This window comes from Fukomys damarensis, unplaced genomic scaffold (genome assembly GCF_012274545.1).
Source record: "Fukomys damarensis isolate Sample0158 unplaced genomic scaffold, DMR_v1.0_HiC HiC_scaffold_28, whole genome shotgun sequence".
Taxonomy (NCBI): domain Eukaryota; kingdom Metazoa; phylum Chordata; class Mammalia; order Rodentia; family Bathyergidae; genus Fukomys; species Fukomys damarensis.
The window spans coordinates 3,718,085-3,773,654 of record NW_022900940.1 but is presented as its reverse complement, the minus strand read 5'-3'; the positions used below and the strand labels follow the sequence as shown (position 1 = coordinate 3,773,654).

Here is a 55,570-nt window from a genome sequence, read left to right as displayed (position 1 = left end):
CTCCATGTAGTAGAGAATAAAAGCAAAAATTCAGTACTGTTTGTAACTGTTTTAAGAACATTTTATTTTGAACATCTTTCTGTTTTGGTACTAAGAAAAAAACAAAAACCTTTAAAATAAAAAGAAATCATGTGCTTTTAACCTCTAGATCCATACTATCCACTGAGACAGCCCCTTGCCCCTCAGCAGTTGCAAGGTGGCTCGTCTGAATTGAGATGTGCTGTCGTTACTTCACTGGGGTGGGCCACCCACACATATATATCCCACACCTTGGGACCCAGGTAAGACAGGCAGATCCAAAATCACAAACTGGGTTATCATGACATGCTGTTGTATTTGGATTTGGAGATTTGGTACCAAAAAAAAAAGGATGTGTAATACTCAGGAATGATTTTTATATTGATTGCATGATGAGATGATTATGTTTTACACATTGAGTTATATAGCATAGTATTAAAATTATGACAATTAACTGCAGCCTGTTTCATGTTGCTTTGTTTACTGTGGCCACTACAACATGTAAAATGACATCTGTGTCTCCCACCCTTGCTCTGTCGGGCAGCCTGCTGCTTTCTTTGTGGATGTACATCTCATGCACACTCCCGGCACCGTCAGTCCTTGCTCTTTCTTTCATCCTCTTCAGCAGTGAGACTGAGAAGAATGACCATATTTCCTGATTTTGGATCTGCCTGTATTACCTGGACCCTGAGGGCTGGACGCATGCGTGGCTGGCCAGAAAACTCTGCCTCGAAAGCTTCCACCGGGCCTAGCAAGAACCATGGGCGAGTCAAGCCCTCTAGCTCTGTGTGTCTTCAGTCCAGGGACAGAAGGCTGTGTGGAGTGTGCAGAGGCCTGGAGCTCATTCCCCGCCCCCAGGGCACTATCAGGATTTATACTTCCTGTGATTCACATCATTTCCTGTCCACACCCAACCAACTTCCTACAGTGCCCAGGGCAGCTGCCTAGCAGTGAACCACCTTCCTGAGATGTGTCCTCATTTCCCAGGAGCCAGAGGCAAAGCCCGGAGTTTGCTGTGAAGCGGTCCCCCAGCGTTCTAGGTCCTGATTAACATCCCTGCAACCACCAGGCACTTCACATGTGGAGAGCCTCAAAGCTCACACCAAGGGTTCCCAGGCTAAGCATTTCTGTAGCTTCCCCAGGAACTGGGGGGAAAAAAAACAAACACAACATGCTGCATTTTCAAAATTTAAACACCTGAAAATATTGTGCTGTATTTCTTTTTTTGTTGTTATTTGTTTGGTTTTTTTGAGACTGGGTCTCACTATGTAGTTAAGACTGACCTGGAATTCACTATGTAGCCCAGACTGGTCTCGAGCTCACAGCAATCCTCCTGCCTCAGCCTCCCGATGCTGGGATTACAGGTGTGCACCACCACGCCTGGCTTGCCCTGTATTTCTTTTCTTTATTTTTCTTGAAAGATATGTTTATTACTAATGAAAATAGTACAATTATATACTTAAGAAAGATCCTTTCACATACATGATTTAAAATCTTTATTTCTAGTAATAAGACTAGAAAATTTCAGTAAAATATTACAGTAACATGAATTTAATTTGATCCAACTTTGAATAAATGTCATTATAAACAGAATGAAAAAGAAAAACCCATACTGAACATATACGATGATAATGTACACTACTGCTTAAGAATGATCACATAGCCCTGATATACAATTATATGTGTATTGTTATGCCTTTTTCCTATAAATTCCTTTAATATCTAAAGAAATAATTAAATATGAGGAAAAATCAGGATGCCAAATTATTTAACATAGGCTATAGTTATACCACATGGTTGAGAGGAGTGTTTCAACCTGTGTCTCATTATTCTGAAAGGAATGGCTTATCTATCTCTTGTTGGTTCAGGAGAGTAGTGTACAGTTTTACAAAATGCAAGAGTAAAGGATCCAAGTGAGTTCTATACATCATCCATTACATTGTGTTACCCTTCCACCTTCCCACACCCAGCCAGGATCCTTTGTGGAACACAGTGTAGAAGACTTGAGAGTTGTGACGTGAACAACATTTTTCTGCCCTGTATTTATTAAAAACAAACAAAACAACAACAACAACAAAAAAAAACTAAGATGTCCTTACTTCACGAAAACACGATCTTAATAAACAGCCCATGTATATGTTTAATGTCCTTCTTTGAAAGACTCGTGTTGAGGTAAGAAAAAAAAATAAAGATAAATAGAAAGCAGAGATGGAAATTATAATTTTACAATTATACTTTTAACGAAACTGCAGCTTCACGACACAATCAAAATTACTCAAGATTACAATACTTTTCAAACTCCTAAGTCTGTTTTTCCTTCCAGCTTTCTCCCTCTGAAAGTCCTAAGGGTCTGAAAGATAAAATAAGTTGATAAATTAGGCCTGTACTTTTCTTCCCAAAGTATTAATTCACAGATTCCCCAGACTTCCACCCTCAGGGAAGCTGCCTTATCAATTGGGAACCATATCTCTAAACTTCAAACACATGCAAATGGTTTGCATCAGACTCCAGCTCACTCATGGGTAACCCGACAGATGCCAAGAATACATATCCCAGATTAGTGGTGGCAAACTAGGCCACACTTTGGTTATCTCTGAAAGCTCTAAAAGGTTTACTAGCACCTTGAGGATGCCCCCAAGTCTACATAAATACCCCCAGTCTTAGCCCATAATGTAGTCTCACACTTGAGCGCCTGCACCCCTTCCTGATTCTTCGATTCTTTGTGAGGTTCTTTGATTCTGTCTAATGCTGCCTGTGCCTCTCATGATGTTTCCTGAAATGCTTTTTCTGTGACAAGAGTTGGTGAACTTCCTCTGTAGGGGGGTGGGGGTGAGGTGCTGTCCCCATCCCATCCTCGAGAGGACCTCCCTGGACCCGAACCAGTTACAACATCAGACCCAAAGTGCAGTGAGTGTCACAGCTGATCCAAATGGGAATCACAGGTCTGGGCTGACACCGAGGGAGGCATAGCTCCCATAACCGAATGCTATGAAGTTGCTTTCGGGTTTTCTCCAACAAAGACAGGCCCTTGGAATTTCTTCACAGCATCCATCTTCACACAGTGCCCTTCCGGTCCTATTCTCACACAGTGCCAAGTACATAAAAGTTCTCAGGAAATGCACACGGACTTGTGCAGTAGTCACAACTGCTGGTGCTTTAAAGCCCATTCAACATATTGATTCTTCCCTAATCCTACCAAAAAAAAAATGTAATCTCCCAGAAAAGGGAGATTCAGCACATTGAAGTAATCAATGCCTTTTAGATGTAACTTCTGAATATCAGGAAATGTTCCATGCCAGAAATTGTATGTAAACAACAAAATACACATATAAACTAAATAGATCGCAAAAGCTCCTTGAGGAGCCTGTGTTTTGAACTCTTTGTTGATTCGGAGGGAGAACTGACCAAGTGTTTATTTGGGTCCGAAATGTGACATCCTATTGTGTGCATGGGATACAGCTGGGGAGAGCTCACCTTGATACAGGGATGATATAGGAGATGAAGTAGGGACTCTAAATGTATAATAAAATCCCCAACCCATTAGATGTCTGATACACTGAGTGCATGTTCTCTAAAATTGAAGACTGAATTCTAGGAACAATGGAGGTTAAGAGTAGAAAACATTTATGGAGAGAACAGCTCAGGAGAGGCAGGAGGGGTCCCAAATGGGTAGTTGAGGCCCTCACTTTTCAGGAGTTTTATAGAGCAAAACAACATGTGTTCAAGCTACGAATAACCATTAAGGTTACAAGTATAATCGCTTAGGTAGTAGTGATCCAACGGGGGAACAAGTCAAGTAACAAGGGTGCATGGAAAGAACAAAGACTTTTTCTAGGAAATGATGGGTCTGGAGGTCTTGGTCACCCACTGGGGTGACTGATGTCTACCTAGACTTCACTAGGCTGGTGTTACTGCTTATCTTGTCCTTTGGGGAAGTGTGCAAACCTGGTCATTTTGTCTTTATCTTGAGGCCTGGTCTGCAACAGATGCTTCTCCAGTCATGGTCGTAATGAGTTTTCACCTTTTGAGCTGACTCTGTCAAGGATCCAGCCCTATCTGATTGCCTATAATATTTCTACCCAATTTAGCTGTCTAGAATAACTTCATGAAGGAAAAAGCACACAAGGAAAGACAGATGTTAGTCAGGATATGTCACTAAAACATGATAGGTTTGATGCAGGGGATGGGAGGTGGTCAAGGGATTTGAATTCAAAAAACAGCAAGACAAAGTTGTGGGGGAGCGTCAAGTTGAGGTGGAGAACTAGGTCTGTAAGAAAAAGAAGGTTAACAGGATTTTCACTTGTGTATTATTCTTTCCAATGAGGCCTTGGTAGGAGAACAGTGGGTCATTGTTACGATTTTTGGTTTTTAAGTCTGGATGCACAAAAAAGCCTGTCTAGATGTGGGCTGATTGCATCTGGACAATACTTAGGAGGACAGGAGCCCAGCATATCTACTGTCATCAAATATCTAACAAACTAAATTTTTCTAAAGGTCCTATTACATTAACATGGCATAAAACATGAATCCATACCTAAACAGAAACTACATATTATGATTGATTAATAAGCTTATGTTTTAAAAAATCTTTACGTTCTTCTCATCACTGTGTCAGTTTCTTCATGATGTATTTAGTAAAGAAAATATCAGGTTACTTTTGACTCTGAAGGTGATGAAAATTTTTCATTTTTATGAGTAGGAAACATTTTCATGTATTTTAATAGTTACCCTGAGCCTCTGAGAACCCCAAGCCTCAGTGGCCTAATGAATGGCAGAGTAATTTGCCCTTTTTCGACTGTTAAGCATGCCAGGTACCACGTTGGCCTCATGGAAAACACAGTAAAGGAAACACTGTTATCTCAACGTCATAGCCGAGGAAACTAAGGAACAGAACGGTGAAATTATTTGTCCAACATGCAAGGGAATGAGGCAGGCTGTGTCCCTAACACTCAAGCCCGGATACCTCTCAAATACCTTCAGGGATAAGTCGCTGAACACTCAGGTTGTACCTCTGGGGGTACTTTAGGGTACTACTCTATAGGTACTTTGGGGAACTTCGTTGATAGGTTTTGCTTACCCTGACTTTTATGGACAGATCCAGTTTTCCCCATCTTGCTATCACTCATGGGTTGAGAAGGAGAGAAACAGACAGAGGACAGCTAAGCCAACTTGGAGAGGAGCTGGGTCCTAGTCGCTTTGAGCCCTGAACAATTAGATTAAAGTTGGTCTTTTGGGTTGCGTGATCCAACAAGTTCCTTTGGGGCTGGAAACAATTTAGTGGGCTTTTTCCTTCACTCAAAATAAAATGTACTGTAACTGGCAAAGAACATCACAAAACTGAAACAGTGAAACATCTCCACCCACTTCCTGCCACGTGGCCCGTCTTCCAATTGGTGTGCAGTAGAATCATGGACAAAATTTTGATGTCATGTGATGATATCACACACAAAGACTGAGCGAACACAGGAAGTGGACATCTTCCAAAGCGCACACACAAAATTGCCTTTATCTTGTTGCCACATTGAGATACGACTTTGATATTTTCTCCCTGTGGTCTGAAGATTCTTTTTACTGTGTGGCTCCCCCTTTTTCCACTCATGGTCAGTGAACTGCAATTGGCCCCTTGCAGTAGATCTTAGGTAATTCAATCTGTCCTGAATGAGCCACTGTTCATCCGCTAAGTGTGCTTCACATGTGCCCTGCCCAAAGTATCTTTTGATTACTGCTGAGCTTTTAGCAGCACTTGCAGGGCTATATTGTGGCTTGCCTGGGCTCTAGACAATTCTACCTTTATTGGACCTTCCTTCATAACAACAACAACAACAAAACACACAAAGATTATAGTTGATCACTAGTTGTATATGAAGACAAATGTAACCCAAGATGGATTAGATTCATTTTGTAATCTGATTTTATGAGAAATCACACCATCTCACAGGCTCCTAAATAGATCCTGGGCTGTAGGCATTGTGCCCACCTTGCCCTGTCCACTGGCCAGGAGCTAATCACAGCAATTCAGAATTAACCTGGTTCCAAGGCCCAGAACCTAAATATGGTCATTGATCCCTCTATGTCTCATATACGGATTCCACTGGCCAGGAGCTAATCACAGCAATTCAGAATTAACCTGGTTCCAAGGCCCAGAACCTAACTAAATATGGTCATTGATCCCTCTATGTCTCATATACGGATTCAGGAGGACGTTTCCCTTTTCTTGTGTAAGGAGCAGGGTCTTTGAAACCAGATAGAACTGAGAAGTCCCCAGCTCTCACAGTCTCTAGCTGTGTGAAGTAAAGTTTTCCTGGCCCCTGAGTCTGAAGTGCACCACAGAGAACACGAACGTGCACGCCTCACAAAGTGGGGCGCTTAGAAAATGAGATGCATGCCACACAGGGCCTGGCCCCTAAAATGTGCTGCATCATATCCGAATAAAACAGCGCCTGTGACCACTGGGACATGTGGGATGGGGCTGCGAGGGTGGGCTTCAGGATCAGGTTGCTCAGGTTCAAATCCAGTCTTGGCTTCCGGCCAGCAGAACGACCATGGGCAAGTAACATAATCTCTCTCAGCCTCTGTTCCTCTGCTTAAAGGAGAGAACAATAACACCTCTCTGGATGGCTCCCCAAAGAGTAAGAAATAAGGTATTACAGTGCTTGGTATGTATGTAGTGGAATATAACATTATTTATTTTACCATTTTTAATATTATGTAAAACCCACTGCTGGTTTCTTTAAACTTTCTAAAAATAACTTTAAAAAGTTAATTGTAAATTTAGGGAAATTTGCCTAAACAATACAACAATGTCCTGAATCTGCTTCTCTCGGACTCCCTCATGGCTACTGTTTTACACGGACTCCATCTTCTGGGCCCCAGGGTGTGTTTCCCTGATCACTGATCTGGCTTTGAACCTGAGAGCAAACCAGACAGGATATCCGCTTGTCCTGAAAAACCCCAGTGTACTTTGAGAAAAACAGTGATAACCTTCAGAGTCGGAGCCCTACTCTCCCAGCTGGTTCAATGGATCCGATACACCGATTCCTCTCAGATTGTTCCGGCTTTCAAGGATGCTTGTTTTCCTTTCTGGTCCTGGGACTTGTTGCACGCTCCTCCAGTCTGGAGTGGTCTCTCAGTCATAGCTAACGTCGCAAACCCCGTGCACTTTCGGGGAGTGCAGCCTTTCCCCTGAGCTGCACATTCCGGACTGGACTAGAAACACTGCGTGACTGACGCTGAGCTCTTTTGTGTCGTCATAAATGGATCTCCAGGGGCCTGATGTCAGTTAGTTCCTTTACTAACGATGTCAGCTGTGATCTCTTGGGTCATGTTGCTGTCTATGGTTTTTCCACCTCAAGTGCACTGCTGTCATTGAGAGCATGTTGTAGATGAGGTTCTGAAAATAAGGTCTAAATCTCATTTTTTGCCAGATCTCTACTCACCAGCCTTGGGATCCACTGACGACTCACACCTCGATCTTCCATTTCTATCCCCCATTTATTATTTGTTATGTACGTCAACATAGTTACCAGTTCCTATTTATTCGATGGATTTTCATCTCTTGCCTTCTTTTTTCACTTTGAAGCTCAAATTGCCCCCTGTTGGCAAGTGGCAGCTCCTCTAACCTGGCTCTTGAATGGTTTAACCTGTTATTCATTGACTATATCCTTACATTTTGGCCTAACAAGATGTTCCAGGTTTATCCTGAGCCTTTTCTATCCCAATCCTGGAACCAGCCATTTCCCTGGAAGCACTTTGAAGACAGATTGCATTTAGATACCAAGATCTGAGTCCTCAGGGCCCTTACTGCTACTGGGTTATCAATGCTTCTTGGCTCTCTCAATAGAGCTGGAAAATACACATGCAGATATATGTGCATGCACAAATATTTATAGATATCAGTATATATCTGTGCATAGATCCTAAAACAGTGGGTTCCTGCCTTGACTTCAAAATTCCAGTTCCAATCTAGCACCACTGGGCCCCATCTAGTCACCTTCCACATTGTAAATAGCTACTTGGGCAGTGAGAAACTAGACTCCAATCATCTCCTATTTATTTTCCTGGACATCATGCTGATTTCAAGCCATGGAGAAGAGAAAGAGGGAAAGGAACGGCATGGAAAGGTAAGTGTTGAAGCTGGGAATGGGTGACGCACAGCTGTAAAGTCAGAACTCTGGAAGGCAAAGGCAGGAAGATCACAAATTCAGGCCCTGCCCAGGTAATCAGTGACTTAGCAGGACGATGTCTCAAAATGTAAACATTTTTAAGAGAGTTGTGGATGGAGCTCAGGGCAAAAGCCCTGAGTTCAATCCCCAGTATTGAAAACAAACAAAGAAATAAACGAATACGTAGTTGAATTCAGATTTCTTAAATTCAAACTGAACAAATTCTAAACTTCTGTGTGAAACTTGAGGGTAAGTCTATCACACCCAGTTTGAAATTCTGCGTCAGGATTGTCTAAGTCAGAGAGACACTCTTCACAAACAGCAAATAACTATTTTAAGCAATGAAGACGTCAGCCAATATGGAAATGACACTTACTTTAATGTGTGTTTAATCAGTTTTACATTTCTCAGGAATTACTTTGAGAAAGACTGATCACTTTCAACAGAAATAAACATGATATTCCCAAAGACTGCTTGAAACTTTTTTTTTTCAATTAAGAGAGTTTCCTTTGATGTGAGAAAGGAGTTGAAATATTTTTAATTGCTGTAGTTTTATATTTCACACAGTTGATAATTGTGGATATTATGAAAATTCATTGAAATATTAGTAAAATAATGCTAGTAAATTGCTAAGAAATGATTTGGTCCTGGACTTCCTTTTTCATTCCAAAAATATTTTTATTGGCTTTTGAAGACACATTTTAAAGTTCATCAGAAAGAGCAGGTGTTTCCAGTGGAGGGGCAGCACCAAGCCCAGGTGTTACTGCCTGCAGCTGTGTGTTCTTGAGGGCTGGGGTAGGGATGCTCCTATCCTATCTGACCCTTGAAAGAACACTAGCCAGTGTTCCCTGCATTGGCCCTGAAAGGTCCATCTCAAGGCTAGTCCCTTTTCCTGAGCTTTTCCTTCACTGGCCCAGGGACTCAGGACCTTGAGGTACAGTTGTACAGATTGGGCACAGCACATCTTCAGAGATGTTTATGCAGTAAATGATCTTAAATGTAAATTGTTCCCCTTGTCCCCAGGAGATGCATAGAGCTCAACCTACACAGTCGCACAAAATGGCTCTAACACCGACCATTATTCTTGCCGCTCAGTGGTTTGGTGCCTGTTAAGTATGTCTTGCGTGTGTGTGTGTGTGTGTGTGTGTGTGTGTGTGTGTGTGTTCGCGTGTGCATGTATTTGCTGTCTTCACTTTACCTCTCCATGAAGCTTTCCCACATCCCTCTGGCCCATGGTGCTAACTTACATCCACATTTCATGCCTGAAAGCACCAGAGTCCACACCGGCACCGATCACCTTCAACTGATGTTTGACTTTGAATTTGTAGAGCGGTGATCCCAGCTTGGGGTCGCACCTGGATTCAGGTGTGTCTAGTGCAGGTCTACAGATTAGTAAGAGGCCCAACAGAAACCTGTTTGCACAAGCAGTTGAGAAACCTCCTGCCAGTAACCCTGGCTCAAGTGGAGGAGAATGCAGTAATGTAGTTCTGATTTTCCTTTAAAATGAACTCTCTGTAACCAAGAAAGAATCACACTGAAGATGACGTTCCTGAGGAGGAAGAGGCTAAGAAAGATTATTTTGATGTTTGCACTTAAAAAACAGTTTCATTTCTGGTTATTCCTCACACATTCACTACACACTACAAGCCCCTGAAGACAGGGGCAATGTCAACTTTCCATTGTAGTTGTTTCACTTAGCAACTAACTTGTAGTAGGTGGTCAGGGAATTTTGTTGAATCAAAGTGTGGAATAAATGAATTCTTTGGTAAGAGAAAGAGACGTTATTTCACATATCCATGACTCTGGCTGTGGAGTCAGACAACCATGTTTTTACATCTTGACTCAACTGGGTCCTGTGTGAAGTGGTTAATTTGCTTGATTCCCCTCTGTCTCAGATTCCCTATCTGTACAGTGGGATAATACCAGAATCAACCCTAGAGCGAGGACATGAATGGCGTGATGTGTGTAAAGACCTCAACACTGTGCCTGGAACACAGGCGGTGCTCAGGAAAAGTTACTGTCGTGGAAAGGAAGGCACTGCCCAGAAAGCCACCCTTTGACATGAACGAACGGGGAAAGATGGCTAATGGAACTCGGCTCGCTTGCACTCATGCTGTTTCCCTAATTTGCCCCAGTACTCTCCCAAGTCGGACGGCACGAATGTTTAGAAAGCCGGGCCATCTTCTCCCTCCGCCAAGACGGTAAAAGTAAATGTGGGGCCAATTACCTTCCTACAGCACCCATAACCCCACTGACAATCCTGCCTCACTGCACCGTTACAGTAAAACATGAAAACATCAACTTTGGATTCGTGTCATTTCTGGCAAGGATGAGCATTTTCAACCTGCTGCCGTTTGCATCCATTTAGATAATGACGGCGATGCCAGCCGATCCTTCCCACCCCTCTCAGCCTTCCATTCAGGAATCAGGCCTGGAGGCGCTTTAGAGACCACATTGGTACATTAATTGTACCATTGTGCAGCTGCAGGAGTCCCTGGGGCAGCCAGAAGCACATTTAACTTTTGCCAGGGACACTACACAAACGCCAGCTCAGGAAAGCAAATGGCAAATAACTCACCCCATTGAAAATGCAAAGGAAATTGATGAAGCCAGAAAGAAAGGAAGGAAAAGCCACAGAGAGTGGCCCTGTAATTTAGCTGCTAGTTTCAAACAGCAAGGAATCCACAAACCAAGGTTACCTCCCCTGGGCTCTGAACATCATGGAGACACGGGTAATGACTCAACAGGAAGAGGGGAGAATCTACTCCGCTTGCCGGTGCCCGCCCCTTCCTGGTCATCGGCCAATCCCGCGTTGAATTTGGGGGAGAATGAACTGGGCCCTGGGCTCCCATTCCTTGCTGCTGAGGTCCAAGTCCACCTGAGCTCAGGGCGCTCCTGTCTACTCTTGTTCCTTTCCACAGCCCCATTCCCCTTCGCTTTGTGTTTTGTTTCTGTTACTCAGCAGAGAACAAATAGGGCTTAACTGTTTGAGAAAATGGAATTCTTTCAGAAATGTGCAGCCCTCTTACTTCCTCATGAATTCCTTTGGGAACGCAGAGGATGCTATGAACCAGCCACCCACACCATTGTGTGTGCAAACAGACACACTCAGACTTAATCATAGCCTCATGTTCATTTTCCAGGAAACGCAAGGCAGCCTTGCTGATCTCTGGATCCCTGATCAGCAAAACCTAAATGAAGAGATTTCTAAGATTGTATTTCTGTCTGCCAATCATTCACGCACGCATTCAGCATTTTCAGGACCATGTATTCCCAGGACCATGCTAGGTACTGAGACAACAAGGGTAAATGACACCTAATTCATCACTTAGATGTTTAAAGCGACCATTTCATGGGCCAGGGATTTAGCTCAGTGGCACAGCACCTGCCTGGCAAGTGTGAGGTCTTGAGTTTGATCCCTGGCAAAAAAAAAAAAAAAGATGCCACTTCATATATGGTTGATACAGAAGTAAGAAAGGTACAGAAGTATGGAAGAGAAAGCACGCCGAAGTGTGACTCAGGACATCAGGGAAGGGGACACAGAGGAAGGGACAGTGGACCACAGCATTCGAGATACACGAACTCGTCAGGTGGGAGGGGGACCACAGCACTCCTGGCAGGGAGAACAGGGGCAGAGGCTCAGAGACAGCCCTCCCTCGGTATTCGAGGGGGATCGGTTTCAGGGCCCTCGGATGGGTACGAGTCAATATCTGCAGGTGCTCCGATCCTATAGAAAAGGTCCTAGGGCCTGCATGTAACCCATGCACATCATCTCTATACCACTTCTAACACCTAACGCAATGTAACTGTTATTTAAATAGTTGCATTATGTAGGGAATAATGATGAGAAAAAATCAGGACATGGTAGCACAATGCAAGTTTTTGTGGGTGTATTTCTGATCTGAGGTTGGTGAACCTGTGACGCAAAGTACAAGGAGGACCTAGAGGGCTGACTGTGCCGAGCCTGTTGCAAACAGAACGAAGGGTGGCAAGGCAGAGACACGCTGGGAGAGAAAGAACACAGAGCCGGAAGTCCTGTGCTCAGGAAGTGTGGACGTCATCCCGTGGGTGACCCGGAGCTGCTCAAGACTTATGCACGATGAGCAAGAAAATCAGGTTTGCGTTTACAGAGATAATGCTGATTCCCTGAGCCCCCATGTCGTGGCCACTGTGGCCGCACCCCGCTTACACACACACACACACACACACACACACACACACACACACACTCAAAAGCCTCAATGGAAAAGGAAGTGCGTTGTTTTAGTAACGCAAGGCTGTTTGGGGGGGGTGGGCACGCAATATTGACAGGGGATGATGTGAGCTTCACAAATTTGAATAAAAAACCCCAAACCAAAATCGGAACAGCTGCTCCCTTGAACGAGTCATGAATAATATTTAACATTAGCTGGTGGTGCTGTGTGGATCCTGGAGCCCGGGATGAAAAGCAGGAAAGTAATTTGCCGTAATCCCAGTGCCTGGTGATGATGACGGGGGAGGGGAGGGAGGGAGAGAAGATGCTGCCTAAGTAGAAGGCGGACGGAGCAGAAATCAGGAAGGAGATTCCTCAGTTACACATAAAGTGCACTTCACACATGCGGCAGAGATCTGCGATATTATTCATAAGAGCGATCTGTGCACAATAAGGTTTCTGAAAGGCTGCGTGGTGAGATGACGTGTGCACTGTTCTCACCGTGCCAACGGACGCTGACTCTGCCTAAGTGTCAGGCACGTAGGACGTGAACGGCACTGTGACACTTCAAGTGGAAAAGTGCACAAAAAGTGTTTTAAGAGGTAAATTAGAAGAGCTTCCAGGTTGTTCCCACTGCACGGTCACTGATTGGAAACCCCACAAACTGTCCGGACTGGAAAAACAGCCAGCACCACCAGGACTGGGGAATGTCCTGAAACCTGAACCCCAGTCCTGTCTTGTGCCTCCTGCTATAACGAGTGCTTGTTAGTTCTGCACAGTTAGGAGCCATCATGGGGATTCCTAGATTATTGTAGGCCTTTATTTCCTCTCAGAATATTGTGGGTTTCAGTCAGAATTTGGATGAACACGTGGGAGAGGGCATAAGAAAAGCACACAATTGTAATTCCAGCACTCTGGGAGGCTGAGGCAGGAGGACCACCAAGCCCAGGCTGGTAACTTATCAGGAGCCTGTCTCAAAATATAGAATGAAATAAAGGCTGGGGATGTAGCTCAAAGTGAAGATCCTGGGTTCAATCCCCAGCTGAAAAGTACAAAGTCACCTGAAAATGACTGGAAAGGAGGGCTCGCTGACTCAGCCTGTGATGGAGGCAGGACGCCAGGGGAAGTGACTGGAAAATCAGTCCAGTTAATGCCGGGTCCCAGATAACATCAGGGCGGCGGGAGTGTCCCGTCCCCCTGCTCTGAGGGTCACTGTGCGGTCACTCGGGAGCATCCTCTGCAGCGAGTCCTCCAGCGGCAGGCCCACAGGTGGCCGAGGTCCACCCACTGCCCGGCAGGGGCTGGCGGATCCCACTGGGCGGCCCCAGGGAGGACACTGCTGCCATGGACGCTGCTGCCAGGGCTGCCATGGCGACGTGTCTCTCTCTCTCTCTCTCTCTCTCTCTCTCAGGGAGGGGCGTCCTTCTCCGAAACTTGGAAGGCGGACGGCAAAGGCTTGTTTTTGTGCAAATTGGGTTCAGGAGGAGCAGAGGCTGACTTTGAAGGACTACGGCAAAGCGTGTTTTCACCTCTTACTATGCGTGGTCTGTCAGCCCCGGGGAGGCCCACACACCCTGAAACTTACATCAGCCCTTCGCCCCCTCTTCCCGGCCGCTCTCGGGCAGGGCTGCTCTCCGCACACACCCACACCCCAGCGGGGCCACAGCCAGAGTCTGGGACGCCAGCGCTCCTGAGTTCTGACCCCAGCTCGTTCCTGAACAGTTCCTTACAACTCACCCTCTTAGCCTGTATCCCCTGGGCTTATTTTGGGGAGTGAACCAGAAAACAGATATCCTGTGGTCATCCCAGGGCCTGTACCAGGGGAAAAAGTAAAGACCATGACTTGCTATCCTTCTCGTTATTTTTATTGTAGTCACACATCGTAGTCTGCCAGTTTTCCCTTATAATACACGTTGTGAACCTGCTCTCATATCGGCAGTACCTTCTAAGATATAAGGTGGAACAGTGGCGCAGGACTCTGTTGTGTAGATAACATGATTAACAATAGGACTTAATGTCTTCTTCATCCTATTCTTTTTCTTAGTAAATCAGAAGGAACATCACTAATGCTCGATATTCTTGGTCACATGGACCTCATATAAGGATTTGTTTCCTTTCATTGCACTTAGTCGAAGAAGCAAAAGTTATTTTACTAGGTTACTTTTCACTACGTCAGTTCAGATTGTTTCCTTTCATTGCACTTAGTCGAAGAAGCAAAAGTTATTTTACTAGGTTACTTTTCACTACGGATCAGTTCAGACTCACTGCAAAAGGTACACTTGTCAGCCTCCTCAAAAAGTTTCAATATCTGTCTCTATTTTCTGCAGCTGCCACAGAGTCTCACAAACTGAGTAATTCATAAATAACAGGAGTCCATTTGGCCCTCGGTTCTGGACACTAGGAAGCTTGCACATGGCCCTGAAACAGTGGAACTAGCCAGCCATGGAAGGAAACCTCAAACCCTGAGCCCACATAAATCTCTAAGTTGATTACCTCAGCCATTTTGTTATAGCCATGGGAAGCTGACTGACACACCTGACCTCGTTTAGATTTCCCCGCCTCTGCAGGAGCAGCTGCCGGTGTTGGGCAGCGTGTCAAATAAAGACACCTGCTTCTGCGAAGGGAGTGTTGGCCGAGGGTTTCCACACTGACTGGAGCTGCAGGGTGCAGATCTCTCCAGCTCTGCTGCCGCATGGTCTTTCTTCATCTGTCATTCTTGCTTCAGGGTGACCTCAGGAGCAGCCTGCATGGAAGGTGTGGTCTTGTCCTTGTAAAGCCTTATTTGTGGAAGCGGGGGGCCGGCTGCAGTTTCCCACCCTCTGCTCTTGAGCACTCTGCTGTTTTTCTCCTTAATCTGTTAAATGCTTCCTCCTGCTGAGATTTACATACAGTGAAGTTCAGCTGTGTGCAGTGGTGTGACTCAGTGGCCTACTCATAGGGTTGTGTCGCCTTGGTCGTGTCATATTACAACACTGTCATCAGCAGAGATCAAAAACCACAGTGCCCATGAGTGGTCACTGCCCGCACTCCCCTCTCTTCAGCCCCTGGCACGGCCAGTCTCCTTCCTGTCTCTGCCTATTCCCTCTGGTGGGCATTTCACAGGAGGAGGGGTCACTCAGCGTGACCAGCTCTCTGGACACACAATCCTTGGGCCCTGGCTCTGTCACTGAGGTGCGTGGATAGCAGAGTTAGGGCCTCCTTCTTTTTTACTGCTAACCAGCTTTCCATTGTGCAGACCCTCCCTCTTTACTCGATAGACCTTTGGTTTGCTTTCAGTTTTTGTTTGTTTTGAGACAGGGTCTAACTTTGCAGTGCACGCTGGCCTTGAACTCACAGCATAGCCTAGGCTGGCCTCAAATTCACGGTGATTCTCCTGCCTCTGCCTCTGGAGTGGGATTGCAGGCATGCACCAGCATACCCAGCTTGTTTTCAATTTTTCACTATCAGAAGTAAAACTGCTGTGCACACACTAGTATAAAGTTCTGTGCGAATTTGCATTTTCAGTTCTTTTTCCTCTGAGTAAAGGGCTCAAAGACATGAGAGGTGATGGTGTTATCTACACTGCGGCCATTGGGAGCAGTCGGAGGCTGGGAGGCTCAGCAAAAAGAACCCAAGATTTCACCTTCTGCCAAATTCATATCCAGACCCTTTTGGTCACATGCCTGTGAGCAAGTAGCATTTTTCCCTTGTGGCACCAGCTTTGCCAGGATGGCACTGAGCATGACTCCTTGTGGGACAGACCTCCACTTTCTGTTCCTGGGGTCCTGGGTTACTAACTCCAAAGCATTTTCCCTGCCACTATGTGTGCCTCACCTTCAGCACCCTGGTCATTGAGTGGATGGCTCTGTGATATACACGGGGTGGCTGTCTTGTGGTCAGACGCTGTGGGTCTGGGCCCATTATTCTTCTCCGCCTGTCTCCTGGACCTGCTTTGTAGTTCTGATGTTTTATAAAGCAATAACACTGGCTGTAGAACCACAGGATCTTAACTCCAAACACGGCCTTGTTGCCTCTGGATCATGGCCTCTGTCAAGGAACCTAACCCATCTTGAGCGTTAGCTTCCTCCCCATAAGACCAAGGCTGACTCAGGGCCAGGAATCTGCGACTTTTCATGGTGATATTAATAATTCTGATGTAGGAAGTTTCGGGGACATATTTGTTTCTAAGCTGCAGTGTCTGGGGAGTGTCCCAAAGGTCATGGGAGATACTCATAATGTAAATGTTGTGTTTGAATATCATGTGCGGGTCTGATGACATCTATGAGAAGCCTCACCTTCTCAGAGAATGTGTCTATCTTTTTCTTACATCTAAGAGATAGAGAAGCCAGCCGAGCAGGAAACATCATCTTAGAGTTCGGGATGAAGATGGGGACCTCCAAGCTTAAGGCTCACATCCAGGAGGCATCCACAAGCTGGACTGTGGGGCACTGGGCGGCTGGGGTGAGGTCAGGGTGACTGCTCTTTTTCAAGCTCATAGAAGCACTGGGTAGGGAAATTAGTTCTAGGGCACGACAACATTTATGTGTTAGCTGCTTTGGTTTATTTGAGCTTAACATAAGGAAGGCAAGTGATGGCTCTGGAGGTTTCTATCTCTGAAGTCAGAGAGCTTGTGCTTATTCTCAATTTTGAGGGACTTCCCAGAGCAGCAAGATTCTCCATACCTAGCTCATTTCCTGCTGGTGCCAAGGCAAGGCTCAGCCAGAGCATGGGGCCACAGTGTCCCCTTGCCGTCTTCCCCTGGACCCCCACAGAAGCCCTGACACTGGTCATTAGGTGGCCCCATATGTGGAGGGCCAGGTCTCTTCACCCACATGCCCAGCCCCCATCCTCCCAGCCTCACGCGCAGTACTTGACGGATGGGAAAGGTAAGGTATAGTGCCCCATTTTCAGAGGGTGGGCCAGAGGGAAAGAGTCAGGAGCAGGCCTCGTCAAGACCTCAGGCGAGGGCCACTAATGAAGAGACCAACTTCCAAAGAGGACAGGGATCTTGCCTAACCCTTTTATTCCATGCTAGATAAGGAACTAGGACCTGGATGCCCAACCCTGCCCCACGACTACCTCCCACAGAAATTCTGAGTCTTTTCTCTTTTCCTTTCCTAGCATGTGGATCCTTCCTGTGTTGCCATGACAACCCCAGATCCTTAAGGAGATGCTGCTGGAAGGAGGTCCCCCACCCTGGGTCCTGGTGCCTTGTAAGTTTCTCCAGAATGTCGCCTCCAAGGATATGGGCAGTATCAACATGGCTCTCTTCTTGGTACATCTTCCTGGGATTTCAAGAGAGATGTCATCCAGCAACTCTAGGTTTAACCCAATCAGCTAGGTTTGCTATCCTGGAAGAAGACCAGGCATCTTCCCCAGCAGATTTGATCACCAAGTCCCTGGGAGGTGCTCCCTAGCCTGGCAAAGATCTTGCGCCCTTTCTTGAGAAAAGTTCTGAACCCAGGAAGCTGAAGAACTATTGAATTAGCTCATCCTGAGGACCCCTTCCAGCTCAAAAATTCTAAAACTAGTCTTTTGCTATTTGTTATTTCCTGGTTGAATTAAAATAGACTTCACAATTGGAAACAGGAGCTGAAGTATTCATTTTAAAAATTATAGTATCACATAAAGTGCCCCATTTACTACAGCAAACAGGGATATGTGTGCTAAGCTTCCAAAGTCACCTGCATACAGGCTACAACAGGAGCCCAAACAGTCAAGAGTTCTCTCAACTTTTCTATGCTCATGTAAAGCAATGGTAATACTAAAAAAACCTGTACTGGGACAGCACTGTATTGCCAGTAACATTACGGTTTGTGGAGAAAATCTTAATTTGCCAATTATTTTATTATGTGCATGTAGATAACTTTTTAAAATAATGAAATATTTTAGTCATACATAATGATAACACTCTTCATAGGGAAGTTGTACCTGTACATGATATATTCTGCCTCTTTTTTTCCCCTTCCCCCCTCAAGCCACCTCTCTCCTATGTACAAAAACTTTGTTTCCATTTTTTCTTCTATTTTTTCTTGTAACTTCCTTCCTTCTGCCCTCCCTCCTCCCTTATTCCCCTTCCCATTTAAACATCTTCTTCCCATTTCCCAATAGCTACAAAACATTTTAGTCCTTATCTCTACTTTTGGTTTCTCACACCAGAGAAAACAACGCAATACTTAAATATGTGTGTTCTATGTATTTCACTTAGGAGTATGGTCTCAAGGTCCATCATTTAGCTAGAAATGTCTGAAGCTCATCCTTCTTGACTTCATTGTGTGTGTGTGTATTACATCTTCTTAAGGGCATTTGGGCTGTTTCCAAGATTAGCTATTACAAATTATCCTGCTATAAACATGGGTCTGTATATACTGCTGCGGTATGATGTGTTTAATTCTTTTGGGAAGATACCAAGAAGGGGAATAGTTGGGTCAAATGGAACCTCTAGTTTTATTATTATTATTATTATTTTTTAGCAATCTCTACATTGATTTCCACAGTAGGTGCACCAATCTACACTCCTATCAACAGTGAAGAAGTGTTCCTTTTTCCCCACAGCCCCTCCAGCATTTGTTATTGGTTGATCTCTTGATAACAACCGTTCTTTCTGAAGTGAGATGGGATCTCAGCGTTGTTTTAATTTGCATTTCTCAAATGACCAGTGACATTGAACATTTTTTCATGTATTTATTTGCCATTTTTACTTCTGCATCTGAGATGTGTCTGTTCATTTCAGATGCCCATCTTTAGACTGGGGAATTTGGAGGAGTCTGGATTTTTGAGTTCTTTGAATATTCTAGTCTTTTGATGAATACCGGGTAAACATTTTTTCTCCACACTGTGGGTTGTCTCTTCACTCTGTTGGTGGTTTCTCTTGTTACGCAAAAGCTTTTTAATAATATGAAATCCCAGTTGTTGATACTTTGTAGTATTTCCCATATGGCCTGGGTTTTGTTCATGAAGTCTGCCTATACTTATGTCCCTCAGCATTCTACCTATTCTTTCTTCCAGCAGATTTAGTGTTTCTATTTTAACATTTAGATATTTGATCCATTTCAATTTTAGGTTAGTGTGCATGGTAAAAGATATGGGTCTAGTTTGAATCATAGGCATGTGGAAAGCCAGTTTTTCCTGCACTATTTATTAAATACTCTATTTTTCTTCCAGTAAAGGTGTTTGGCTCCTTTGTTAAGATAGTTGTGTATGTCTGGAGTTGTTTCTTCATCTTCTAATCTGTTCTATTGACCCTCAAATCTGTTCCTATCCCGGTACCATGCTGTTTTTATCACAGTAGCTTTGTAGTATAATTTCAAGTCAGGGACTGTGATACCACTTGCCTTGCCTTTGTTACCCTGAATTGCCTTTGCTATTCTAGGTCTCGTCTGGTTCCAAATGAATTTTAGGATTATTTTTTCTAATTCTGTGAAATATGTGGTGGGAAATATGATTAGGATTGCATTAAATCTGTATAATAATTTTGAAAGTATGGCCATTTTCACTATATTGGTTCTTCCTATCCAAGAACAAGGGATATCTTTCCTTTTTTTGATATCCTCTTTCAGAGTACTGTAGTTTCCAATATACAATGTTTCCTTTGTTAGATTGATTCCTAGGTATTTCATTGTTTATGCTGTTGTGAAAGGTGTTGTTTCCCTAATTTCTCTGTCGGTGAATTTGTTATTTGTGTACAGGAATTCTATCGATTCTTGAGTGTTAACTTTGTATCCATCTATGCTACTGAATTTGATTATCAAATCTAGAATTCTTTTGGTGGAGTTTTTGGGGTCTTCTATGTAGAGTATTGTGTCACCCACAAATAATGATAATTTAACTTCTTTTTTTTCTATCCTTATTTTTTGTATTTCTTTCTCTTGTCTAATTGCTCTGACTAATATTTCCATAACTCTGTTGAACATGAGTGGTGACAGTGGACATCCTTTTCTTGTTCCTGGTTTTAGAGTGAAAGCCTTCAGTTTTTGTCCATGTAGTATGATGTTAGCTATTGCTTTGTTGTAGATGGCTTTTGAGATTGAAATTGAGATAATACAACTTATCAGAACTTATGGGACCCAGTGAAAACAGTCCTATGAGGAAAATTTATGGCAGTACATACCCATATCACAAAAACAAAGTGGGCTCAAATAAACAAGCTAATGTTGAACCTCAAGCTTCTAGAAAATCAAGAGTAAGCCAAGCCCAAATTTCATAAGAGAGAGGAAATTATAAAGATCAGAGCAGCAATTAATGCAATGGAAACTAAAAAAAAATATGAAGAATCAATGAATCAAAGGGTTTGTTCTTTGAAAGATGAAATAAAATTGACAGCTGTATCAAAAATGACAAAAAGACTCAAATCCATGCAAGTAAGAAAGAAAAGGGTGAAATCATAACAGATCCTGCAGAAATCCAGAAGTTTGTTAATACCTATGTCAAGAAACTATATTCTAATAAGATGCAAAATACAGAAGAAATGGACAGATTCCTGGACACATATGAATTACCAAAACTGAATCAAGAAGATATCAACATCTAAATAACCAATATCAACCAATGAAATTGAAGATGTACTTAAAAATCTACCAACAAAGAAAAGCCCAGGACCTGACAGATTCACTGCTGAATTCTACAAAAAATTTAGAGAAGACCCTAATGTCACCACTTCTCAAACTCTTTATTGAAATTGAAAGGGAAGCAATATTCCCAAATTCATTGCTGGAAGCAAGCATTAGCCTGATACCAAAGCTAGAGAAGGATTCAACCAAAAAAGAGAAATAGAAACCAAGCTCCGTAATGAACGCAGTCACAAAAGTCCTCAATAAGATGCTGGCAAACAGAATGCAGCAAATCATCAAGAAGGTTATATTATACACCATGACTATGTTAGATTCATCCCAGGGGTGCAGGGATGTTTCAACATATGTAGATCAATAAACATAATATACTATATTAACAGGGCCAAGGACAAAAACATATGATCCTCTCAATAGATGCAGAAAGAGTGTTTGACAAGGTCCAATAGCCATTTATGATAAAACCTTATAGAAAATTGGTATAGAAGGTCTTTATCTCAATCTGATAACTTCTAATATATCTATTCAAAAGAAAATCCTAGCTTATGGAGAGTAAATAAGTAGTTTTCTTTTTTGGGCAAGTTCTAGCCAATTGGCAATGGTTTTCAGGACTTCCAGGCTATGAGGGATCTTGAGGCCAGAGACAAATCTGCATTGTTTAGAGATGTTTGCCACAGACACAAAGGGCAGAGGTGGTATATGTGTGCTGGTCACACCTTAGATTGCTTCTGTGTTCAAATTTAGCTGAAAAGCCAGAGAGCTCTTTTAGAGGCACATAAGAAAAGTTAGAAGGGGTGTGTAAGTATTTTACAAGTAACATAGAGGAAAGTAGTCAGAAGGAAATTTTACAATTCAAGCAGAAAAAAGTACTACTTATTGAAGAAATTTTGTTAAACCAAATGGCCACAAATGTCTTGTTCGCTCATTCAGAACACATTTATTAGAAGTCTACCTTGGTTGCAGATTATGTCAGATCCCAGAGAAACCAAAGTTTAAAAAATTTTCTCAATGTCCTCTGATTCCATATAGGCTAAAAAACAGTAAAGGTGTGTGTGTGTGTGTGTGTTTGTAAAAGTCATTTCCCTGGTCTTAGGTAAGTTTTGAAGGTCATGTTCTTACTTATTAACAATGAGCAATAAAGCTGACCCAAAGGGGTAGCATGGAGTTGACTAAGCCAAAACCCATTTAAATCCCCACAGTAGCTCTCTGTTCCAAGACTTCGCACACTTTTGACAGAAGCTCCTCAGGAAATTGTATGCACATGGTCAATTACCTTCACAGCACAAACTATATTTCGCTGTGCTCTCTAATGAGAACATGACTTATGTTTACGTGTCTGCCGTGAGGCCCATTATACTCTCCAGCAGACATGTTGCTGGACGGGTTAACATCGGCTCCTAAACTCTGACAGCTTGTACGCTTCTGTTGTGACATATCTCAGGGCTGTGCGTTACAAACAGAAGGATTACCCACAGTAGTCTGTGTGCCACTTGCGCCGTGGGCGGTGGCTGATTCCTGAATTCTAATTAATATTTTGGATCCTTGTTTGCTGGCTTGGCAAAGATAAAATAGTAACTCACATTTGATAGTTGTGATTCTGACTGGTCAACTCAATTACGTTGGAAGAGAATGCTAGCTCCCCTGCTGGTCCTGGTGACATGGTTTACGAAGTCTCTACCTCCCGCACCATGGTTGTAATGCGGTGTGTATTATCTCACCTTTGCAGTAATCTTGCTGAAACCCATTGCAAGATCAGAACACGCACTAAAAATGTTTCCAGAATGCTCAGTTGAGTCAGCTATGTCTATCCATGTCCCACTATGTAGCTACCATGAGGACAGACATATAAATACAGTGGGAAAGATAATAATCTTTTGGGATCTTGACACTTTAGCTGTATTGCCTGTTAAATTTTTCCCAAATTATTTCTTGGCTAACAAGCTACGTGCTTAGCGGAAAGGTCACCTCTGCAGTCAAACTGATGTAGGTTCCAACCACAGTTCCCTATTTACTAGCTGTATGCCGGACACAGAATTCTTAAACAGGATGTGTCTAGTTCCTCAGTGTGAAATTGTGATAGTGAGGCTTAATTTGACAGGGATTTTGGAAAAGTTCAATTATATCCTGGGTGGTATGTGTTTGGCAGCATGCTGGTCTTCAATCGACCCTTCCTCCTTCCTCTTGGATCTGTATCATTTTGTAAAGCAACCATACAAAGGGTCATTTTTGTTGCCTCACCGACTCTTTATGGTTTTTTCAATGCCTTAAGTAAAGGCTGGCTGTTTATTACACAAAAACAATTAAGCACTGAAGTGGAATGTTTAAGTGTTTTATTCTATTATTTTTAATATGGCATCCATGATTGTCCTTTTTTGCCATTCTGCTCTTTCATGTAGGCAAACCTTTAAGCAACAGCTTTCAATGTGGTGTGATCAAAAACTATGGTGAATGTGTAAATTAAAAAAAATTATTATAGTAAAAGGCACATTGTAATTAATGCCCCTCAGTTCAAATAAACATTTATTGCATAATTCTTGCCACTTTCTGAAGCAGTTCTGGAAATCCTCTTTCCCTGAGTGTCTCTAATTGCATTGTTTTTGCTGTCTCAATGTCCTAAATTTTTTGAAAATGTTGATGTTTTGTGATCATTTTACCTTTAGGGAGTAGCCAGAAGTCACACAGCGCCGGAAGTGATCAATAGGTGAATGAGGATGTCTGCAATGTTTTGTGAACCTGCTTTTCTGCTGGCTGGCACTGGACAGCAGCATTCACCATATGTGTGATCAAACTTCAGACAGACGGGGAAGAGGACTTTCAGAACTGCTTCAGAAGGTGGCAAGAAAAATGGGGTAAGTATGTTTGATGCTGGGGGTGCTCTGAAAGGGATTGATGGCAATGTGTCTTTTGCCATAATAATTTTTAGAAATTTTAACACTGACCATGTGTTTTGCTCACCCCTTTGTATCTCTTACTTTTGCTGCCAGCAGTGGGACTTGTCTCATGTGCAACCGCAACTTCAAAGAACAGTGGCCTGGTCCTTCCACCCGGCTCAGGACTCATCTGTCTTCCAGTCACTGACTGCAGCCGCTGCTTGTAAGCCATCGTTAGAGCTGCAGCAGCCTCAGAACCCACAGAGGAAGGGCAGACCATTCATCTTTTTTGTCTAATTCTTTTGTGAAGCCAAGAACATTTTTACTGTAGCAAACAGAGCCTTGCTGGGATGGGCTATGTGGTGCTTTCCCATACTACTTTCTGCTCTGGCCAGTGCTCATCCTCAGAAAGCCCAAAAGAGCCATGAAGGATGAAGACATGGAAAATGTCTGTCTGTTGTGGACATGCAGAGTCCAAATTTCTCCTCAGTTTAAGTAGCAGAACTTCTGTCCTCTGTGTTTGCCAAATGAGCCAAGTAGAATTACTCAAAGGACTCAAGAGTGATTGATGGCAGCTTGGTAAGGCCAGTGACTACACAGGGAGAGTAGGAAAGAGCGGGAGGAGGTTTCCAAATTGTCCCAGGTGCCACAGGGAATGTGAGGGGGCCTCACACATGGCCAATTACAATTTTTCTTGGTCTCCTCTTCCTGTTGGGGTCAGCAGGGGAGGGAAAATTTTCCTGGTGCCTGCACACATAGGAAACCACCATAAAACACATTTAATGGTCAATCAATTGTTCATTTTCAGCAAAAAAGAATTCTTAAGTTGTGAAATTGATTGCTTCTATTTTAGCAAAAAGAACTCTTCAGGAGAAATTTCCTACAAGTGGCCTTTGTTTCTCTTGCCTATCAATGCACTGGGAAACAGGGAATGTCTAGTTTTTCACATATTAATAAGTATAACTTTGGTTTTCTAACATGCTGCACTGAGCTTTCAGAAAATTACTGCTGTAGGCAAGCAGCCCTGGGCAGCGGAAAGACTTCAGATTCTAAAGCCAGAAAGATTATGCTTCAAAACTTGGCTCCTGGCTATTTTGCAATATGTTGCCTTGGGAAATCATTCCACCCGCAAGGATCCTATTTCTTGAGATGCTATATCTTGATATATAAAATGGGAATAATGTTGCTAGGGTGATTCACATTATTTGTATATCCCAGACCCCTCCTTTGGGACATCTCTTACACAACGGTTTGTAGGATGCAGGACAATTAGTGTACAGTGGGTTGGAAGCCGACCTGATCTTGCCAGAGGTCTCATCTTCCTGACCTGATTCATTTCAGGAATAGATTATATAATCCAGGCCAGGTTCATGAAAGTCTGCCAAGAGACCTTTCTCTGGGAATGCAAATCAGACAACCAACTCATTCACATTTTTCTGGCTTTTTTTGGCACATCTTTGGAAACCTCTCAATCACACCAGAATGGTTGTTCACCTAACTGTCAGTCATGAGGATGATTTAAACACAGAGTCTCTCCAAAGGGCTTCATGGGAAACATTGTTTCTAGAATGAATCCCACACACAGAGGACAACAGAGTTAAGAACTAGAGATAAAGCATCAGAGATCACCTAAGGGCCCTGTCCTTAGCCATGCCATAAGTTAGACATGCTAAGCAATCCTTCCCGGTTAAATAGATTTCTGCTTGAAAGTCTCATCTGGGACCTCTGTCATTTTCAATCAAGAATTCTCATTATCATACTACTGGATTATTGTCAAGATCTAACCTGATTTATGCAAAACATCTAGCACAGACAGCAGCTCCAGGCTCATCAGAGGTCTGGCCAGTGACAAAATGGCTTTTTGTCCCACCCTATGTCCATGCCTGTTACCACAGAACTCTAGACTGACCTCTCTCTATGATTTGACATTTCTTTTGAATCATGGGATGCTGAAAGGCGTGACCCTTGGGAGATGGAACTTGCTCTAGCTTTTTGTATCTTTCACCATTGTAAGCAGGCTGTGCCTTGGCAGATCTGGTGAACAATGAGACCCATGAAGTAAAGCCTCTCTGCCTATCGTCGGGGGAATCTCACAGACACATCAAGTAAGTAAAGTAAGTGTTTATCAATGCTTACTTTAATTTAGCATTTTCAGGTGACTTTTGTAGCACTCTTGTGGTCATAGGTAGCTGATAAAAGGGCTGACATTTATGGAACGTTTCCCATGTGCAGGGAACTCTGCTAGAAGCTTTCCCAGTAGTACCCTCAGATCTCTGTACTCACAGCTGCTGTGTACATGGATTCAAACAGCTGAATACGGAAAATACATTTAAAAGAACTATGTCTGTATGGACACTTTTTTCTTGCCATTTTCTGAGCAACAGAGTATAAGAATTATTTACAAAGTACTCACATTGCAGTGGGTGTTATCAGCAATGTATAGATGATTTAAAATACAGGGGAGGTTGCATAGGTGCAATCAAATACTATATTATTTTATTTAAGGGACTTGAGCATGCATAGATGTTGGTATTCAAATGTGGTCCCGGAACTGATTTTCTACAGATATTGAAGGATAACTGTATTTCATTTAATCTACAGAGCTATTATTCATTGTACTTTATAGACAAGGGAGCCAAGGCACAATTAAAGGAAGAAACTTGCTTTTATGAAGACAAGTCAGGACTCAATTATGGGCATCCTGATTCCAGAGCAATTTCAACCGAGGTGCCCGCTCCTTGGTCAATGATGCTCTGCCCATCACAGTTGTGATGGGAATCAGTGTTTTCAGGACTACAGGCCATGGCTCATTAGTGGGTAATGAACTTGATAAGCCAATGCTGTACAAATAGAACAGTAAGGAAGAAAATCAGAATATCACTTCATGAAACTTGTATTTGTAAATCCCAAGTTACAATGCAAAGTATATTTCCCTTTGTCAATTATGATCAAAAGGCTTGAAAGTCACTGCAATAAATATTATCTATTCCTATGGTTATTTCTAAATAATATTAGTCAATGTAATAACTACTTATACCAACGTGATTTAAAAAACATTTTTTTTAATTCAAGGTCTTGCTAAGTCACAAAGTTGCCCAGGCTGTGTTCAAACTCCCAGTCCGCCTAACTCAACTGCCCAGAGCACTGGGATTACAGGCTTGTGCCAGTTGCAACCAGTTAGCACTGAGATTTTTATCCCATTCCCAGCATTCTCTATGGGTCAGTTCTCCAGGCATGAGAGTCTGCTGTCTTGACCTCCCTGGACCAGAGGTGGTGGTGTCTCATACACCTGTGGGAGTCGTCATGGCCCAGATGTTCCACTTTGAGGCATCTCTTTCTCTTCTGAGAGAGCCAGGAGATTCTTTTTCACAGAATGACTGTTGTCCAGTGAGCCCAGACAACTACAGCAGGCAGGTATCTCCACCCCACAAAATCCATGCATTGGCTGGGCAGGTATACTTTTAAGTTAAATTGAGATTTTTCAGTTGCTGTTGTCTCTCAAGAAGCCTCTAGTGGCTTAAACATGTTAATCGATCAGGGAGCTCTGTAACCAAACCTTATATCCAGTGATCTATATCAAGAGAAGTCATTAAGATCAATGTTATAATTGATAGGCAGTGAAAGGCCATTTTGGGTACATGATTTTGTTCATTTACTCACTGCTAAATAGTGCTCACCAAGCAGAAAAGATAGTAAAAGATGTGAAAGGTAAGAAATTAGAACATAAATAACTCTTCTCTATAGCCCTGGTGTCTCCTCTTCTCTTGCCAGCACTTTTTCTCTTCGTTGACACTAAATCTTCACTTGTACATGAACCTATTTGATGACCATGTTTTGAAGTTCAATTTCAACCCGTATAATGCACGTATGATGGAAAATGTAGAATATTGTCAGGATGATGTCTACATATGGCATCTTCCTGTGGAAAGCAATCAGGGAGTGAAATTAAAGGGAATTGCCCTAGCTGCCTGAAGAAGGTGTTTTGACATTTACACTGACAGTTACATGATGAAATGCTGGTGTTTTGGTAAAGAGCCAGGCAGTTTCCTGCCCCGTAGCCATAACAGTTTTGATCACCTAAGAGAATTATTCATCTTATTTGCTTCTGTGTGGTGATGGGATTGTTTTCCATTCCAACATATATCTTTCTCAGGCTTTCACACGAACATGCTAAAAGTACCCCACCCTCATCTAAGCTTCCCCTGAGTTACCTTAATGAACCCAGAAATACAATTGCTGTTAACATTCCATCTGATAGTCTCATTCTGCCTTCTAAAACCCAGTATCCCATCTTACGCAGAGATTAAGAAAAAGTGGTATAAAGCAAAAAATCCCCTTGAAAGATCCCATAAATTAACCATAAGGCACAGTGTTTTTCTACCCGACATTAAAGACAACAGTTAGGTTTTCTCCCAGGCCTGGAGCAGATGGCGGTGCTGTGGCTGACACCAGATGAAGGACTTGGCTTGCATCGACAGGCCATGTTGCTTGAGAAACGTATCATTCCCTACTCCCGAATCACACACAGGACAGGATGATTCTCACTCTCTAAAGGCTACGCAGGAGACGAAGCCAAGTGAAGGGCACAGGTGAGTGCCTGCCGCCTTGGGCTTGTTACCGTGGGACACTCGTGCATTTAGTGACTTGTTCACTGTTTTTAGATTGTTTGTCCCCACCACCCTGCTCCATCTTTCTCTAGTCCAGCACAGCCACGAGGCTCTGCACAGCAATTCTGGCAGCCTACTTAAAGGGAATTAGAAAACTCAAAATGACACTACTGAACAAGTCAGGGACGAGTACAACACCATCACCTCCACACTGAATGTCATCTTGCCATGTCAGGAGGAGTACGCTGCTACCACACAACTCTTTATCAGTGCTGCAGTCTGCAAAGCACTGCCCTGAGTCCCAGAAGAGAGAACCAGGTTCCCTCATGAGCTCAAGAGACACCTTGATTTTGCAGTCTTTGGTCAGTCCAGGCGTCCTCTCGAGTTACATCCAGTGGTATCTTGGTAAATCAGCTCTTTGAGGGAAACATGAAAATGTTTTTGTTTTGTTTGCTGATTTCTGTAGTATAAATACCCCCAGCCAGGAGTGTTTTATACTATCATCATGAAGTCCCTGAACATGAATTTAAAAAGCAATGAGCAAACTCAGTCTCCCAGCTGGCTCCAGTGGCTGCTGGCTCCTTCTGTCCAGTGTTACAGTGGGAAGGACATAGCATCCTGGATCCACTCAGCTTGGTGCTAAGTTGCTGTAAGGAGTATGACTTTAGATACTGAGCCCAGTGTCCCAGAACCTCTCTGTGTGCTCAGCACGCGGGCGCCATTTGAGGCCTGGGCTGAGTGTCATCACCCTGGGGAGTTGCTCTTCCAGATATTCTAAAATCAACTTTGGATCAGGGCAGGACTGCATACACCCGCTCGTGTGCTGCGTCAGCCTTTTCTGGAGCACTCCCCAAAGCTGCCAGAGGAAAAACAATTGCATGTGATCCTTACGGATCATGCAGGGAAACTGTTGCCTATGCCTGTAACAGGAATGGTTATACAGTTGAGCAACTTCCTTTTTCATGCTTTAGATACTAATTTGTTTTATTCATGAGCGCTCTAAATTTTTAGGGGCAACTAGGAAATATGGGGTCAAATTTTCACTCTGCTCCTGACGAATGCGTCCGTCTCTTACGATATCCTTTCTCTTGGCTTCGATGCTGCTTCCTCTTTGATAGCTTTGTTCATTCAACAGATGTTCAAGTAGATGCATGCCAGATACTGCTCCGGAGACTGAGATGTTCTTTAGAAAACTGTTCCCTGTCCCCTGAGACTTTTGGAATAGTGGAATTCAGCATTAAGCGAATCATCATGGAACAAAGACCTACTTCTGAATGGAACTCATGTCTTGGAAACAAAACTCAAGATGCTGACTTGGGTTGGGCTGTCACTTTGTACCACTCTCCTAGGTTTTCTTCCTTGTGTCCCCACTTTTAATGGTCTCATCGTGTATTTTACATAGACTTACACATCTTACGGTTTTGTTTGTTTCTGTGTGGGATGAATGACTAAATAAATCGTTCCAATCTAACTATGAGAGTAGCAGATTTAAAGGCAAAGTAGTATCTTAAAAATGCAATATGCATGAAATTGATTATAATAAAAATAAGTTGCAGTAACTGTTTCCACCACACATGGCCCTTCCCATATGCTATTCTAGAGACACGACGCTAGTTCCCTGACCATGAAATCCTGCCACAGGGCTTCCTCCCATCTGCCAACCTCCCAATAGAGCACAGTTGGGATGAGGTAGTGTAATCGTGGGAGTGACACCCCATCTTCCCCTCTCTTCTATCCTATTGGCTAGAAGCAAATCTCAGGTCTGCCCAAAGCCAAAGGGAGGGAATTACATAGAGGTAAGGTACCTGTAAACATCACTCTATTTAAAAAAGGGACTTTTCAGGTATGATAAAATTATCTAAAAGATGACATTGTCTTGGGACCTCCAGCTGGGCTCATAAGAGTTCTTTTAGAAGAAAGGCAGAGAAATTTCACACAGAAGAGCAGGCAATGTGACCATGGAGTCAGAGACAAGATGGATGTGGCCATAGCTCAAGGAATGCGGCCACCAGAAGGAAAAGGTGAGAGTCATTCTTTTCTAGGGGGAGAGAGGTTTTCCCCCCATCTTTTTTCACTACTGCTTTCCTTTTTGAAATATATTTTACCTTTTAAAATTCTTTTTTGGGCTGGGCGTGGTGGCACATGCCTGTAATCCCAGCACTGGAGGCTGAGGCAGGAGGATCGCTGTAAGTTTGAGACCAGCAGCTGGGCTACGTAGTGAGTTCCAGGGCAGTGTCGCCTATATAGTGAGACCCTGTCTCAAACAACCAACCCCCCCCATCCTTTTTTAACTTTAACATACTCTGAAAAGTAGATGCAGCTTAAATGCATAACTTAGTTATGAAGCACCTTGGCAACCAACACCAGTCCAGAATCGGGGCATTGTTGGCAAATCCAAAATTTACCATCTGCCCAATGAGGTGTGGCTTCACACCCACTAGGATGCTCACAATCAAAAAGTCAGACAGCAAAGTGCTGGCAAGAATGTAGAGAAATAAGCACCCCAGGCCCTGCGGGTCAGAATGTAAAATGCTGTAGGTGGTTTGAAAGGCAGGCTGACAGTTTCTCACGTGATCGAACACACTTCCCAACCTGTATGATAGCTTGGGAAGCTGTAGCAAATAATTGTGGTTTTTGGTGATCCAGAAATTACACTTCACCCAAGACAAATGAACACGTAGATCCACAGGAAAATGCGCCCCTGAACATTTGTGGTAGTGTATTCGTACTAACTAAAAGGTGGAAACAACTCAAAGAGTTGTATAAACCAAAGGCGCTATTTCTAGATCATGGCACGTTATTCGGCCACAGGAAGGAATGAAATACTGGCACAGGACACCACATATGTAAGCCTTGAAAACATGGTGCTAAGTGAGAGAAGCCAGCCGTGAAGACCATATGACTCTGCTCATGAGAGCCGACCAGAATGCAGAAGGCAATCTACACAGAAGGAAAGCAGAATTAAGTATGTGTATGCATGTGTATGTGTGAGTGGTGGGGCCCTGGCATCTAAAAGGTATGCGATTCATTTCTGAGGTGAAACAAATGTTGTAAAGTCATTGCATACACCTTTGAATGTACTAAACACTTTGAATGGGTCACCATATGGCAGGTACACTGCAGCTCAGTAAAACTCTTAAAAATGTGTTTAAAAAGAGGAAAAAGGAAGCTCATTGTCTCTTCCTTGTCACACTTCCTACCTAGAGTTAGTGATACAGATTTCTTTATTCTGACTCTTCCACCAGTGTTAGTTGGTTGGCTATAGAAAATATCTGTGGGTTTTAGTAATTACTTTAAATTTTGCACATATAAGTCAAGCTATAAAAAAACTCTAAGTTGAAGATTATCTAGCATCTCCATCTTCCTCCATCGTCCAGATTATCTAGCAGGAAGAAACATCTGCATTCTTCCTTGTTGCTATTACCCCTTTCTTAATTGAAAGTGCTTCTAAATTTAAATATTCACGAAATGTACCAGCATCTTTGCACAATTTCTGTTTGTAGCCGTTTCCTGTAGCCTACTCTTTCCTTTGGATTTATGTGTCTCTTCCTAAAGTCCACGCTTCAGTAGGTCTTTCAGGGAGGGTCTGTGGGTAGGAGAAGCTTCCTGGCTTTGAAAGTCTTAAATTGACTTACACACCCTTGAAAGGTATTTAGCTGAGTACGGAACTCTAATAGGATGGTTATTTTGCTCTGCCCTTTGAAATATAGTACTTTCTTCATTGAGTTCAGACCTCTGTTGTTAATAAGAAACACCTTCATCTTCAGAATTCCTTCCTAGGAAATCTGTCTTTTCTTTCTGCTCCTGTTAATATCCCTCTTTATTGCTGTTCTCCAGATTTAGTAATGTGTTGTTTTATTGGGATGGGTTTATTTTGAGTTATCTCTTTTTTCTCATAATCCACTCTTACTTAGAAGACTCAGTTGTGGACACTTCTCAGCTGCTTTTCAAATATTGTTTCTCCTTCTCATCTTTATTTTTCTCTGAAAACTTCACCAGTCCCACATTGGACTTTGTTAATCTCCAGTTTTCAATTTCTCTTCCAATGGTATTTGTCATGACTTCTCTATTTGGCATTTTCTGAGAAATCTTCAGCTTATCTGTTGATGTACAAATGTTCTCAAGGGCTAGAAAGAGTCACTGAGATTCTTCTATTTCAGTGATTATGTTATTCACATGCAAGATTTCTAGCTTTTCAAGTCCCCCCTTTTGTTGTTCCATTCTTCCCTGGTTTTGTTCATCATGTTTTCCTGAATGCCATTTCATTTGAGAATACTAAACATGATTATTTTAAATCTGTTTATAGCCTTCATTATTTCCCTTTAGTATGAAATAGCTTCTTAATCAGTGGAAGCTGATTTCATCATCTAGCCTAGTGTCCTTTTCCTCTTGTTTTAAAATTTGGTCTTCAAGCAGTTCTTCAGTGGGAATTTTTTTTTCAGCTTTAATTGAGTTTATTGGTACATTTTAGGTATACAGTACAGTTACGTTCATTGTTGGGATCTTGTACCTCTACATGACAAGTCTTGGTTCTCATTTTTTCCCCTTGTCCCTGCCCTCCCTTCACCCCCTCCTCCCCTCCCCATCTACAAACACTTTATTTCCATCTTTTCATTATCTCACATTTTTTTCTTTTCCCTTATTCCCCTTCCCCTACCCATCCTGCCTTCCCTACACCTTTAGCTCCTTTCTTTAGTGGGAAATTTTGATGGCCTGAACTCTTTCTCTGTATGTATTCGTATCTCTGTATTTATATCTATCTACATCTGTATATCTATGTCTTTACTTTTCTGATATTTACAGTTGCTACTATGAAGCAACTTCAGTTCTCCTAGCCCATTATCTTGTGCTTCTTGTCCTTTAAAGATAGAACATGTGTCACACACTAAATTTCCAAGCTTGTCTCAGCCCTACTTGTGAGCTCAGCCTGCTTCCTGCCATAGCCCTTGATTCTTGTCTTTAAGTAGGCTCAACTTCCAGATCTGACACCTGGGTTTAGGTGGCCTAAACCTGTTCACAGGCACATGATTTTATTACATACCATGTTATTGTGAAAATGACCATTATGTGACTGTCTCTCTTATTAGACAGTGAATTTCTGAAGAATGAAGATTGTCGTGTATCTTGCACAATATCTTGATAGCTTGTATAATTGAACCAATCAAAAGACACTTGATAGAATAGAAAGTGGTAGAAATAAATATGAACTTTGCCATTTTGTGAATATGCATATGGACAGTGTATTTGAAACCTAGAATACTGCTCAAATCTTACAAAATGTCAAACTTTCTAATTTTTTTGTCATTGTATATTGTTACCCTAGTGTTGCATTTAAAATAAACAGTTTTTCTTTCATTTCACAACATTTTACAAAATGAGTTGGTATTGGCTTTTTCATTGTTTCATGAGATTTCTAAATTTTTATTCCCCCTTTACCGGGGATCAAACTCAGGACCTTGCATTTGCGAGGCAGGTGTGGCACCACTGAGCTAATTCCCCAGCCTAAGATTTCTAGATTTACTGAAGTCAGGATATGGAAGTTTGTTGAATGTTACCAATGAAATAAAGTCCAGATAGAAATTTACTTTTGCAAGAATAGTAAATTAGTAGTAGAGAACAGCTCATATGCTTGTGGGACTTTTCAAGTAGGATTAAACTCTAAGATTTCGATGAATTTCATCTAAACAAACAGCAGACAAAATGTCCTATTTTCTAGCCAAATTTGCCATGAGTAGTAGAAGCTATTGGATTTGTAGGTGTCTTTGGCAAAGTTTTCCCGCCAAAAAAAGTGCTTAAATTTTCCCAGAATAAATGCTCATGAATAAAGTTGCAGCCAAATCTGAAAACATCAGATATGAGCTTTTCACACTCAAGGGATTCTAAGTGTGAAATGTCTTTATCCTTCTATTTCAAGAGTAAAATGAGCCCCTTATAACTTTTCTGCCATCCGAGCAAATATAATTAGCTAAAAAATAACAATGAGATTTGCTTTATTATTTATTTTCTCTTCTCTTTGAAGAGTCGCTGTCACTTAAAAACACTGGTGGAAGAAACTGTCGTGGAGTCAAAAAAATTATAACCCATTGTGAAATACGCACTTTGATGCATGTTTGGAAGCAGGGACAGAAAAGCATTGTGCAGAGGAATTCAGGAAACGTACAATAATACCAACTGGGCATCTCATGACACTAGGAAATTATTGATGATTATTTTAGCTTGATGGTGGAATTGGCAGTTGTGTAGGGGCACCTTTTTCTTCTGAGGGAAAGGCTGCTGTTTGTCGGGAAGTAAACACTGCCTACCCCTCACCTGGGCAGTCTAGCTACAGAGAGGAAAGAGAGCAGGAAGAGAGGGAAGTGAAAGAAGAGAAAGAATGATGACAAAATTGATCGAACTTGTTAAATCGATCTGAAGAATAAGCAGGTGTTTGTTGGGTTATTTTTCTACCATTTGTGAATGTTTAAAAAATAGTAAATACATTTGGCAAAAAGAACACGGATGTTGGAGTAGAGCCTGTCTTTCAGCTCTGCTACGTATTACCTCAATACATTACGTCAGTTCATTGAACCTTGGTCTTCTCATCTGTAAAGATAGGATCATCATAATTTTTATTTCATAGAGTTATTTAAAAAGTACACGAGGTGATACTAAAAAGCAAGCGTGAAAAAGAAGTTTTCCCCAACACAATTTAATTTAACAACAATAATAACGACAGGCTGCCTATGTCTCCCACATACAACAGGAGTGCAGTACGTAAAACATTCAGCACCTTACCCATCTCAGTGGGCTCCACAGGTGGATGGGGGCAACCAGCAATGCTTAGCCGAGGAGACCAGAAGGAATAAAAACCACCAAACCGGGAAACAGCGTGACTCTCTGGGAGCCAGTAGAGAGAAATAGCTCCCTCTTGCCATTTCTGAGGCACAGCTGAAGCAGACATCAGCGATTTAGTGCCTGTAATGGTTAGCGCCCTTTCGGCTATACATCAGGCAAGAAAAGCAGCCATGAAGGGAAGACAAGGAGAAGTCCTCCCTATTTACCCACAGATCCGTCAAGGTAATTGGACCCATGGAGGCCTGCAAAGAGGCTGGACGCCTGTCTGGGTCGTGGTGCCGTGGACTTGGGTGATTACGATGTGCCCATGCGGGGTCATCACTTGTGACAAGGGTCCTCCTGGGTGGGGCTGTGTGGGTGGGGCTCGGGGGGACATGAGAGTTTCCTACAATCTTTTCTTTTTCATGGGAGACTGTTTCTTTCATCGTTTAAGTCAAAACATTCCTTTAATAATTTCCAAGCCTTCAGTTGGGGGATGAGGAAGCCCTTCCAACCAGTACCACACAAACCACACTTGATATAACTAAAGACATGCAAACACAATTTGTAAAAGCAGAATATTATCATGATGTGATATTAAAAATTTGGTGTGGCACATAGATGCCACTTCTTTAAAACTGAAAAAGTGCCATTTTAATTGTATTCTGCCAAACCTGGGAAATCTTGGCAATATCTACAAGCCTTGTCCATTTACAGACAGGAACAAAGGCCCAAAGGAGTTAAGTCACCAGAAACGATCCCGCATTTGCTACTTTTAAAATAAGTTGTCAAATGGCTTTTAATAACATGTCATTATATACATTTGGTTTGTTCTGAATTTTTGTATTAAAGAGTGGCTCCTTAACTGTATTGATTACAATTTAATCAGTTATTTTTCTGATGTAATGCTATGATATTTTCTTTCCTGGAATAGTCACCTCGTATACTATCTTGGCCAGCCAAATATGAAAACCACACAAAGATGAAATTCACCATTTTAAAAATTAAATATTCATGTCAAATCAAAAAATAGCCACCTATGGGTACTAGACACACATTTATATTTCCCCATAGTTAAAAACATTTGCCAAAATCTCTCTTCTCTCTGATTACTTACTTCCAAGACGCACTTGATTCCTGATAGCATTCACAGCACACCTGAAATGAGTCACATTCATGATGATCACAATGGTTATTCTGCGTTCAGGATTCTCAAGAACCCTGATTGCCTAAAATGAGACAGACAAACTTTTAAAAGTCGTGTTCATTGCAACTAATTTTCTTCAGATGTCGAGCATCCATTTTTAATGGCATTCCAAATTATGTAGGAAAAGGTTGAAGATGTCTGAGTGTTTTGCCTAAAAATGGAAAATATAATTTCAAAAGAAAAGTAAGAAAGTTGCTTTACCTCATTTTGGCTTAAAAACAGAATAAAACCATCAAGTTACAAAACTACCACATATCTTTTTTTCTTTTTCTTTTTCTTTTTTTTTTTTTTTCTTTTTTTGAGACAGGGTCTCACAATGTAGTTGAGACTGACCTGGAACTCACTATGTAGCCCAGGCTGGACTCAAACTCACAGTGATACTCCTGCCTCAGCCTCCAGAGTGCTAGGATTATGGTCATGCACCACCACGCATGACAGTACAACATATCTTGAAGTTGACAGCCCAGTGACCCTTTTTCTAGTTAGTAGACACAGAAGCACCTACTTAAGGCATTCAGGGGTCAGATTGGCTGCTGCTCCTTAACCTTTAACCCTAAATTTCAAATCTCCTCTAGTTCAGGCCTGACCATGGGGTGTCTCCATAGAACGCTTCCACTGGTGTCTAGCACCCCATCTGTAGAGATAGAAGCTATAGACACAGGTCCAGCTGGGTGGAACAGACTGCAGCAGACAACGCTGGAAATTGGGAAGGTCCTACAGAGCTGGGCCCAGTCTTGGGCAGGCTGAGTCCACCATGCAGTCCCCAGTATCAGTGAGGCCCAGGTCCTTCAGGTCGTGGGGGTGGAGAGTGGCAGACTGGGCTTCAGGCTGCACAGCCACAGGCTCTGGAGTGGATTGAGGACAGGTTTTTGGGAATCGGGGCAGGCAGACCTGTGGGTGGAGGCCTAAGAATTTACTGCAGGAGCCTGACTTTTCCACGCAGTAGCCATGTCCTAAAAAGCGTTAGTTTTTCAGCCAGGATGCCCAGGAATAGGCCACTGGTGGAGCTAAGAATGAAGGCTGCCACTTGCACCAGGTGCCAGACCACAAAGCTACCAGTCACATTACGGGTCGCCACTGGGTCCTCTACAGATACCGGGAGGTGCGATGTCCCTGGGGTCGCCTTCCTGTACTGCGCCCCCGGTTGCTCCTCCAGCAGCACCCGAGTCCCATCCCCATGCAGCGTGGCCGTGTGCAGAGGATTCAGCAGCCAAGCTAGCGCATTTGTGTTACCCGGGTGCCCTGCTCCATGTGACAGGGGCCGGCTGCAGTGCCACCTCTGGACCTGTGACCGCTCGTGCCTGGGGTTTCCAGACAGTGGCCAGCAGGGCAGGCCTCGTTCCTGGACCAGGACCAAAAGGCCTGCGAGCACAGCAGGGGATCCCCAGGGGAACTGAGGGGCTCAAGGGCTGGAAGGAAGGACAGACGAGTTGCCCAGCTCCCTAGGTGGTTTCGTGGCTTAGAGACCGCAACCAGGGTGTCCCGTGGCTCTGGTGGCTCCATTAGGTGGCACTCACCAGGCAGAATTCTCCCTAGGGAGAGGACAGGGTCTTCCACGGCAGGTCTAGCGCCCCAGGCAGGGGGTGTGCGGCACTGGCCCTTGGGGTGCTGAGGCTTCTGCACAGCGCCATGAACTTGACCCCAGGAGCTCCCTCGCTGCAGCTGCTTGGCAGATCCACCACTTGAAGAGGTCCCTGTGGGACCCACGGTGGGTGGCAGGGCCAGCAGCTGATGGAATCTTCTCCGCAGTTCCCATGTACACTTCCCCACTGCGCTGCGCAGGGAGCTCAGCAAGGCCCCGGGGCCACCCCTCTGCTGGCTTCAGTCCTGGACGCTGGGGCAGGTGGAGGCTCGTGGATACCCGGAACGTGCAAGGTCTGTGGTTCCAGTAGTGACATCGCCGAAGCCTCACTTACATGGTGGTTTCCCTGAAACTGGCTCCACTCACACCCGCCCTGCAGAGCAGGGGTGCCTTTCTGCCTTTATATTCTTTTTTCCTAAAACAGGGCCTCACTATGCAGCCCAGGTCAGCCCACGTTGCACTTCCTATGCGAGATTGTTCTAATGCTTAATTGTTATCTTCTTGCTTAATTGAACTTTTGTCCGCTCTGTTTCCTATAACCTTTGTTTGATTTAAAATCTTTCTTGTCCGACAGGATAGCCCCTCTTCTATTGTCATTACAATTTACCTGGAGGATCTTTCAGTCCTACTTTCCTGCTCTAGCTTTTTGTTTTGGATCTAATTGGATCATGTTTTCTCATCCCTTCTCCCAGACTCTATCTTCTGTGTGGGAGGTGGGTGACCCAGCAGCAGGGAAAGGATTTGCTGCCAGGGAAGGGCCCAGCTCTGTACTCTGGCTGTTATCTCGTACTCACCTTACAGCCCATAGTCCCAGGTTTCTTGAATCATTCTGTTTGAAAGCATTTGAGTTTCTTTCTGCTCTGTGTATACTTTGCAGATATCTCCTTTGGGCATCTCATTGAAAACCCTCTGATGTGAACTTGTGCCAGCTAAACTTTGTAATATACAAAATGCTGCTCCATATAGCGTTAGCCTCCATTCCCTTTTGGGTACTGACTTTGTAAAGTTCCATCCCTGTAGGTCACACTGTGCGCTTCCAAAAACATAGTGATATTTGGCTTTTATTTTCGTGATGCATGTACTTCTTGGGTCATGCAGCAAACTCACCCTGCCTTTCATAAATACCCATCATGTATTTAGCTTAGCTAAAGGTATTCTTTAGAGATCTGTGGTCCCTGCCTAATGTGCTTCCATCCAACCTCAAGGATCTCTTTATGACTGGTAGATCTAGCAGTAGGTAAGCAAATTGCTCCATGCTTGTTTGTGAGAATGACTTCATTTCTCCCTCATTTTGTAGGAATAGTTTTGCGGGATAGCGAACAGAGGATTCTTAGCTGACAGGGGTTTTGCTTTGCTTTTTCATTCAACATGGTACATATCGACCCATTTCCTTCCAACATCTGAAGTATTTTTATGATAAACCTAATGATTATCTTCTGGGGAAACTATGGTAAAAGAGGTCTTCCTGTCAGCTGTATCACCATTAAAATACGTCATTGCATTTTATAAAGAGGATCATCTCCATTATTGCAATGTCAGTGAAGTTGTAGCATCACGTTGAGAACAATCAGTGAGAATTTTAAAAAGAAATTGGATGTGTTGAGCATAGACAACATGAGATCTTTCAAAACAGAAGGTATTACCAACTCTAAAGCCAGATATAAAAGGGACTTTAAAGATCTTCCCAGTTTTTAATTCTAAGAAACTAAATGTCAATCCCTTTAAGCCACATTAACAACAACAAAAAAATTTGTATCCCTTTTTTTTAAATTAAAGCACAAAAGGTTGTGGAGGCTAAAAATGAGACACCCATGTGGGTTATGGCCAGCCGTGACTGGGCCATTTTGTGCTTTGACCTCACAAGGGGCCATTATGAGGTTACTTGAAAAGTGAGCCTTATAAAGCCATGACTGGGCAGTTTTGTGCCTTTGTAAGGTCACTTCAAAGGTTTACCTATACAAGGCTGTGGCTGGGTGGATTTTTCAGTCTTATTGAAACCTCTTGTTTGAGGCAAACTCTGTGATTCCTAGCTAACTTGTGTATTTGATGATTAGGTGGTAGAGTGATGATAAAATCTGCTGATCCCTGAGGCCTACTTTTGGGAGTGAGCATAACGAGCTAATGTCATCTCCAGGCCTCTGGGCCAGCTCCTCCCATATGGAGAGGCTCAGAGATCATTACCATATCCTAAGGAAAATCAACAAGGGCAATTATGCTGACGTGATGCTGGCCCAGCACTTGTCCACTGGAATGACAGTGGCCGTCAAAGTATTACCAAAGGGAGGGAATTCTGATCACATCGCGTCAGAGGTCAACATCATGAAATCACTGCAGCATCCGAATGTCATCAGGTTATTGCAAGTTATCGAGACAGAGGAGGAAGTGTGCATGGTGATGGAATACGTGAGCGGAGGAGAGCTGCTACATCACATCCGGGAGACCAGTGGCCTGCAGGAGGAGGAGGCTAGAAGAATATTTTGGCAGATCATCTGTGCTATTCAATACCTCCACGAACAAGGCATCGTTCACGGGGATCTTAAATCAAATAACATCTTGCTAGATGAGGATGGCACAGTTAAAATCTGCGACTTTGGAGAGGGGACCAAGATTGCTCCTGAGCAGAATCTGAACAAGATCTGCAGCCCTCTGCCAGACACTGCCCAGGAAACACTGCTGTGCAGAAGACAGCTATTCGCTGGGGACATTTGGAAGCTCGGTGTCATCCTCTATGAGGTCATGGCGGGGTTAACACCATTCAAGGAGATCCATCCCTTTCGTCTGAAACAGCAGATCCTGCAGGGCAGGCACTACTGTCCCCATACCTTCTCCACAGACCTGCAAAATCTGATTGGCACACTTCTCACCATCAACAACTCGCAGTGCCCAACACTAGAGGAAATCTCGCGGCACCCATGGCTCCACCAGGGTAAACCACCTTCTCCTCCTCCTCCTGATCTGCTGCCAGAATGCCCAAAACCTGAGATCCTAAAGTTGATGTTCGCCTTAGGCCACAACCCTGAAGAAGTAAAAGAATCCCTACGGTTAAAAAAATATGACCACCGGATGGCCACCTATCTCATTCTGGAACGCCAAGCAAGACAGGGAACAGGCATTCGCATCAGAGTGAAGCCAGCAAATGAGGGCGACACATCATCTCCAGATCCCACAGATGCTACCCCCTCAGCTCTCCTCCAGAGCAGTGGTGTCCCTCAGCCTGCCCCCAGAAATGACGCCTTTCTCCCAGGGAATCAGCTTGACAGGAAACATGAGCTCTGCACGACTGCAAAATGCACCGCAACCTGCCAGCCTTGCACCGAGTCAATGTCCTCTAGCTCCTGTAAGGAGAGGCTGTGCTGGCAGAGGGTGAAGAGGGGGATTGCAGGATTTGTGCAGAAGCTGTGCAGTTGCTGCCTGCTATCCCAGAAAAAGAACCGAGTGGTTCCAATGTAAGTATTGGGCAGCAGAGACACGGGCAAAAATAAGCAAGCAGGGTAGCCCAGCTGCCTGTCCTGCGTTTCATTTTATTTTAGGAAATTAAAGGAGAAAAGGGAAGGAAGGGAGAGTTGTTGGGAGAGGGAACTGTATCAAATGGACAAGACAGGTCAGCTGGAGACCTGTTGCAACAGGGTGGCCGTGACCATGGGCAAGAATGATGTCATTATATATTTCAAAGTAACAGTTCATTTCATATGTCTCTTTGCATGGTCAGTGGATAAAAAGATAAGGCCTGATAAGGACTGATTGGACAGCAAAGGGAGATCAGCTAAGCATGGACTTAAGTGACTACCAGACATTCAGACCACAATGTCCCCAGCTTGCCTGAGCCAGAGACCTCCAGCTCAGAAGGAGAGGCACGTAACACTGGCCAACTAGAGGACACCCCCAACAGTGAGTATGTCTGACTCTGCTAAGGAAAAGCAATTTCTCTTAAGCAAGGGCAGAATATAAAATCGGATGTGGTACGATCAACAAGACAATCGGATGTGGTACGATCAACAAGACAACCTGGCTAGACTTAAGGCCGGAATGTAGAGGGTGGGAGAGGAGAGCCCGATCCACACCTGGATCTTGGACCCCCAACCTCCATCCCAGACCTAGCAGCCACCACATCTTGGGCAATGGCCTGGCCGAGGGAGGAGCAAGTTGACCCCTTGGAGGCAGTCTGGCAGACTGAATAAAGCCATTGCGAAGCAGTCATCCCCACTGGATGTGGCAGTTAACACACCCCAAGAACTCAGAAAATCCGAAGGTGGAACTAAGTAAAATTTAAATGCCAAGCACCCCTGCACCCATCCCCAGGGCCTTCAGGGTTTCCCCAAGATACACAATTTTAGTAACAACAACAACAACAACAACAATAATAATAACACACCTCTCTCCATGTGCAATGGGAGTGCAAAACATTCAGCGCCCTGCCCATGATTGTCAGCGGCCTCCCATGGGTGAGTGGGACACTCAACAATGCTTAGCTGAGAAGGGCAGAAGGAAGAGAAAATCCAGTTCTGCCACAAAATTAGAAAGCAAAAACAGCACCTCTTGCTGTTTCTGTGGGTGGACAGGAAAACAGACTGCAGTGGTTAGTGTTTGCTAAAGAGCCTTTGGCTGTAGTATAGGCAAGAAAAACCTGCAAAGGGAATACTGGAAAAATCTACAATATTTTATCCTCCAAACTGACCGAGATAATCAGATCCCTGGAGTTCTGAAGGGGATGGAGTCAGAGCTATGACACTAGTTAGGACAGTGCAACAGTCCTTACGCCTCCTGCTCTACAAACTCTAGATCAAGCAGGAGCTAGAGCCCAAACTCCTGCACACATGCTAAGAAGAGGGAGCCATTAAATGTACCCTTTATCTTAAGCTAAGTTTCTTAATCTTTGCAGCATAAAGATTCATAGCTGATACATTGTCTGTAATTCCCTCACCATAAGTTAGTAGGGTAAGTATATTGTACCCATTTTATAGCTGAAGATAGCAACTCTCAGAGAATATTATTGCAGGTGAAAGGTAAATTTTAAGTTGTCTAAAGCCCATATTATCAAGCTCTATGCCAGCATTTCGAATGGTTATGTAGTCCAGGAACCCCCGAGGAGAGACACCATGATTGCCTTTCCTACTCTGAATCTCTTCTGGAGTACAGTGGAGTTTTCTAGATACTTCACGGAGTGTGATGGTGTCATTTCTCTGACAGTTAATGGAACATGAGCTAGTGACTTACTGGATTTTCTAAGATTTAAAAAGGCTTTTAAAAATTCTCAGTATTAGAGTGCTAAGGGGTCCTAAGACCACCCATTTGAGAAGTGCTGCGATCCAAAACCCTCCTGGTACTAGCAGTAAAACCTTTAACTACCATGAATAATGTATAAATATTTTGCATAAGTCATATAACATCTCACTACCATCACATGAAAAGCGGAATGAGTGTTCCATTAGATTTTTACTGAGAATTCATCGTTTTCTTCTGTGTTTAATTATATAATCTTAGCCTGGAATCGGAGAATTTTTGAATTTTTGAAAACAGGAAACCCTTTCTGAACTTCTCAAGCTTTAAGTTTTAAACTACTTTCATGGCTGAAACAAAAATTCCCCAAGGAGGGCCGGGGATTTAGCTCAGTGGTGCCGCCGCCTGCCTCACAAGTGCAAGGCTTGAGTTCAATCTCTGGTAAGCCCCAAAAAAATCTCTAAAAAAAAATTCCCCAAGGTCAATTCTTCAGAACAAAGATGTATCTGAATGTCATGGTTTAGATGAAGAAGCCACCCGTCTCCCAGAGCCTCATGCGCTCAGGGCAGGGCTTACAGAAGGTGCTGGGATCATGAGGACATTGTACTCAGCCGTGAGCTAATCTGCTGATGAATCCATAGCTGACTTGCTGTTAGGAGGTGGGGCCTGGTCTGAAGGGAAGGCGGGGAAATGGCGTGGAAGGGTCTGTGTCCCTCCCAGATGGCTCCTCCCTTCACTCTCTGCTTCCTGACCTTCTCTCTGCCAGACACTTGCATTATGACTCCCTGCCTTTAGCCAACTGGTCATGAACTGCGACCCTGAGCTAAAATAATCCTCTCGTCCTGTAAGTCGTGGGTGTGGGGTATTGTGTACCAAATGAGAACATTCAGCCTGGTCACAAGCAATAGAAGGAACATTTTCTGCAGAGAATCCGTCTCCGTTTGATTACTGCCATGGTTTAACCATTCTTAACGTTAGTGATAAAATACTCCTTGGATCACAATGCTGAAATGAAAAATACTTGGACCTGAATTGCTACCCTAGAGTCTAAATTGGTATCAGAAGTCCTGGATTCCATCCCAGCAGGGTTTCCCTGAAACCCTTTTCTGTGCTATTCCCAGAGACATCAGAACACCGAAGGTGTGCGCAGCAGGTGGTCCTTCTTTCCCTCTGTGCCGGGCTGCAGGACACTCACTCCCTGTGCTCATTTTCACCAAACATCCCATAGGAACTCAGACCACAGACGCTCAGGGTCCAAATCAATGTCAGGTCCTCAGACACAAGCGGCAGAGTCCCTGAGTGGCTGTCTTTCCCCGCTCTCCGGTTGTATCGCAGAACTACTTCTTCCCAGCTCCACAGGCAGTGGGCAGGCGGACTCTGCTGGAGGCCTCCGTGGGCAGTGCTGTCCCCCTGCAGGCCTCTGCCTGTGCTGTTGGCCTGGGTAGCTCTTCCCCCAGGCTCCACCGGCCCAGCTGCTTCTCATCCTCCAGGCTTCTATTTAGACTTCACTTCCTCAGAGGCCCCTGAAGTGAAATTCCTGTAGTGCTCTTTCCTCGTATGCTTTGCTTTTAGGCCACTTGTCAATCACCATTTGTATATTTGCTTGCTTTTTGTCTATCTTTGCCACTAGACTGTAAATTCCTAAAGTTCATCATTGTGTTCTTTTTGGGGGTGTGGGGGTACTGGGGATTGAACTCAGGACCTTGCACTTGCAAGGCAGGTGGCAGCACCACTGAGCCAAATCCCAGACCCATGTGTTCATTTCATTTATCATCCTTCCAGCAATACTACTGCTTTGCTTGGCCCATGGTACATGTTGATGCATATTTTATGAGTAAATAAGTAAATGAGTGAATGGATGCCCTTTCCTCCAAATAGAGTAACTCAGACCTTATGAGAAGGCTATCTATCTGTTCAATATCTAGGCTGCTGATAGATCTCTGAAAAATCGCAGAAACTAGCAATTTGGCCCAAATCTATCAGAGAACAGTTGAGTGAAAAGAAATCAGCCGAGAGGCACAGTGGGGCAATGCCTATCTGTCTAGCACTTTTGGAAGCTGAGGCAGGAAGATTGCAAATCCTCGCCCAACCTGGGCAAATTAGCAAGACTCTGTCTCAAATTAAACAAAAGCTCAGTGCAAAGGCCCTGAATCCAATCCTTCATTACACACACACGCACACACACACACACACACAATCAGCCTGATGCCTGCCTGCTATGGTAAGGTAGACATGAATTCATAATGTCTGAAGCATGGTCAAAAAATATAATGAATATTTAAATGTAAAATTTTATCACAGTAACAAATATATATGGATCGCCCTTACAATATTCCCACTCCTTTAGAACCCAATTATTCCATAGTGTTCCCCACTTTATGAACCAGTTTACAGTTTATGGCAATTTCTGTCAAATAAAAATGTTACAATGTGTTCATATACCTTATCAGATCCGGAGTGGTGCAACTTCTGGGTCTCCCCTAAAGTCAAAATGCCCATGAGGGGCTGGCAATATAGCTCAGTGATTCTGCCGCCTGCCTCACAAGCACAAGGTCCTGAGTTTGATCCCCGGTACCACCAAAATTTAAAAAAAATTCCCCTGAAAGGTAAAGGTTTTGAATCATTTCAGGACGGTAAGGGAGACACGATAGCACAGTTAAAGGCACTCATGAAAGAGGACTTCAGAGCTGCTTCAGAAAGTGACAGGAACTGTGGGATAATTGTGTTCTAAGTGAGAGGGAGTATTTATTTTGAGGGGTTTAATGGCAATGTATCTTTGCAATAATTTTTAAAGTTTAAACGTTCACTGTATATTTTGATCACACCACACAGATTCTCTTTATACGAAGTTCAGAAACAGGGAAAACTAATAGCTGGTGAAAGTGATAAAGTTGTTAGTTACATCTTGCAGAGAGGGTGGCTCAGCCTTATGCCTCTGTGCAAGATGTAACCAATACTTTTATCTATCAAGCTGTACACTTAGAATTTATGCATGTTGTGGTATGTGTGTTATAACACAACTTTAAAAACTTTTTCCTGCTGGGTGTGGTGGCGCGCATGTCAAAATTTTGAGCTTGAATTGTTTCCAAAAGAAAGAAACAATGCGATTCAGCGATGCCCCAATCCCTTCCACACAAGGCCCACCTCTGTTAGACAGGTGGCTCAAAAACTGATCTTCTCACATGGAAATACACTGCATTTTATTTTTCCCAGGACCAAAGTTATAAATAGAAACAGGTCGTTGTATCATGACAATAAATTCTTATTTGTGCACACTACAGTTGAGTGATTTGCCTTCATAAATTTCCTTTCTTCACAATTCATTGAATCTTTCTTGACCCGTGAATAATGATCTCCTACAAAGAGGTAGAGAAATGAAGACAAAGCAAGAATGGGAGAAAGTTGGGGGGAAAATTATCAAGTTACAAATTTATATCTTCACATAGCAGGTTTATGAAGAATGTTCCTTGGCGGTCTACACAAAAGCAATGCAGCATAATTTGAAAAATAACAGCCTGGTACCTCTTTGTTGTTGTTGTTGTGGTTTTTGTTTTGGTACTGGGGATCGAACTCAGGTCCTTGCACTTGCGAGGCAGGCGGCAGAACCACTGAGCTAAATCCCCGGGGTGTGGTACCTCTTTATTCCCTTTGACAAGTATAAAAGCTCTTATTTCTACAATGGCACTGACTACTTTCTGAGACTGCTTTTTACATGAATAAAGAGGGCCAGGGATTTGGCTCCAAGTTCTATCCCCAGTACCAAAATAAAAATAAAAATAAAATACACAAATAAAGAGCTGCCTTTAAGGAACTCAGAAGTTCATGGCATTGTGTCCCAGCTATCTTTCCCACAACCTCAGGAAAAAACTGTTTTGCCTGTCTCTGGTCTTATTTCTCCCAACCTGCAAAGAAGCATTTCAAATGGTTTTTCTACAAAGATTAAAAGGTTCCCAGAACCTTTGAAAACAACAGTCTGCAAAAACAAGTCAACAGCAGAAAAGGACACTGTGATTAAGAACAGTCTGTGTGTTCATTGTATGATCTCATGATGGGAAAAAAGAACTGCTGAGCATTTTTCTTAAAATATGTACCAATAAATGCATTTACATGTAAGATGTTAGAGTCAGCCTTTGTTTCCACTAGAGCGTCAGACATATGGAAGATAAGCATTTGTGGAAGGCAATAAATCTTACCATATTTGTGGGGTCAATAAACTCTTAGTGTCATGATCATTTCTAATGTATAAAAGACCTGCAATAAAATAAAAGGCAAAATAAAAATTCAGTTTCTTTCCTTTTAGAAGCACTGTCATCCATTCTAGACAGAATTCCATTTTTTTTTTCTCCAAGAAAGGGAAAACAGATGCAGTAAAGCTGAGACCTTGCTTAATGAGAAAAAACAATTTTTCTGCTTGCATATCATAGAATCTCTATCTTCCTGTTAACCTGATATTCAACCTCATTTGAAGAAGGGCTCAATTAAAGTTTTCCCTTATGGCCTCTGATTTAGATTTGCATCTGAAGAGCAGCCCCTGACTAACAATCTTGCAATTTCCCATTAAAATCCATACGAGAACATGAGACAGCATGAAAAATTAGAGCAATAACTCAACTCAGGGCTACTGGTCAATCCTAAGTCGATAACATTGCGTAAATCCCCACTTAGAGTACTGATTATTTAACAAGAAGTGGAAGAGCATGCATGTCAGATCCCCTTGAAACACCAAATATGTTTACTAGTAAAGTCATCTCCTTACCCTGAAGGTGTTTCTGTTCCAAGCAGTCACATTTGTAGGGATCTCTTTCCACATATCCTCACTCCCTTCTTATCTCTGAATAACCTAACAAGAGACCAAACCTCCAGAAATCAAATGGACAGGAAACTGAGAGTAATGTTGAAGGCAGACACAGGAAATTCCCCTAGTGCTACCTGGGAATTGTAGTTTTTCATGTATTTTAGGAACTACTAGGTGATGGTAATAGCTAAGATCTTATCGCACCCAAGGAGCTACACTGGAGGGATCCTTCCAAGATACTGAGGATGAAGATGAGCACTAGCACATGAGTTTGTTTTCCAACACTATAACTTAGTCCCTTTTAGAAATGGCTTTTTACATAAGACCCTTGGAGTGTAAGTGGATATTGTATGCTGTTATATTTTATCAGAAGATAAAATGTAGATTCAATGGTAGTCTTTATACCCTGTTGATTAACAAATGAGTGATCAAATAGACTCTTTCATTCTTCAGATGAATAAACAGAGAGGAAAAATAAGCCAACCAAAACTTATGAAGAAATATAGCAGAAAAATGAAAAGAATATTACCCTAGAGAATCCGAACAACCAGCCTCTGAAAATATTTTATTATTAAAAATGGGAGAAAGTAGAAAACTACTTGGTGAATGAACTGAATGCAAGAGGATATGACCTCTGTGTGACCAAAGAAAGCTGTCATAAGGATATCAAAGGGAAATGAAAATAAGATGGGATTCAATGGAAAATGAAATCAATGTGCTTAAGAGGAATAATAGGAAAATCAAAATTGGAATAACAGGATCAAGATCTTCACATACAGAAAAAAAATAAAGAAAGACAATCATCACTATTGAAAATTAAGTCACTCTTGTGGAGGGTGAAGTTGAGATGTTCTTCCAGAAGCAGAGGACAAAGACAATAAAACCATTCCACGGATTCAGAATAGAAATGATGCCTCATCATTAATAGATCCCCCTGAGGAAAAAGCCAGAACATCTTAAAGAGAAGTAATCCTGAGAAAGATAATGGAATAAAATTCCTACGATGGAATCAAAGACTCCATGAAACCCTGCTCGCAGGGGCTGAAAGGGGCTGTTCAAGTAATAAGTAAAAGATACAACCATTCTGGGAGACTTAAAGGCTTGTGGTAGGGGTAGGGGGACAAAAAATGGAGGGGAAAAGCTAAGTACAAAGTGGCAAGTTGAACCTGAGCGTCAGATTCGTTTCTAGCAGTCGAGCAGTAAATATTAATGTCTCATCATTTTCTGGGGAAAGTATGATCTGATACAAAATTGGCCCCTCAGGAAAAACATCCGTTTTTTTTCTACAGTGGGAATTAAATCCAAAGCCATCACGCTGAGCTATATCCCTGATGCTGTTTTATGTTTTATTCTGAGACAGGGTCTCACTGAGTTGCTAAGTTGTCCAGACTGAGCTCAGATTTGTGACCCTCCTGCCTCAGCTTCTCAGGGAGCTGGAATTACAAAAGGATACCACCACCCTAGGCTAAAACACTCATCTTTATTAACCATTCTTTCAAGTTGTGTTTGTGATCCTAGAAACATATAGGTTTAATGCTATTTCAGAAAATTGTTCAGCCTTGCCCGGCAAGGAAAGATGCAGGAAAAAGTGGAGAGCAGAATGGTTATTATTTTCCAAACAATTCCAGTAGCCTGTTTGGTATACAAGTTGGGAGGAAATGCAATGAGCGTGAAGTCCATATACCTTTTTTGATATATTTATTCTATTTCTTTGGGTTATATTAATTCAATTTTAAATTTAAAATTTTTTTCTCTCTATCCTTCACATTGCATAAGCCCTATTGATCTAGTCTCAAGCTCACCGATGTCTTCTGCTATATTTACTCAGCTGTTGAGCCCATCCTTAGATGAATCCTAATGTTTTCCACCTTTTTTTGTTTTTTAAATTTTGTTTAAAAAACAAAAACTTCCTTGCTTGTGGGATGGGGTATAATTCAGTGGCAGAGTGCCTGCCTAGCATACATGAGGCCCTGGGTTTGATGTCTAGTACTGCCCCCCCCCAAATCCTTATTAGTTGAATTTTGTCATCATTGCTTTTTTGTTGTTGTTGTTCTTTAAATGGGGTTTCTCTCAATTACCTAAACATGCTTATAAGAGGTTCTTTAAACACTTTGACTTTCCTGTTAAATCCAACACGTGCACCCACACTCAGAGAGTCTCAATTAACTACTTTTTCCCCTGAATGTGGGTCATGCTCTCCTGTTTTTCCAGTTCTTGTAATTTTGTTTTTGTTAAAAGATGAATATTTTCAATAATACAGCAACTCTGGATTCTGTTTTCCCTCAATAGCTTTTTGGCTGCTGTTTTAAGTAACTCACTAGTACTTATTCTGCAGAATTAGGTTGCCACACCAGTGTGCAGCCTCTGGTGTCCCAGCTTAGTTTTTCTCTAACATTGTTTTAGTGCAAAGCTTAGGGGCACCAGCAATTAGCTAGTGATTGTGCTCAAACGCCCCGAACCCATAAGGCTTCTGACCTCAGTTGGTGGATCTGAGTTTGGTTTAAGGAAGGCATTCAAAGTCTGGACAGTTTTCAAAACCGCTTTGGTATTTCTTTTTCTCCTGGCTCTCTCAACCCTCCATAAGTGCCTGTGGACTCCATCAGGGACTGTGGAATGCTTATCCAGGTCCTCAACAGCCAGCTCATTTCTCTATTAAAGTCCACACTAGTCTCTGCACCTGCCACTCCTCCCTGTTGGGACCACAGCAGGCTTGGACTGTGCACAGGCTGCCTCCATTCACCAATCACTGGACACGGATTTCCCCTCTCCTCTCTAAGGTGATGAACTCCCTCCAGCAACGGACAACTTAAGGGGAGATGTGGTGGCAGCCACAGCCTTCTATCCTGACCCAAAGTTTAGCAGTTTGTTGCCATGAATATCTGCTTCTCAATTTGCTGTTTCTTTTTGGTTCTTTCTTGCATTCTGAAATGTTGTACTTATAATTTTGCCCAGTTTTACAATCATTGTTTGGAAGGAGAATTTACTGAGCTCCTAATCCTCCACAATCAGAACCAGAACACACATCCCCTCCATCCCCACAAGCTTTGTGGTTTTTGCGTCTAGGCTCCTCAAACCCTGGCATTGTCCAAGCGAGTCCTAGCTCACCAACAACTTCCTTTTTAAATTGTAAATTCTGGGGGCTGGGGATTTAGCTCAGCGGTTCGATGGCCTGCCTTTGCAAGTGCAAGGACCCGAGTTCGATCTCCGGTACCAAAAAAAAAAAAGGTAAAAAAGTAAATTGTACATTCTGCCTCAAAAACATTTTATTGTTTCTTTTTGCTTCTCCAGTGACTGCTTATAGAACCCATCAGAGAGGAGCGATTTCTTCCAGTCTACCATTCCCTGCTTCTCCTCCATAAATACATGTCGATTGTCCCCAAGCAGAAAGAATAATGGAATATTTATAGACACTTTCTCAGGGAAGAGTAAGACAAGGTTTTATTTATCTCAGGGAAGGGGAAGTTTTTATTTTAAAAATTGCACTTTTCAGCAAAAAAGAAAGAAAATATATAATAAATCTCCAAATATTATAATTTTAGGGTTTATTGAGGTGTAATTGACAGAAATTATATATATTCAAGGTATATAACATGGTATTTTGGTAACTGTATACATTATGAAATGATTACCAAAGTCATTCTATCCTATTAATCCCTTTGCATCATTTCTTTTTTGTGATGACAATACTCAAGATTTACTCTATGAATATTTTAAGTATACAATATATCATCATTATTATTACCATTACTATCATTTTTGCAGAACTAGGGATTGAACCCAGGGCCTTTGCACTGAGATACATCTCCAACCCTTGAATATTTTTTAAATTTTGAAATAGGCTCTTGCTAAGTCATTAAGTTGTTCAGGCTGGGCCATAATTTGCAATCCTCTTGCCTCAGCCTCCCAGAAGGCTGGGATTACAACTTCAACAGCAGTCTTCAACTAAAGACACTCACAAAAGAGAACTTCCAGAACCACTTCAGGAAGTGGCAAGAATGATGGAATGTGTGTGCAAAACAAGGGGGAGTATTTTCAGAGGGATTAATGGCAATGTGCTTTTTATTGTAATACATTTTTAAAAAGTTAAACACAGCTCATAGTTTCTGGCCACACTAGGTAATTCCCTTTCCCTTTTGAAAACTGGACTTCCTAAAGCTTGCAACTGGTTAGTCAAGGCATGTTCTCAACAAGGTCAGATCTCTTCACAGAAATATTATTACTCAAAGATGAACTAAGGAGATAAAAATATTTCCAACTATTAAGCACTTTTACCATCACATTCCACCACCTTACATTTGGCAATCAAATTTTTAACTTTGCTAAAAGCTTGAGTCCATTTAACCTGAGCCCCTCATCTACCTGTATGCCTAACACTTCTCTTTTCTTCTGTACAAGGGAAGGGGTTTTTACATCAACATGTACAGCCCCCACATACATGACACTTAGTGTTCCCTCTATTGCACTTCATTTAATATGTTTCTGGTTAGTTAGGCAAAGATTGATTTATCCAGTGATTAAAAACCAGGATCTGGTCAAAAGTGGTATCAAACACCTGTAATCCCAGCACTCTGGAACACTGAGGTCAGAGGAGCCCAATTTAGAGCCTAACCTGGGCAAGTTACCAAGAGGCCGTCTCCAAATAAAAAGTAAGAAGGCCTGGGGTGTGGCTCTGTGCAAAGGCGCTGTGTTTGACCCCCACTATCACCAAGAAAACAAGAGAACAGCCCCAACATCTGGTGAAGATCTTGGTAATAGAGACTGTGGATTTTGTTTGTTTTTCCTGTGTGATGGCAACATTAAAATCACAGTGCCAGACTCCTCTAACTCTCTGGATCTCTGTTCAAGTTTCAGAATATCTCAGGAGAAATAATCTGATTGGCTAAGGAGGTTCAGACCCCCCCCAATCGACCAATCACTGTGAAGTGAGGTGCTTGGGTAAATCAGTCACTGAAGAAAAGGGGAGGAATGAGCTGGATGGATAAGAAGCATGTACTACAGTAAGGCTGAAGTCTCAGTTTTTCCTTAGTTGTCTTGTTGTCTTCACATCTGACCCTTATCATTCATTCCTTCCTTGTGTCTTCAAATACCCTTTAGTTTTAAAGCCATTTCTTATAACTTTATAATCGTATCCTCTCTTCTTCTCTTTTTTTTCCCTTTCCTTATATCCAAATGCTCTAGCAAACTATCTACTCAGCCTCCTGGGTAGCCAGTTTACTCCCTTCAGAGCTCATGTACATGTTATTCCCCTTCACTTTCTTCAACTATCTTAAACCCTAACCTTTGCCAGAAAACTGCATCTGACACCTGCTACTTCTCTACTTTCCCTTATCAACCTTTTCTAAAATGCCTTTTGGTACTTTTTTCCTTTCAGGAAGAAACATTATTGAATATAGTATATGAATGCTGTTCATTTGAATTTTATTGATTTTGAAGCTTGTACTTAATTTCTGTTTGCTCTTGTTTTATAGGTACCTGGAAGCAAAGAAGATTTAAACATGCTTTTATATTTGTATTCATCACAAAGTTCCTGTTAGGATACTAACCCTCACTGAGGGCTGTTCTCCAGAAACCTTGGTAAACTCTTGGAAGGTTGGAACGATCAAATTTGTACTTCTTTCTGTATCTGCCTCCAAAAATCTAGTAGTATCTCGAAACACTCGGCAGCTTTATTTCTGAAGCTCTAAGCGCTGGGAATTGGGCTAAGTTCTTTAGATGGAATACTCACTCCATCTCTGAAACAAGCTTTTAGAATCTGATATATAAGATAGTTATTTACAGCTAGGGAAACTGAGGCTCAAGTTGCTTTGCCCAAGGTCATATACATTGTAAGCCCAACATCTGGGGTTGCATCTAAAAAAAAAAGTATTGTTAGATAACTGAAAGGAAGACCCTTACAGTGTAACTCACATGCTAATTTAAAGCTCCTTTTGTGTCATATTTATATTTACTTCAATTTTGGGTCTGCAAAAATTTGATAGTTGTATTTATTTTTCCTACTACATGCTTGCTGAAATGGAAAAAAGTTAGTGTTTCCTTAGTCATGAATACCATTTCCCCTCAATTTTCTACTGATTTGTTCCTATCATTACCATCATTACAAAATATGTGTTCATTTAGTAGAACAGATTTTAAAATGTTTAGCTCTGCCCACGAGAAGAGGCTATTTTAATATCTCAGTCTGTTTCATACGTAGGAATGCCAGGCCAACACATCGTTAATAACACACTTCTGCCCACTGAGTTTCCATCCCAAACAAAGAAAGCTTGTGTTGTGGTGATTGCTATATGGAAAGAATCAATGTGAATAATGTTTCAAGGCACGAGTAGCTAAATAAAACTCACCGTAAACAAAAATCTTAGCCAAAATTAAATGGGCAAGTCTCAACTCAGTCTTTGCCTGAGAGTTACCGCCCGTGTCAATTTTCAGGCACTCATACATTATTTAAAAGTAACTCCCACGATTTTAACTCTCACTGACTTCATTTCACCTTTCTGAAGGCAGCAGGTGACAAATACAAAGAAGAGGGCCTGGGTGGTTATTGGGTATTACCACATAGCTTCCTCCCGGCCGGGTTTTCCAATCCCTGTAGAAGTCCTGAAACATGTGAACAAGACTATTCTGCCCTAGCAAGGATGTTAAGTTCGGAAGGTAATAAAGTAATCCATAATCAAAAGGGTAAAGAGGAAGGATTAACTCTCTGAATTGTGAAGAAAAGAATGGAAAATTCTTAACCGGATCTGCAAGTTTCTCCTTACTGTAGGCCTGCTGTATTGGTGTGGGAGGCACCACTTTACCTCCTCTGTCAGCCAATGCTGTTTCCACGGGGTACAGTCTACACCTGTATTCCCAGAACTCTGGGAAGCTGAGGCAGGAGGATCACTTGGACAAAGTAGTGAGACCCTGTTTCAAGACAAAAGAAGGGGGGGGAGATTTGGCTCAGTGTGAAGGCCCTGGGTTCAATCCCCAGGGCTGGAGAATGGGGGGAGGGGTGCATTCTCCTCTGCCTGGAGTTCTCTTTCTTAGACTTAAGCTTAAGGGTTACTCTTCAGAGAAAGAATCCTCAACTAATCCTCATTACAGACTCCCATCGCACTGTGAACTCTTCTTACTCGGTGGCATTTGTAGGTAATATTACTTACTTTGAGAGCCTTCTCTGTCGACAGTCAAAGTACCAGAGACTTCTTTAGGATGACCCAGAGGAGAGGCAGGGCACAAAGGAGAATGAGAGGGGAAAATGATTTAGTTGTCTAGGGAGAAGCAAAGACACATGACAGAGGGGGCGGGGGAGAGTGAATTGTTGCCAGGGTTCCTAAACATTACTCGTACATCTCTGTTTGCCATGGAGCCATCAGTATTTCCCAGGAGCCATGTTGTCCTCTTCCTCATGAACACAGAGCTATGCTACATTCCCAGCCTCCCCGCCATGAAATATTGCCCTGTGACTGAGTCCTGACCAAGCAATGTGAACAGAGTAACGGATGCCACTTCCGGATATGGTTCCTGTTCCCCTAGGCCCTTTAGGCTCCCCCTTCCCTTCCCCACCCCTTCCCCTCCCTCTCCC

At 42.8% G+C, this 55,570-nt stretch overlaps 1 protein-coding gene across 1 annotated transcript; it reads left to right on the top strand.

Annotated features, from left to right (window-relative positions):
* Window positions 1-40,088: 40,088 nt before the first annotated feature.
* On the top strand, window positions 40,089-53,537 carry LOC104870393 (sperm motility kinase 2B). The gene is made up of 4 exons (XM_010636032.2): window positions 40,089-41,443; window positions 41,707-41,885; window positions 52,855-53,006; window positions 53,478-53,537. The coding sequence occupies exons 1-2, from the start codon at window positions 40,119-40,121 to the stop codon at window positions 41,711-41,713; spliced, it is 1,332 nt and encodes a 443-aa protein (XP_010634334.1). The 5' UTR covers window positions 40,089-40,118; the 3' UTR covers window positions 41,714-41,885; window positions 52,855-53,006; window positions 53,478-53,537.
* The last annotated feature ends 2,033 nt before the right edge of the window (window positions 53,538-55,570 follow it).

Bases quoted from the DNA above. Each gene is read 5' to 3' on its own strand.
- LOC104870393 (XM_010636032.2), top strand. From the start codon at position 40,119: ATGTCATCTCCAGGCCTCTGGGCCAGCTCCTCCCATATGGAGAGGCTC.